The 60,948-nt window shown below is 45.5% G+C and overlaps 1 protein-coding gene and 1 pseudogene across 2 annotated transcripts; both read left to right on the forward strand.

Moving 5' to 3' along the window:
* Nucleotides 1-2,998: 2,998 nt before the first annotated feature.
* CATSPERG (cation channel sperm associated auxiliary subunit gamma) lies at nucleotides 2,999-56,372 on the forward strand (the record flags this gene model as incomplete). Its single annotated transcript, XM_084906876.1, is given in 29 exon segments — nucleotides 2,999-3,481; nucleotides 3,483-3,744; nucleotides 3,832-3,885; nucleotides 8,552-8,696; nucleotides 8,993-9,119; nucleotides 9,305-9,377; nucleotides 10,834-10,989; nucleotides 26,072-26,243; nucleotides 27,943-28,080; nucleotides 29,386-29,445; nucleotides 29,659-29,778; nucleotides 30,305-30,355; nucleotides 30,451-30,580; nucleotides 31,328-31,439; nucleotides 32,629-32,787; nucleotides 32,868-32,980; nucleotides 33,710-33,923; nucleotides 34,227-34,289; nucleotides 34,394-34,592; nucleotides 34,709-34,827; nucleotides 34,952-35,032; nucleotides 35,123-35,179; nucleotides 53,159-53,315; nucleotides 53,513-53,576; nucleotides 53,696-53,791; nucleotides 54,107-54,193; nucleotides 55,750-55,842; nucleotides 55,931-56,030; nucleotides 56,121-56,372. Coding segments are annotated over 29 exon segments (3,561 nt in total). The 5' UTR covers nucleotides 2,999-3,374.
* LOC311633781 (Fanconi anemia core complex-associated protein 100-like) lies at nucleotides 39,944-44,409 on the forward strand (annotated as a pseudogene). Its single transcript has 2 exons — nucleotides 39,944-39,955; nucleotides 42,715-44,409. The product of its transcript is annotated as a Fanconi anemia core complex-associated protein 100-like (transcript).
* Nucleotides 56,373-60,948: the final 4,576 nt, after the last annotated feature.

Below are 60,948 nucleotides of genomic sequence, written 5' to 3' on the forward strand. Positions count from 1 at the left end.
CAACCTCCCTCCCCCCTCCTCTCTTTAGCTCCAGAATGGAATATAAACTTCAACTGCCCCAAGCCTCTTTGGGTCTGCTGTTTTATGGCACCGCAGCATGTACATCTGAAATAAACTTGTGATATGTTTTCCTAATGACCTATCTCATATCAATCTAATCATAAGACCAGCTGGAAGAGCTTATGGGAGGAAATTGTATTTTCCTGCTTCCATACCTGGAAACTTGGTAGAAGTACACATTTTCAGACCCCACCTTGAAGCATAATAACCTCCATCTTATATAATAACTGCTGTTTGAAATTTTAACCCTGCTGCCGAAACCGGTTTGGCTCAGTGGATAGAGCATTGGCCTGTGTACTGAAAGGTCCCGGGTTTGATTCCGGTCAAGGGCATGTACCTTGGTTGTGGGCACATCCCCAGTAGGAGGTGTGCAGGAGGCAGCTGATCGATCTCATTGATGTTTCTAACTCTCCCTCTCTCTTCCTCTCTGTAAAAAATCAATAAAATATATTTTTAAAAAATTTTAACCCTGCTATTTTGGCTTGTGTAAATGCTTGCTTGCTTAAATAATAAGGCAAATAAGACTACTCCCATTCCAGAGAGACCATAAACTATTCCACATAGAGTTGCCAGTGCTGGTGCTAGGTCAGGTGTTGAGATATGGTCTCATGACTCCTTCCCAGCACATAGGACTTTTCTCAGAAGGTCCTGAAATCTCATTCCAAATTTCGAAGATAAAGAGTTGAAAAAAGTACAAATAGGGAAAGTTTCCTCCATGTTGGGGGCTCAGAATTTGAAAGACACATTTTTATGGGCCTGCACATCCTATATAATAAAGAGGTAATATGCACATTTACTATTGCCCCCCTCTGGTCACAAGATGACCACCACAAGATGGCTGGCAGGGAAGAGCAGTTGTGGGTGATCATGTTGGCAAGGGAGGGCAATTGACCAGGCTTGCAATGGAGGGTGGGCTTTTAGCGGGTACCAGGCCAGCAGGGGAACAGTTAGGCATTGATCAGGCTGGCAGGGGAGTGGTTAGGGAGTGATCAGGCTGGCAGGCAGGTGAGCAGTTAGGAGCCAGCAGTCCTGGGTTGTGAGAGGGGTCCCAGATTGGAGAGGGTGCAAGCTGGGCTGAGGGGACACCACCCCCCCCCACACACACACACAGTGCACCGGGCCTCTAGTAATTATAATAAAATGTAATTCCCCTTTCTCTAAGCATTGCTTGGTTTTTCTCCAGTCTTCTGTAACAACCTCAGACTTACTGAATAAAAAACGCAGGAGGTGGATCCCAACAACCTATTTGAACAAGTTCTTCCAGCAAGTCTAATACACGCTAAGTTGGAAAACTACTGGTTTAGCATAAAGTCAGCTCTGCAATTCATCAAGAAGTAATGGTCTGCCTAGTAGCTCAGTTGGTTGGAGCATCTTCCATACATCAAAAGGGTGCAGGTTAAATTCCAAGTCAGGGCACATGCCTAGGTTTTGGATTTGCTCCCAGTGAGATCGCCTAAGGGAGGCAACCAACCCATGGTTCACTCTAATATGGATGTCTCCTCTCTCTCTCAAGTTAATAATAATTTATATAAATATATATATAAGCCAAGTGACTAAACAGCAGAGTGACCAGTGGCTATGACACGAACTGCAAACCAGTGGGCCTATAGGGGGTGGCGCCTCCCTCCCTTCCCCCGTCCCCCGCCCCCTTTCTAAGTAAGTAAACCCTCTCCAGTCTTCATAGACCAGGAACCTGAATGATGAGTGATCAGGAGGAAAACTGCTCAAGGTCTGGACCATCAGTCGGGTGTCCGGGAGAGGTGCCCAGTACAACCACCATCTTCCTGGCCCCCGACCGCCAGCCACCCCAACTGGGGGTGGGTGGGTGGACCCCATGCAAGGGGCCTCAAGTAATAATAATAATAATAATAATAATAATAATAATAAAGCATCCTCAGGTGAAGATTTTAAAAAGTCATGGACTGAATCCTTGTTAGGAATCAGGCTATAAATGGAAATTGTCAACCTGAATATTTACTTGCGCCAGGCACTCTTCAGGTGTCACCTTATTGACTTTCCACAATAACTATAATACACGATGGCCGCCTTTGTTCTGTTTTGTTGAGGAGAGTGAACTGCAGTCTGATTAATTCCCACAAGGAGACCAAACTTTTTTTTTTAAATATATTTTATTGGATTTTTTACAGAGAGGAACGGAGAGAGATAGAGAGCTAGAAACACTGATGAGAAACATTGACCAGCTGCCTCCTGCACACACCCCCATTGGGGTGTGCCCGCAACCAATGTACATGCCCCTGACCGGAATTGAACCCGGGACCTTTCAGTCCGCAGACCGACGCTCAATCCACCGGGCCAAACCGGTTTCCGCGGAGACCAAACTTTTTGAGGCGTAGCATTTTTAACACAAAAGCCTGATTGGGCAGACGCGCGCGCAGGTATCACAAACTGTCCCGGCGCCCTCTGCGGGCGGGTCCCCGCGCCGCCGCCTGTGCGGTGCGTGTTGCCGTGGAGACCGCCGCGCGGCCCTGGCGGCGCAGGCAGTTGAAGAAGTGCGGGCCGAGCGAGCGGTCCCGGGCGGCCGAGTGGCGGTTGGCCGGTTTTACCGAAGTGACTGGTATGTCGGGTGGGGAGTAAAGAGAGGTGCCTGGTGCCGTCCTAGGGAGGCAGGCGAGCAGAGGGACCGTGCGGAGGCGGGGAGATGCGGGGAAGAGGGCGAGAAGAGGCGGGCGGGAGCCCATGTAGACAGAGCATGGAAAGGGGTGAGCAGAGCGGTGAGACGGAAAGGTGTCGGGTTCGGCGAGATGAAAATGGAGGAGACAGCCCCGCGGTGGAATGAAGCTGAGGTGCGGGGCCGAAGGGAGCGGAAGACGGCCTCTAAGGGGGCGGGGCGGGGGGCGGGCTCGGGAAGCTGCCTGTCGGGGCGGGACCGGGGAAAAGAGGGCGTCTGTAGGGGGCAGGCCGAGGAGCGGGGAGCAAAGGCAACCGGGAAGCGAGCCCTGGATGAGAAACAGGGCAGGGGACGGTGGCGGGTGGCGCGGGCGTGGAGAAGGTCCAGGACCGGGAGAGGGGCGGGCTAGGCGCAGGATCCGGACGCAGTCTAGATTCGCACAGGAGAAAGGGCGATACAAAAAGAAGTGAGCAGGCGGGCCAAGAAGTGGGGTGAGGCGAGGTGCAGGTGCGAGATCGGGGGAGGAGCAGGCCTGGGGAAGATAGGTGGACGCAGCCAAAGTGAGAACCAGAGAGCGATGCAGGGCAGGGGTAGGGCCAGAAACAAGGTGGCGCAAGGCTGCGGGAGAGGTGAGCAGATGGAGTAAACCGAAAGCAGGGTCGGGGCCAGGAGCAGGTGGGGCCTAATGCAGGAAGGCGCTGGGCGAAGCAAGGACAGAGGTGGGATCTCAGAAGGGGGCCCGGAGCGCAGTCTTGCTAGCGGGTGTGGACCCCCGCATTCTCCAGGTTCCAGCTGCGCGCTGCCCCGTGATGAACCCTGCTGGCCCTTCGTGGCCGAGACTCCGAGTCCTGTGGGCGCTGACGGCGGTGCTGTTGTCGCCGTGGAGGCTGTGGGCTGTCGAAGGTAACCAGGAGTGCACCTGGCAGGTTGTCCTGAACAAGTTCGATACGATAGGCAAGAACCATGGGAGTGACCGCTTCTTTGAGCAAGAGCCCCTGGACACAGTGGACAGTTTGTTTGGCGTTCTGGTGGACGCGCCTATCCACCAGAAGGAGGTGAGGGGGCTGGGGTCAGGTGAGTGGGAGAGGTCCTGGAAGTGCATCCGATTGGGCTCTGGACATTTGCCCAACCTCTCCTTGCAGAAATACCTGGGCTTCCCCTACTACCTGAAGATCAACTACTCCTGCAAAGGAGAGGTGAGTGTTTGCAGCTCGAGCGGGCTCAAACTGTGAACCTCAGTTTCCCCTTTTCTAATTTTATCATGTAGTGGCACCACCAAACCCTAGGAGCCCTAAAGGAGTCACAACAATTGCCAGTGCCCTACCCGGCACATACCCTGTTTCCCCGAAAATAAGACAGTGTCTTATATTAATTTTTTCTCCCAAAGTTGCACTAGGTCTTACTTTCAGGGGATGTCTTATCTTTCCATGTGCTAGGTCTTATTTTCGGAGGATGTCTTATTTTCGGGGAAACACGGGTAGTAAGTGCTCAAATAAGCATGTGTGTGGTTTTTTTTTTCCATTAAAAAATTAAGATATAATTCACCTGCCATAAAATTCATCATTTAAAATGTACAAGCCAATAATTTTAGTGTATTCACAAACTTGTGCAACCATCACCACTAATTCTAGAACATTTTCATCACCTCAAAAAGAAACCCTGTACCCCACCCCTCCAGACTCTGGAGACCACTAATCTACATTCTGTCCCTATGACTTTGCTCATTTCAGGCAGTATAATATGTAGCCTTTTATGTCTGGCTTCTTTCACTTAGCATGTTTGTTTGTTTTTGTTAATCTTCAGTATAGGATATTTCTTTTTCCATTGCTTTTAGAGAGAGTGGAAGGAAGAGAGGGGAGAGGGGGGAGAAAGAGAGGAATAGAGAGGGAACATCCATGTGAAAAAAACACATCCCTTAGTTGACACCTATAATACATATGCCTTGGACCAACCTGTAACCCAGGTACATGAACCTTGACAGAGAATTGAAACCTTGACTGGGAATGGAATCCATGGCCCTTCAGACCTAGGGCTGAAGCTCTAACCACTAAGCATACATTTTCAAGGTTCATCCATGTTATAGCTTCTATCAATATTTCCTTTTTATAGCTGAATAATATTCAACTGTATAGATATTACATTTTTTTTATTGATTTTTTACAGAGAGGAAGGGAGAGAGACAGAGAGCTAGAAATGTCGATGAGAGAGAAACATCGACCAGCTGCCTCTTGCAGCAACCAAGGTACATGCCCTTGACAGGAATCGAACCTGGGACCCTTCAGTCCGCAGACCGACGCTCTACCACTGAGCCAAACCGGTTTCGGCTAGATATTACATTTTTTAATCCATTAATTTATAAACATTTGGACTATTTCCACTTTTTTGGCTGTTTTGAATAATGCTGCTATGAACATTTGTATATAGATTTTTGTGTAAACATGTTTTTAAAAAATATATTTTTTTATTGATCTCAGAGAGGAAGAGGGAAGGAGATAGAAGCATCAATGATGAAAGAATCATTGATGGTCTGTCTCCTGCATGTCCCCTACTGGGGATCAAGCCCACAACCCCAGTATGTGCCCTTGACCAGAAGAACCCAGGACCCTTCAGTCCACAGGCTCTATCCACTGAGCCAAACCAGCTTATAAACATTTGGATTATTTCCACTTTTTTTTTTTGGCTGTTCTGAATAATGCTGCTATGAACATTTGTGTGCAGATTTTTGTGTAAACATGTAAACAGGTTTTCAGTTATTTCGTATATACTTAGGAATGGAATTGCTCTGTTATATGTTAACTCCCTTTCACTTGTGAGGAACTGCCAGATTATTTTCCAAAGCAGCTGTACTACTTTCCATTCCAATCTATGAAGATTCCTGTTTCTCTTCATCCTCAATTGTCTTTGTCCATCTTTTTTATTATAGCCATCCTAGTGTGTGTGAAATGGTATCTCATTGTGGTTTTGATTTGCATTTCTCTCATAACTAATGATTTTGAGCATCTTTTCATGTACTCATTGGTCATTTATCTACCTTTGGAAAAATGTCCATTCAGATCTTTTGTTCATTTAAAAATTGGGTTGTCTTTTTATTGTGTTGTATAATTTTTATTATATTCTGATAATAGTTCCTTATCAGATGTATGATTTGAAACTATTTTGTCATACTCCATTGGTTGTTTTTTCACTTTCTTTTTTTAAGATTTAATTTATTGGGGTGACATTGGTTAATAAAACTATATAGATTTTAGGTGTACAATTCTATAATACATCAGCTATATTGTATCGTATGTTCACCACCCCAAGTAAAGTTTCCTTCTGTCACCATATATCCCACTTATACTCCTTCCTCCCTACCTTTCCCTCTTGGTGATCACCGTGCTGTGATCTATGAGGTTTGTGTCCATGAGGTTTGTTGTTGTTGTTGCTTAATCCTTCCACCTTTTTCACCCAACCCCCTGTCCTCTGACAGCTGTCAGTCTGTTCTCTATTTATGAGTCTGTCTTTTCACTTTTTTGATGGTGTCCTTTGAAGCACAAAAGCTTTATGTTTATTGAGATATAATTAATAAAATATATCTCAATAAAATAAAACAGCACAAAGTTTTAAACTTCAATGTAGCCCAATTTATCTGTTTTGTTATTGTTGTTTGTGCTGTTGGTGTTGTCTAAGAAGGCTTTGCCCAACCAAAGGTCATGAAGATTTACTCCTGTGGTTTTACCAAGAGTTTTAAGTTTTAACTCTTACATCTAGGTCTTCAAAACATTTGGAATTCATTTTTGTATATGGTGTGTGGTAAGAATCCAACTTTGACCCTAGCTGGTTTGGCTTTGCGGATAGAGCATAGGCCTGTGGACTGAAGGGTCCTGGGTTCAATTCCAGCCAAGGGCACGTGCCTGGGTTCCGGGCTCGATCCCCAGTAGGGGATGTGCAGGAGGCAGCCCATCAATGATTCTCTCATCGTTGATGTTTCAATCTCTCTCTCCTTCCTTCCTCTCTGAAATCAATAAAAATCTATTAAAAAATAAAATAAAATAAAAAAAGAATTCAACTTTGATATGTAAATACCTAATTAATCCCAGTACCATTTGTTGAAAATATCATTCCTTACCCCAGTGAAATGTCTTGGCACCCTTGTCAAAAATCAATTGACCATAAAAGTAAGGGTTTGTTTTTGGGTATAATTCTATTCCATTGTTCTACATGTCTATCCATATGCTGGTATCACATGGTCTTGATTACTATAGCTTTGTAGTAAAGTTTTCAAATTGGGAGTTTGAGTCTTCAAACTTTATTCTTTTTCAAGATTGTTTTGGCTCAAGTAAGCTTTTTGAAGACAATGGAATGTTGTGGTCTAGAAATGAAGTTCTGTAGACTTGGGTTTGAATCTGCCACTGATTAACATTTACTTGGAGGAAGAATAGCATGTTTGTTAACACTTGGAGCCAGGCTGCCTGGGTTCAGATCCTATACCGTCATAGCTGTGATCTCAGGAAAGTTACTTCACTTCTCTGTTCCAAAGCTACCTCATCCTTATCAAGGGTAAGGCAGTGATCATGCCAACTTCATAAAATGGTTAGCTATGTGTGAAGCTCTCGGCACAGTGTCTGGTTCACAGAAGGGGTGCAGTGAATGCTAGCAACAAGCTTCTGGAGCATGACCCTGGGCATAGAGGTTTTTTTTTTAGTTTTTTTTTTTTTAAATATATTTTATTGATTTTTTACAGAGAGGAAGGAGAGATAGAGAGCTAGAAACATCAATGAGAGAGAAACATCGACCAGCTGCCTCTTGCATACCCCCTACTGGGGATGTGCCCGCAACCAATGTCCCATGAGCGGAATCGAACCTGGGACCTTTCAGTCCGCAAACCGACGCTCTACCACTGAGCCAAACCGGTTTCGGCTGGGCATAGAGTTTTACTCCGTGAACCATCTCTCCTTACCTGTAAAAGTGTGGTAATAATACCTTTATTCGTTCATGCAACACTTACTATGGAGGTCAGATTCTCTTTTACAGTGGGGTACAGTGATAAACAACACAGACAGGTTTTTCTTGTGGAGTTAGCCCATCAGGAGAGCGATCAGTAAGTACATACATACAATATTTATGAAGGGTAATCCATACAGAGAGGAAAGCCTGTGCAAAGGGGATTAGACCGTTAAGTGTCTCACCCTGGTCTCGAAGCGCACTCTGGCCTGAGTGCAGCCTTCTCCTGAGGATTCACCCAGCCTTTTGCATATGCTTGTTCCAAACACTTGGAGTACCCTTCCTTCCTCTTTCCATCTCCACCCTAAGCCCTGCCTGTCCCTCTCAGCCCATCCAGGATTCTGACATCTCTGAGAAGTTGTCTCTGGCTGCCCCTCACCCTCTTCCCCCGTCTTTTCTGTCCTCTGTTTCATCCCACCTTTACCCCAGGTCCCAGCCCCCAACCCTGGCCATCTTTTGACTACTGAGGGTGGCAGAGTCTCATTTGGGGGCGGGGGGTGGGGAGAGGAAACCTCAAGAGGGGGCTTGGGAATCCCTAAATGAGGGAGAAGCTATTAATAGTTCTGGGTGCCAGGTTCATTCCAGCCATCACAATTTTGCTTATCCCATACTACCCTTCTCTGAATATTCCCTACATTTAAATTCTATCTGAAGACCGTGGCCCTGGACTCACCTCCTCCAGAAAGCCTCTCTCCCCCTCTCCTAGTCTGGTCTGTTCTCCATCCCAGCTCCAAACCTAGACCACATTTTCTGACCTTCCCCTGGTGGAAATTCTGTTCTCCCTACCCAGCCCAGGAAAACAGGCTACTAGAGATGGTGTCAAGGCAGGGGGCCAGAGGTTATCTTACAGACACACCTGTGGGGCTATCTCGCCCTCAGTCCTCCGAGGCTCTGGTGCGCAAGGGCCACCTGACGGGGCTGAAGCCTGTGGTGCTGGTCATCTTCCAGTCCCCGGTTAACTTCAATCGCTGGAAGTTAGAACAGCTGCAGATCCAGATGGAGGCAGCCCCCTTCCGCAGCAAAGGTGGGCCTGCGAGGGTGCTCGGAGGGGTGGGGGATTTTGGGGCCTTGGAGGGGGTCATGACTTGGAGGGGGAGGTTGGGGTCATCATAGGAGTCCATGACCTGGTGGAAATGTGGGGTTTGTTGGGGGTCCTCAGTGAGGTCTGTGACCTGGAGGAGGGTATGGGGAGGAGGCTTCAGCAGGTTTCATGGCCTAGACGGGGCTACACAGAGGCCCAGTGGGGTTCATGGCGTAGAGCAGGACATGGGAAGTTGCAGGGAGATCCCAGTCCCCTCAGTGCCCCCTGCTTTCCAGCAGAGCAGTGCAGTGCAGAGGAGGTGTGTGTCATGAGCTGGTACACACCCATGCCCGTCAAGAATGGCAGTGTGGTCATGCATGTGGACGTCAGCAGCAATGGCCTCGGGCCCTTCATCCCCAATAAAAGGTGCCCTTCCCCACACCCAGGTTACAGGGTGGATTCTGGGAGGGACTTCCTTATCTCCAGATTACCAAAGAAACCAGGAGGAGACCACGGGAAGGAGTAGGGTGAGGGTGGGGGGGTTGCTATGAGCTGTGGCAGGAGTCCATGAACCCAAACCCTGGCCTGTGCCTGCCCCACACTGCTGCCAGGTATCAGGTGAACATCAATGGCTTTCTGAAGAGACAGCCTGACAACAGACTCCAGTTCACCGTGGGAAATGAGGTACGGGGGCATGGACAGTGGGCACAGCAGAAGGCGCGGGTTAAAGACAGTGGGCCGGGGCTCTGATTACTCCCCACACAAGTGGCACGCTCCACTTTGAGCAGCGGTCGCCAACCTTTCGGACCTCATGGACCACCAGAGGTCCGCAGACCACCGGTTGGTGACTGCTGCTCCAAAGGTTTCCTTAAACCAGCGGTTGCCAACCTTTTGGACCACCAGTGGCCCGTGGTCCACCAGTTGGCAACTGCCGACTTAGAGCACTTACTTTGTGCCAGGCCCGGGTGAAGTGTTCTACTAAATGCACAATCACATTACGTCTTCACCACTGACCCTGTGTGGGAAGATACTCTTACCCATTTTAGAGAGAATAACACTAAGGCTTGAAAGGGGTGGGACCATTTGCACAGTCTCAGCATGTACGTATGGAACAAGACCTGAAGCTGGGTCTGCCTGGCTCCTGCACCCATACTCTTAATCAGAGTGCATTCATTCAGTCATTCAGCAAGCACTTACTGAGCACAAGGGTGTCCCATGTGAACAAAACAGTGGACACATAGACCCAAGTCCCTGACCTCTTAAAGCTGACATTCTAGTGGGAGAGACATACAGCAAACCAGTAAACATGAAATCAAGTAAATTCTGTGATTGGTGCAGAGGTGGAAAGTGGTCCGGATAGAAGTCAGACAGAAGGCAGTGGATAGGGGCTGTACAGGTGGGGACTGCAGTGTTCGATGGAATAATCAAGAAAGGCAGAATTGAGTCCTGACTGGTGTTGCTCAGTGGTAGAGTGTCAGCCTGTGTACCAAAGGGTCTCAGGTTTGATTTCCGGTCGAGGGCATATACCTGGGTTGCAGGTTCTATTCCTGTCCTGGTCAGGGCATGTGCAGGAGGCAAGTAATTGATATCTCTCCCACACATTTTTCTCCCTCTCCCTCTCACTCTCTCTCCCTCTCCCTCTCCCTCTCCCTCTTCTTCTCCCTCTTCCTCTCCCTCTCCTTCTCTCCCTCTCTCTTTCCTCCCTCTCTCTTTCCTCCTTCCCTTCCACTCTAAAAATCAATGAAAAAAATATCCTCTGGTGAAGATTAATGAAAAAGAAAGAAAGAAAGAAAGAAAGAAAGAAAGAAAGAAAGAAAGAAAGAATTGAGAAGGTTGACATTTGAGTAAAGCCTTGAAGGAGAAGAGGAGGGAATCATGTAGATCCTAGGGGAAGAGCATTGTATACAGAGGGAATAGCCAGTGCAAAGGCTCTGAGGTGGGAATGTTCTGGGCAGTCTGAGAAGCAAGAAGCCCATGTATCTGGGAAAGAGTGAGCAAGGGGGATGAGGTCAGAGAGGTGTGTGGTGGGGCAAATGGCATGGGGCCTTTGGTCAGGGAGAAGACTTTGGCGTTTGCCCTAAGTGAGATGGAGCCATAGGAGGGTGGGGGTGTTGAGTCCTCCTGCCCCTTCCCCTGGCAGATCTTCAATCTGATACCCCGGTACTTTGTGAATGTCCCATCGAGGCCCCTGTGGTACACTGTGGACCAGACACCGGTGCTCATCCTGGGTGGAATTCCTGAGGAGAAGTCAGTTCTGCTGACTGACACCAGCTTTACGGACTTTTTTCTTGTGGAGGTGAGAGGTCAAGGCAGGCAGTGGGCTGGGGCCTCTGGAAGGGCGTTGGCCCTCAGCCCCTCAAGTGGGTTGCAGCCGTGGGCTTTGGAGGGGGGTCCCCAAAGACGTTACCATCCCCATTAGAGGCAGATAGCATGAAGGAAGGACATATGACTCTGCAGCCAGACAACCTGGGTTCAAATCCTGGTTCTGCTACCTCCTAGCCATGTGACCTTGGGCAAGTCACCTCACCCACTCCAGCCTCAGATTTCCCTTCTGTAAAATGGGAATTATGTTTACCTTATAGAATCAGTGTGAGGATGATACCAGTTAATATTAGCTGGACACCAATGAGCACTATGTAAGTGAAAGCTATTATTATTTGTAGGTCCATCATTTGTAATTCTGAAATACAAAAAGCTTTGAAAATGGCATTTTCATAAATTTAGGGCTCAAATTCATTTGTCAAGAAACTCTGACCTGAGCTAACAAAGGCTACTTAGTCTTTTTGCATTCCACGTAGTCTTAATATTCAGATTCTGCCCTGCAGAAATCTTAAGGTGTTTGCTTATGGGGTGCTGCCCCAGACCCTATAAGGTAGTATAGCACATATATGAATGCTATATATGTGCTATACTACCTTCTAAACACTGAGAATTCTAAACTGCAATATACATCTGACCCCAGGGTTTTTAATTCAGTTTTGTTCCTATATTATTCCCAGAATGGGGAAGGAGTACTGAAGCAAGGTCCTTTTGGTTTGAGTGAGAAACACACTGGAGTTGGTACAGCTGTAGGCAGAGTTCCAACCCAGTTTGGTTTAAGCAGAGGAATGGATTTAGTAGGTGCACCTAACTGCAAAGCCCACACTGAGGAAGCTTCAGGCCTGGCTTGACAAGGGACTTCAAATGAGGACTTCTGCTCCATTTCTTCTGGATTAGCTCTGTCCTCAAAGTGGCTCAGATTCCAACTCCCCAGATGGAGAACAGGAGCATCGCTTTCCTAAATAGCCTTTCAAAAATTCTGAAATGTATCTCCTTGGTCCTGATTGGTCCAATTTGGGTCACGTGTCCCAAAATAATGGAATATGCCAGCTGGCTTAGCACAGATCATGATCTCCATCTTTTTTTTTTTTTTTTAAATATATTTTATTGATTTTATACAGAGAGGAAGGGAGAGAGATAGAGAGTTAGAAACATCGATGAGAGAGAGTCATCGATCAGCCGCCTCCTGCACACCCCCCACTAGGGATATGCCCGCAACCAAGGTACATGCCCTTGACCGGAATCGAACCCGGGACCCTTCAATCCCCAAGCCGACGCTCTATCCATTGAGCCAAACCGGTCCTGGCATTATTTTATTTTTTTTAATATATTTTATTGATTTTGTACAGAGAGGAAGGGAGAGAGATAGAGAGTTAGAAACATCGATGAGAGAGAGTCATCGATGAGAGAGAGTCATCGGTCAGCTTGCACACCCCCTACTGGGGATATGCCCACAACCAAGGTACATGCCCTTGACCGGAATCGAACCCGGGACCCTTCAGTCCCCAAGCCGACGCTCTATCCATTGAGCCAAACCGGTCTCGGCCATGATCTCCATCTTTATGAGGAGAGCAGCTGAGACAAGAGGCAGAGAAAGAATGGCTCCCCAGAGTGAAATCAGGGTAGCTTTACCATAGTTGAGGGGAAAAGATGCTGGTTGTTAATTGTGTGAACCCCTTTCACCTCCCGCATGGTTCAGGGTTCCGGTTCAGAGTTTGGGTTCTGGAGAAGGGCCGCACACAAATGAAAGACTAGAAGAAATTTAACTTGGCAATATGGGGGGCCAGTGGGAGCCCACCTCTAGTGGTAGGACTGCCTCTAGGCTCTGGCCTTGCTATCCCATTACCCTTAAGCATGTCTGGGATACACCTATAGCCCTTAGGCAGGCAATAAGCGGGTTATATCAGTAAGGATTTACATAGTTATTTGATGGGGAAGTTGCCCCAGTTACCATTGTCTCAGATAGGGAGTGATTGGCTCTGACCTTTCAGAGCTTCAAGGTGACCAGCCTTTTGCATCTTTCTGCTAGTGAGACAATGATCGGTTTCGGCAGTTAATGGTGGCCAAGATAACAACTGTGCTCCATAGCAACCCCAAAAGGTTGCCTCAACCCCTTTCCATCAAGTTGAAAGCCTCACCCTTGATGTCTGAGAAGCCCATATAGATTAACATTCTAGTTCCCTCTGGCTCTAAATTCCTGCTTTACTGAATTTGCTCAATTTATAGACCATCTCCCAGTCCTGTGTCAGCTTTCTCCCATCTGGGACAAGTCTTTCCAGACATTGCTGTTTTCTCACACCCACAGGGGATATGTAGTTTATAGGGATTCTGCTGAAGAGATTTGGAGGGCAAAGAAGAAGGTTTACATCACAGGAATGAAGAATTCAATTTTAACTTTAGACATCCTTATAATTGTACTAGAGCCCCGATGCATAAAATTTGTGCACTGGGGGTATGTGTCCCTCAGCTCAGTCTGTGACCTGTCACAGTCTGAAACCCCTCAGAGGCTGTCCAACTGCTGGCTTAGGCCTGCTCCCCAGAGCCCCTCACTCCTTACCGCCTGCCTGCTCTCTACTCTTCAGCGCTATCACCACCACAGCTGTGTTCGCACGGCTTCTGACTGAGCAGTACTCCCAGTGTAGGAGCACACCGACTACCAGGGGGCAACTCCTACATTAAGCATCTGCCCCCTGGTAGTCCGTGCATGTCATAGCCACCAGTCAGTCATTCTGCCATTCAGTCTATTTGCATGTTAGGTTTTTCTTATATAGGATTTAAAATTTTTTATCATGATAAAATCATAAAATTAACCACTTCAAAGTGAACAGTTATGTGGCATTTAGTACCTTCATATCATACAACCACCATCTCTATCCAGTTCTAAAAAAATTTGTCAGGAGACAATAAATTGGTTGCACAGAAGAGGAAGAAAATTCATCTGCATGGTGGCAAGTATACTCCTCCATCCCAGATTAAGTGACAGGTACACTTGATGGGTGAGGAATTGGAGAATTCTACTGGGTATGAACAAGTCAGGGTTGACATGTATTTGTATTTAGTTAAAAGTCATAGGGATGATAGGAGATCCAAGATGGTGACTTAGGTAAACACACCTAAACTGCTGCCAGGCACAAAAATTTCAAAACTACAGCTAAAAGACAAAACGTCTATTGCGGAACCACGGGAAAGCTGGCTGAGTGGAAGCTCTACAACTAGACTGAAAGAGAAAGAAGCATTCAGGGCACAAGCACTGAAAAACTGAGGTACAGGGGGAGTACATAATACGGGTTGGCCGTGGATCCCAGCTGGTGGAGAGTGTTGCTTTCTTCAACCCGAAGAGAGACAAGCTTCCAGTCTCTCTGAAATCCAGTTTCTGGAAAGAAGCTGGTCTGTCTGCCATCAGGTTAGAAAGTGAGGGTGGCTTGCTTGCAGAGCTGTGCACAAGAATAATTGTTTGCTGTGCTGGGGCACAAGACATGGGACACTGTCAGAGAGGCAGAGACAGCTGACTGGCAGCCATCGCTGCTTGCCACCCCCAGCCTAGTGAGGCCCTGAGACTCCACCCTGCACAGTCTACAAACATACCCAAGCTCCAAGCAATGGCTTTTGCATATGAATGGCCCTCTCTATTGCAGTTTAACCTAGCAAACTTGCAACCTAGTGCAGACAGCTCCAAAGCATCCACACTCCAAGCAGGGAGGAGAGGACTGTGGTTCTTGCTGTAGCTCCTGCAGGGTGGCCTCAGACAGTAGCTGAACTGCACCCCATTGGAGATCCAGAAACCATTCTATCAATGGTCAGTGTGAGACACCAGATTTCAACTCCTCACATTCATAAGTGACACATTTGGAAGGCAGAATCAGTGAGCACCAAAGTCCCACTGAAACAAGGCCTGCACCATAAGCATGTCTCCAAAGCAGCAGTTCTTCCATTATAGACACAGCAGGTCCTCACAGATAACTGGCCTGGAGGTCAATTCCTCCCAGTGTACCAACAGCAATCAAGGCTTAACTACACCAAGACTTTGCACTCAGCCCACAAGAGGTGTAACCAAGAACAACCACCTTGGGTGATTGGGGAAGCTGAGCTACTGGCCCCTATAGGTCACCTACCACACAAAACCACTCTGTCAACACAGGGAGACAACCAAAATGCGAAGACACAGAAGCATGTCATGAATGGGAGAGGTAGAGGAAAGTAAACTATTGGATGACACAGAGTTTAGAATCACATTTATAAGGTTACTCAAGAATCTTCTAAAAACTGCTGAGAAACTTGAATAGACCTTCAAGGACCTTAATGAGAATACAAAAAAAAAAAAAAAGGAAAAGGACCAGTCATAAATTAAGCATACTGTGTCTCCACGAAAATAAGACATCCTCCGAAAATAAGACCTAGTGCATGGAAAGATAAGACATCCCCTGAAAATAAGACCTAGCGCAACTTTGGGAGAAAAAATTAATATAAGACACTGTCTTATTTTCGGGGAGACAGGGTACATTGTCTGAAATAAAGAATATACAGCCGAAGCTGGTTTGGCTCAGTGGTAGAGCGTCGGTCTGCGGACTGAAAGGTCCCAGGTTCAATTCCGGTCAAGGGCATGTACACTGGTTGCGGGCACATTCACGGTAGGGGGTGTGCAGGAGGCAGCTGGTCAATGTTTCTCTCTCTCATCGATGTTTCTAACTATCTCTCTCCCTTCCTCTCTGTAAAAAATCAATAAAATATATTTAAAATTTTTTATTAAAAAAAAGAAAGAATATACATAAACTCAACTGTAGATCAACATACCCCAAGAGTCAAACCAAAGATCTGGAATATGATGAAACAAACAAAAAAAAAACCCAACCAGAGAGGCAGAAAGAAAGAAGAATCCAAAAGTGTGAGGATAGTGTAAGGAGCCTCTGGGATGGCTTTAAGCATACTAACATCCGGATTTTTGGGATGCCAGAAGAGGAGAGCAGGATATTGAAGGCCTATTGAAAGAAATAATGACAGAAAACTTATCCTACCTGGTGAAAGAAATAGACTTACAAGTCCAGGAAGTGCACAGAATCCCAAATAAGAGGAATTCAAAGAGGACCACACCAAGACACATCATAATTAAAATGCCAAGGGCAAAAGACAAAGATAGAATCTTGAAAGCAGCAAGAAAAAAACATTCAGTTATCTACAAGGGAGTACCCATCCTACTGTCAACTGATTTCTCAACAGAAACTATGCAGGCCAGAAGGGAGTGGCAAGAAATATTCAAAGTGATGAACAGCAAGAACCTACAACCAAGATTACTCTACCCAGCAAAGCTATCATTCAGAATTGAAGGTCAGATAAAGAGCTTCACAGACAAGAAAAAGCTAAAGGAGTTCACCATCACCAAACCAGGATTACATGAAATGCTGAGGGGACAGCAGAGGAGACCATCGAGCAGCTGTGACGCTCCAATCGGCTCAAACACGTGGATTCAAGGGAGTTCTTCAATCACCCATGGAAAGGAGAAGGAACACCACATAACCAGACATCCTGAAAAGAGAGACCATGGGGAGACAAAAAAAAAAAAAAAAAAAAGCCCACACATGAAAGAAAAGCAGGCATCACCAGGAAAGGAAGTAAACGAGTTAGAGGCAAGCAACCTACCAGAGCAAGAATTCAGAGTAATGATCATAGGATGGCTAAAAAGAATGGAAGAGAAATTTGATGATATGAATAAGAAACAAGAGGAAATGAAGAAGAACCAAGAGGAATTGAAGAAGAACCAAGAGGAATTGAAGAAGAACCAAGAGGAAATGAAGATGAACCAAGAAGAAATGAAAAATGACATTGCTACTTTGAAGAACTCAATAGAAAGCACCAAGAGTAGAGTAGAAGAAGCAGAGGACCGCATCAGTGAGCTAGAAGACAAGATGGAAAAAAATACCCAATTAGAGCAGCTTCTGGGGGAAAAAATTAAAAAGCAGGAGGAGAGCCTAAGGGAACTTTGGGACAATACAAAACAAAACAATATTAGAATAATTGGAGTTCCAGAAGGAAAGGAAACTGAGGAAGACATGGAAAAAGTGTTTCAAGAAATAATGACAAAACTTTCCTGAGATAGAGAAGAAAAAACACACACAAATCCAAGATGCTCGCAGAGTCCCAAGCAAAATGAATCCCAGAAGACCGACGCCATGGCACATGATAATTAAATTGGCAAGCACCAATGACAAAGTAAGAATCTTAAAAGCAGCCAGAGAGAGACAGAAAGTTACATATAAAGGAACCCCCATCAGACTAGCAACTGATTTCTCAACAGAAACTTATCAGGCCACAAGGGAATGGGATGAAATATACAAAGTCATGCAAAGGAAGGGTCTGAATCCAAGAATACTGTACCCAGCAAGACTATCAATCAAAATTGAAGGTGTAATCAGGAGCTTCACAAACAAAAAAAGACTAAAGGAATTTATCTCCACCAAACTAGCAATGCAAGAAATGCTAAAGGGTCTACTGTAAAAATAAAGAAATAGGAAGTGAAGAAGGAACACAGGGGTATAGAATAAAAATGGCATCAATGAGTACCTATCAATAATATCTTTAAATGTAAATGGATTAAGTGCTTCAATCAAAAGACATAGGGTAACAGATTGGATAAGAAAACAAGATCCATATATCTGTTGTCTACAAGAAACCCACTTCAGAAAAAAAGACGCACACAGACTGAGGGTGAAGGGATGGAAAAAGGTTTTCCAGGCGAATAGAAATGAAAAGAAAGCTGGGGTAGCAGTACTTATATCTGACAAATTAGATCTCAGAGTGAAGGACATAAGAGATAATGAAGGCCACTTCATAATACTAAAGGGAGCAATCCAACAAGAAGAAATAACCATGGTAAATATATATGCACCCAATAGAGGAGCACCCAAATACATTTAAAAAGCTACTGGAGGACATTAAGGGAGAGATTAATAGCAATACAATCATAGTAGATTTTAATACCCCACTGTCACCCTTAGACAAATCATCTAAACAAAAAATCAGCAAAGAAATATCAATCCTAAATGACTCACTAGACCAGATGGAATTAATCGACATCTTCAGAACATTTCACCCCAAAGCCACAGAATATACATTCTTCTCAAGTGCACATGGGACATAGGCAAAGTCTCTTCAAGTTCAAGAAAATAGAAGTCATATCAAGTATCTTCTCAGATCATAGTGGCATAAAACTGGAGATTAGAGGAGAATCCAAGATGGCTGCTCGGGTAGGCACCTAGCCGCAGCCGCACGCAACAATTTCAATAAAATACAACTAAAATATAAAATGGACATTACCCAGAACTACAGGAAAGTCAACTGACTGGAAATTCTACAACGAGAAGCAAGGAGAAAACCAGAAGGAAGCGCAGAGGAGCTGTAAAAGCCCAAGGTACGGAGACACGCGGCACGCGCGGAGAGGACGGAGCCGGAGAGGAGGGAGGCCGAGTGCCTGGCTGGCGTTCCCTAGCGGGAAGGAGATAAAAACTCCGACTGTGCTGGGCCCCCAACTGCTCTGAACCCCCGTTCTAGGCCAGACCCTGGGGACCCAGGCTCATCCAGAGGGAGCTGGGCTGTAAGGCGGTACCCGGGGAAGCGGCGAAAGGAGGTCCCAGAGGCGCGCACACAGCGCACAGAGAAGGGACCGCCGGCTGTGCCGTAGGACTGCCCTGGGGGGAAGGAGACAGGCTCCAGACTGCTCTGAACGCCACCTCCAACTCCACTTCCAACTGAACTGAACCCCAGTTTCGGGCCCATTGCGGGAGAGCTTACACTGTTTGGTAGCAGGCGAAAATCGAAGGCACCTTTCTCTCAGAGGTGCTTGCAACAAGTACTGAAGGACCCTGAGTCTCAGGAGTCGCATAGGGCGGGGCTGACGGAAGCCAAGGCTGTAGGCTCCACCCTGAAACCCCGCCCCATCAGGAAAGCTGCCTGCGAAAATGCCTAAACCAAATAGATCACAAACGAAAGAAATGGAGGACAAAAAGCGACTGTATATAGAGTTCAAAACCACACTTATAAGGTTTTTCAAGAGACTCCTAGAAAAGGCCAATAAAATAAATGAGACCTATGAGGATATGAAAAGGGATCAACAAGAAATGATAAGGGATCAACAAGAAATAAAGAATACATTGTCTGAAATAAAAAATATTATACAGAGTCTTAAAAACAGAATAGAAGATCTCAAGAATCAAGTCAAAGATTTGGAACATAAAGAGCCAGAAGACACTCCTCTGCAGAAGCTAGAAGGCAAGAGAATCCAGAAAATTGAAGATAATGTAAGAAACCTCTGGGACAACTTCAAACGATCCAACATCAGAATCATGGGGGTCCCAGAAGATGAGAGAGAGCAAGATATCGAAAACATACTGAAAGAAATAGTGACAGAAAACTTCCCCCACCTGGGGAAAGAATTGGACTTACAAGTCCAGGAAGCACACAGAACTCCAAATAAGAGGAATCCAAAGAGGACCACACCAAGACAAATCATAATTAAGATTCCAAGAGCAAAGGACAAAGAGAGAATATTAAAAGCAGCAAGAGCTAAGCAGGTGGTTACCTATAAAGGAGCACCTATACGATTGTCAGCTGATTTCTCAACAGAAACCATGCAGGCCAGACGGGAATGGCAAGAAATATTCAAGGTGATGAATAGCAAAAACCTACAGCCAAAAATACTCTACCCAGCAAAGCTATCACTCAGAATCGAAGGTCAGATAAAGAGCTTCACTAATAAAAAAAAGCTAAAGGAGTTCATCACCACCAAACCAGAATTATATGAATTGCTGAAGGGGGTTCTTTCAGAAGAGAAAGTAAATAAAGATAAAAATTATGAACAACAAATACGTAACTTTCAACAAGTGAATCTAAAAACCAAGGAAATTAAAAAAAAAAAATCTGATGAACAATATTAACTGTTGAATATAATAGAATTAGAGGTATGGAAGGGGAGTGAACTGATGATTCTTGGGGAAAAGGGGAGAGGGGAATGTGGGAAGAGACTAAACAAACTGTGCACCTATGAATGAGGACAATGGGGAGTGGGGAAAGGGCAGAGGGTGGGGTGGGAAGCGGGGGGAAAGGAACACTTGTAATAATATGAACAATAAAAATTTATTTTTTAAAAAAACAACAACTGGAGATTAACTACAATAAAAATAACCCTAAGAAATCAATCACATGGAGACTAAACAGCATGTTATTAAATAAGGACTGGGTTACCAGAGAAATCAAGGAAGAAATTAAAAACATCCTGGAAACAAATGACAATGAAAACACAACAATCCAAAATCTATGGGACACAGCAAAAGCAGTTTTGAGAGGGAAGTTCATATCCCTACAAGCCTATTGCAAAAAAAAAAAGAAAAAAAAAAAAAAGAAAAAATGGTAACAAATTATCTAACTCTACAACTCAAAGAGTTAGAAAAAGAGCAACAAGAAAAGCCCAGCGTAAGCAGAAGGAAGGAAATAACAAAAATCAGAGCAAAGATAAATGACATAGAGATCAAAGAAACAATACATGAGATCAACAAAACCAAGAGCTGGTTCTTTGAAAGGATAAACAAGATAGATGAACCTCTAACAAGGCTAACCAAGAAACAAAGAGAGAGGACTCAAATAAACAAAATCATAAATGAAAGAGGTGAAATAACAACAGACCCCACCGAAATACAACGGATTGTTACAAAATACTATGAACAACTCTATTCCTACAAACTGAACAACCTGGAGGAAATGGACATATTCCTAGAAAAATACAAACTTCCAAAACTCAATCAGGAAGAATCTAAAAATCTCAATAGACCAGTGACTTGGGAAGAAATTGAAACAGTTATCAAAAAGCTTCCAGCAACAAAAGCCCAGGGCCAGATGGCTTCACAGGAGAGTTTTACTAAACATTCAAGGAAGAACTAATACTTATACTCCTCAGACTATTCCAAAAAATTCAAGAGGAAGGAACACTCCCAAACTCCTTCTATGAAGCCAGCATCACCCTAATACCAAAACCAGATAAAGACAAAAAATGAAAGAGAATTACAGGCCAATATCCCTCATGAATATAGATGCCAAAATCCTCAACAAAATTCTAGCAAATCGGGTCCAGTAGCACATCAAAAAGATCATACACCATGACCAAGTAGGATTTATTCCAGGAATGCAAGGATGGTACAATATCTGCAAATCAATAAACCTGATATATCACATAAACAAATTGAAAGATAAAAATCATATAGTCATATCAATTGATGAAGAAAAAGCATTTGATAAAATCCAACACCCTTTCCTGATAAAAACTCTCAACAAGGTGGGAGTACAAGGATCATACCTCAACATAATAAAAGCTATATATGATAAACCCACAGCCAACATCATACTCAATGGGCAAAAACTAAAACCATTCCCTCTAAGAACAGGAACAAGACAGGGATGCCCACGCTTGCCACTCCTGTTTGACATAGTACTGGAAGTACTAGCCACTGCAATTAGACAAGAAGAGGAAATAAAAGGCATCCAAATTGGAAAAGAAGAAGTAAAGTTATCCTTATTTGCAGATGACATGATATTGTACATAAAAAACCTAAAAGACTCCATTAAAAAACTAATTGACTTAATAAATGAATTTGGCAATGTAGCAGGATACAAAATTAATGCCGAGAAATCCATGGCTTTTCTATACACCAACAGAGAAACTGCAGAAACAGAGACTAAAAAAGCAATTCCATTTACCATTGCACCAAAAAAATTAAGATACCTAGGAATAAACTTAACTAAGGAGGTAAAGGACCTATATGCGGAAAACTACACGACACTGAAAAAAGAGATAGAGGAAGATGTAAACAGATGGAAGAACATACCATGTTCATGGATTGGTAGAATCAACATCAAAATGTCCATACTTCCTAAAGCAATCTATACGTTCAATGCACTCCCCATTAAAATACCAATGGCGTATTTCACTGACCTAGAAAGAACTCTCCAAAAGTTCATTTGGAACAATAAAAGACCCCGAATAGCCATAGCAATCCTGAGAAAGAAGAGTAAAGTAGGAGGGATCTCAATGCCAGACTTCAAGCTGTATTACAAAGCCACTGTTCTCAAAACACCCTGGTACTGGCACAAGAACAGACATATAGATCAATGGAATCGAATCGAGAACCCAGATATCAACCCAAATCACTATGCTCAATTAATATTTGACAAAGAAGGCACGAATATACAATGGAGTCAAGACAGTCTCTTCAATAAATGGTGTTGGGAAAATTGGACAGATACATGCAAAAGAATGAAACTAGATCACCAACTTACACCATACACAAAAATAAACTCAAAATGGATACAGGACTTAAACATCAGACGGGAAACCATAAAAATATTAGAAGCATCCACAGGCAGCAAAATCTCAGACATATGCCAAAAGAACTTTTTCCCTGATACTGCCCCTAGGGCAATGGAAGCTAAAGAGAAAATAAACAAATGGGACTACATCAAAATAAAAAGCTTTTTTACAGCAAAAGAAACCATCAACAAAACAACAAGAAAGCCCACAGTGTGGGAGAACATATTTGCAAATGTTACCACTGACAAAGGTTTAATCTCCAACATCTACAAACGGCTTATACAACTAAATAAAAGAAAGATGAATGATCCAATTAAAAAATGGGCAATGGACCTAAATAGAATATTTTCAAAAGAAGACAGAAGGATGGCCAAAAGGCACATGAAAACATGCTCAAAGTCACTAATTGTCCGAGAGATTCAAATCAAAACAACAATGCGGTACCATCTCACACCTGTCAGAATGGCCAACATCAACAAATCAACAAACGTCAAGTGTTGGCGAGGTTGCGGAGAAAAAGGAACCCTCATGCACTGCTGGTGGGAATGCAGACTGGTGCAACCACTGTGGAGAACAGTGTGGAATTTTCTCAAAAAACTGAAAATGGAACTCCCATTTGACCCAGTAATCCCACTCCTAGGAATATATCCCAAGAAACTAGAAACACAAATCAGAAAGGATATATGCACCCCTATGTTCATAGCAGCACAATCTATAATAGCTAGAATTTGGAAACAGCCTAGGTGCCCATCAGCAGATGATTGGATCAAAAAACTGTGGTACATCTATACAATGGAATACTACGCTGCCATAAAAAAGAAGGAATTCTCATCATTTGCAGCAACCTGGATGGAATTGGAGAACATCATGCTTTGTGAGTTAAGCCAGTCAATGAAAGAGAAACACCACATGACCTCACTCATTTATGGATAATAAAGAACATTATAAACTGATGAATCAAAAGATAGATATAGAGACAGTAAAGCAACAAGCAGACTGTCAAATTACAGCAGGTAGGGTAGGGAGATCTGGGGTGATAACAGATCAACCGAAGGACTTGTATAAATGCATATAAGTACAACCAATGGACACAAAACTCTGGGGAGGGAGGGTATGTATGGGGGGGCAATGTTAAAATATGTACACAGATAATAATTTAATAAAAAAATGCTGAAGGGTATTCTTTAAGAAAAGGAAGAAGAAGAAAAAGGTAAAGGTAAAAACTATGAACAACAAAAAGACATCAAATACCTACCAACAAGTGAATCTAAAAATCAAGTGAATAAAAAATCTGAAGAACAGAATGGACTGGTAAATATAATAGAATCAGGGACATAGAAAGGAGTGGACTGACAGTTCTCAGGGGGAAAGGGATCTGAGGGGTGTGGGAAGAAACTGGACAAAAATCTTACACCTATGGATGAAGACAGTGGCAGGGGGTAAGAGCATGTGCTCAGGTAGGGAATCAGGTGGAGGGGAGCTATGGGAAGAGAAAAAAAGAGGAACACCTGTAATAATCTGAACAATAAAGATTTATTATATAAAAAAAATAAAGATAGCTGAAACCGGTTTGGCTCAGTGGATAGAACGTTGGCCTGTGGACTGAAAGGTCCTGGGTTCGATTCCGGTCAAGGGCATGTACCTTGGTTGCGGGCACATCCCCAAGTAGGGGGTGTGCAAGGGGCAGCTGATCGATGATTTTCATCGATGTTTCTAACTCTCTATCCCTCTCTCTTCCTCTCTGTAAAAAATCAATAAAATATATTAAAATAAAATAAAATAAAATAAAAAAGTAAAGATTAAAAAAAAAACTACTGTCACTCCAAAATAAACGCTCATTTATTCTCATTCTCTAATCATGGGGATTTCTCCCATGCTGCTGTCTCCTCTTCTTTCCTTCTTCCTGTTTCCTTAACTAACCACTCCCAAATTGCCCCTGGGATTCCATAGAAATTCCCCTTCTGTGCTGTTCTCATCAATGTGCTGTTGGTCAGGTTTCGATGGTATAACAAACAGATCCTGACAGAAAGGGAATAGCTTAAATAGTTCCTTACCTTTTCTTGCTTCACCATCCCCTAGGCTCCAGTTGCTGATCACATATGTATGATGGAAGATGGGTCCTGTCCCTGTCCATATTCCAGCCTATGGGAAAGGGAAAGAGCGGAAGCAAAGAGCAAGCATTTTTCTTTTAAGCAAATTTCACTTCCACTTACATTCCATTAGTGAGGAATTAGTCAATTGGCTGTGCCAACTGTTTAACTCAAGGGCTTTGCTGTTTGACACGTTCTATTGAAGAACAAGACATGGTTGTAGCCAGGTAGTTTTATTTGCTTGCATCAAGTAAAGGTTTCAAATCCAAAGCTCTGTCTCCCTAAAGGGAGGCTTTAGCCATTGCTTATATACATGATTTAATTAAATGTTAATTTCTCCTTAGCAGTTGGCTACACTTATATGGTTAGGTTCTTGTCAGCTCATCCTGTATACAACTAGTCTGCAAAATACTGTACTACATCTTAACATTTAGCAAGAGCAGCAAGAACCAGATCTTAAGGCCCTTTCCTATCTTATACAACTGCAAGGGAAGCTGGGAAATTTAGTCTAATTTCCCCAATTATCTAAAAATGTCTTTTAAAGTTTCTTGGTTTGAATCAGGATCAATACACTGCATTTGATTATTAAGTCTCTTAAAGCCCTTCTCACCTATGTGTCTGCTCTCCAACCCTGTCCACTACCAGCCCCTCCCCTCTCCCCCCCCCCCCTTTTTTTTAGGCTATTTGAGAAACAAGGCCTTTTATCCTATAGTATTTGGCTGTTTGGTTCTTCATAGAATCAATCAATTCACTTGTTCCTCTGACCCTGTTTATTTGTTGGATCAGGCTGCCATAATAAGGCTGGGTGGCTTAAACAACAGAAATTTATATTCTCACAGTACTAGAGGCTAGAATTCCAAGATCAAGGTGCCTGCAGATTTAGTTTCTGCTGAGACCTCTCTCCATGGTTTGCAGAAAGTATCCTCACCCGGTTTTTTCTCTGTGCATGATGCAGAGAGTTCTCTAGTGTGCCTTGCTCTTCTAAGAACACCAGTTTAATAGGATTAGGGCCTCACCATATGACCTCATTGTACCTTAATTATCTCCTTAAAGGTCTGATCTTCAAATACAGTACAGTCACATGAGAGGTTAGGGCTTGAACATATAAATTGGGGAAGGAAACACAATTACTTAACACAACATATTGCCAATCTAAAAGCTTGACTAAATTTAGATTCAATCTTATAGGCGAGAACCCTGCATTGCTGGTGCTTTCCCACTGTTGGTGATACTGCCAGTGTTAGTGATCAGTCAGTAAGTTCAGAAAGTGTCAGCCTGACAGTCAATTGTGTTCAAGTTAGAATAGGATTACTAAGTATGTGTCTTGGGCCAAGCATTGGATCTTTTGCGTCTACATGGTACAACACCCAGGGGCCATTGTACACTCTGTACACTGTTTAAATTGAGGGAACACACAAAGCTCCAGGCGCCTGCCTGGTCATCTCCTTCCCTTGTCCATGTTGAGGAAGTTCGGCCACTAAGGTGCTGCTGCAGAATGAGCAGGAGGTTGCATGTGTTCATCTGGAGCAGTTGTCAGAGCAGGACTCCCCTTCCCCCCGCAAGGCAGGGTGTGGGTCCGAGGCAAAAGCCACCTGCTCACCACTGGCTGTACTCCTCTGCAGTTGAGCATTGACAGTTGCTGGGTAGGCTCCTTCTACTGCCCCCAAGGTAACTTCACCGCCACCATCTACGATGCCATCGCCACAGAGAGCACCCTCTTCATTCGGCAGAACCAGCTTGTCTACTATTTTACGGGCAACTATACCATACTCCACGAGAGTGACCATGGCAGCGGTGAGAGGATTGGGATTGGGCCATGTGCCTAGGGGTCTGTGGCATCTTGGAGAAGGGAACTGCCTGTTGGAGCCCAAGGGGCTGCCTTAATGAACCCATCCACTGTGGCACTGGGGGTGGGGTGGGGGTGGGGGGCGCTGGGATTGCCAATGGGAGAGGAGGGAGTGTTGGAGGGACTCTCCAAGGTCCTGAATCACCCTGCCCATCCTGAAGGGCATTTTCCCACTTTCTCTATGCTGGGTGGGGCCTTCATCCAGACCTTCCCAGGAAGTGTGAGTCAGCTGGGGGAGGTTGAGAGTGAAGGGAGGGATGAGAGAGAGACAGAGATGAGAGAGAGGCAGAGAGGGGGAGAAGAGAGAGAGAGAGAGAGCAAGAGAAAGAGACTCTCACACACATTGTCATAAAGACAGGAAAAGACATACTGAGAAAGGCATACTAAGAGAGGAATTGGGTGTGGAGATGGGGAGAGGCATAGGGGTCAGAGAGAGAGAGAGAGAAAGAGAGAGAAACAGGGATGGGAAAAGTCATGAAGGAAACTGATCAGAGAGAAAAAGGAAAGACTTTGACTCAGCCACATCCTTTAAATCAGAGAGGGCCATTTGGATATTTATAACATCATTCACATGCCATACAAAATTATCAACTTCAAAATTAGCCTGCTTCCTTAGCTGGTTTAGCTCAGTGGATACAGCATCAACCTGCAGACTGAAGGGTTGCAGGTTCATTTCCAGTCAAGGGCACATGTGTGAGTTGCAGGCTCAAATCTCCAGTAGGAGGCGTGCAGGAGGCAGCTAATTAATGATTCTCATTATTGATGTCTTTCTCTCTCCCCCTTCCTCTCTGAAATCAATAAAAATATTTTTTAAAAATGAGCCTGCTATATTTAGTCAAATATTCAATTAGCTCACCCCTAATACTGTAGCAGGGCCAGACCAAATGATTTCAGATGCCCGAGGCCTGGACATTCCCCACCCCCGTTTTAAATGGGAGCTTGCTTAGTTCTTCTAGGTTTCCCCCAATTCAAATGAAAGATGTCATTTAGACTTAGGGTCACTTGGATTTATAGGATCACAGGAACTTGGTGTCGCCGATATTTCATTAGTTAATGCATATTCTCAACAGCTAATTTTTCTTCCTTTCTTACTTAGGACACTTGGCCAGTGGGAAGAACCAAATTAAAATGGGCTCAAGCTGAAAAAAAAAAAATGAGGTGTTTTCTCAGCTTAGATAGCTAAAATACAAAACAAACCAGGAACATATTGGTTTCAGGTATAGTTGGATCTAGGGACTCACTGTATCCTTTAGACAGGTCCCTCTTGTGAAGGCCATGGTGACTCCCAGCAACTGCAGACTTTTATACCTCCAGGGGCCCAGGAAAGAGCATCTCTTGTTAGTGGTTGCAAACTCAGACTGTCTCTGATTTACCCCGCTTGGTCACAGCCCAGCTCAGAACCAATGGCTCTGGCCAGGGGAATGCAAGGGTGGGGTCAAACCCAATTGGAACCTCAGGGACAGAATGTGAGTCAGGAGGATTTTCTCAAAGTCAGCTGGAACCCTATGCTAAAGGTCCCTCAGTCACCACACTGAGCAGCTGTTCCAGGGGGAGAGGATGATAACAGGTTCATTAAGGCCAGAGAAATGTGGATGTGGGGCCCAGGTCCAAACGCCTGGGCCTGAAACCCCATGCTGGCCACTGCAGGGAGCTGGGTTCGTGTACTGCCCAACGAGTGCATCAAGAAGCTGTGCCCCGTGCATTTTCATGGAAATGGCTCCGAGTACATCATGGCCCTCACCATTGGGAAGCATGAAGGTTATGTCCACTTCGGGACTATTTCAGGTAAGGGCAGGGGCCTCTGGCAGCCAAGAGATTCCTCCATTCCCTCTCACCTCCAAGAAGTCTGATCGTGGGCTCTTACCCCTCACTATGTATCTTCAGAAGGAGTCCCATGGCCTGGCCAGTTTGGCTCAGTGGATAGAGTGCCAGCCGAGGACTGAGGGGTCTCTGGTTTGATTCCTGGTCAAGGGCATTCACCTCGGTTTCAGGCTCGCTCCCTGGCCCCAGTATGGGCGTGTGTGGGAGTCTCTCACATCGATGTTTCTCTCTTTGTCTCTCTTTCCCTCGCTATCCACTCTCTAAAAATCAATGGGAAAACATCCTCTGGTGAGAATAAACAAAAACAAACAGACAGACAAACAAACAAAAGGGAGTCTCAGGCTGGAGGTTGGCCCTAGGACTTAGGCATTTGTAGGGATAGTGCCTGGGGTATATTATGTATTTTGTATTGTTTGGTTTCAAAGGGCATAAGTTCAATTAAAAAATCATTTAGGCATAAATAATTTGTGGACTTACAAGTGAAAAGACAAAGTGCCAACTTCAGGCATAGCTGGATACAGGGGCTCACAGGGTATATTGTCAAGACACTGTATCTTAGGGAAAAAAGAGGAACAATTGTAATAATCTGAACAATAAAGATTTATTAAATTAAAAAAAGACACTGTCTCTTGGCAAGATAGTATAGCATAGTGATTATGGCACAGATCTAGAGAGAAACTGCTCTGACACTGCCAACTCAAGTCACCTGTGGTGTAGACAGGTGACTTACCCTCTCTTTTTTGTCTCATTTAATAAAAAAAATTGGGCCAATACTACTACTAGTACTTGCTTCACTGTGTTGATATAGAGATTAAATATGTTGGCATCCATAAAGGTCTTAGAATAGTGCTAGGGACATGGTGAGTGCTGGGAAAGGGTTTACTATTATGAGCCCTGTGATTTAGCTTCTTCTTCAGGTAGATGATCCTCTTGTGGGGGTTAAGGAGGGCTCCCAGGAGCTTGAGGATCTTCTCCCACTGACTTGGGCCACCCAGGAGAATGAGAGAAGCCTCTTCCTCATTAGCCCTAAGGGTGCACTCTGACTGGCCAATTCTTAGTCACCTGGCTGGACCTGAACCAATTACTGTGACCAGAGACAGACATACTGATAGGCCAGGAGTGAGTGACTGGAAGGTCAGGGGGTGAGACCTGTCCCCTGAAATCCATAGACTGGAGGAAGTGGGTAGGGCACTGGCATTCAACAGTGGTGGGATGCCTGTTGGGGTGAATGGGGGAAGGGCCTGAACATGGAACTGCCCTGCTCTGCAGATGGCCTTGTTACCTTCCAGAGACTGCCCAGGCAGCAGTCGGTGTGCGAAAGGATACAAGGTACCCATGTCCCAAATGGGTCTGCAGTGGGTGGGTGTGGGGATCTAGGAGAGCGGGGAAGTATGGGAGAGGTCACAAGGAAGGAAAGGGATGGGCAGCTGGCAGTGTCGTGGGAAGAGATAGAGTTACAGGGATGAGATGGGTGGCAGTCTCAGAGAGGGAGGAGGTGATGGAGAGGGGTGGGTTCAGGCTGCTCTGGACCTCCCCTTCCAGTTGCCAACTGCTCCATAACCTGGGCCGTGTACACTGAGGGTAACTACAATCTGCTGCTGCTGGTGGAGGTTGAAGACACTGCTGCCAAGAAGTATTTCCAGATGGTCCACTACGACCTGGGTAGTTGGGGTACTACGGGTGGGGGGCTTGAGTGCATAGCAGACAATGGGAGGGAAATGTTGCTCATGTCACTCCTAGGTAAGGGGTGGTGGTGGCAAACAGGCTTGGTGGGTTGGAGGAACTGAGAGAAAGTCAGTGTGACTAGAACAGAGCAGGTAAGGGAAAGGAGGGAGATGAAGTCATAAGCAGAAGCCAGATAAGGAAGGGCCTGTGGCTCACAGGAAGGAGGTTTGGTTTTATTTCACCTGGACTGAGAATAGGGTGCCATGTGCAGCTGAATAGGCTGTGCACTGCACTCCCCTGTCAAGGAGCTACAGGAGACAAGTCCTGTGCCCTGACTGGATGTGTCTTTCAGAGGCAGTGCCTTCTTAGAATTCATGTGAAGAAACAGTAAGGGCCAAGAGGCCCGAAGGGGAAGCCATTGTAGGGTTTTGGGGAGGAATCGGGAAGCTAATGACTTGCCTAGTTTCAGGTTTTTGAAAGCTCAAGGCCTCAGGAGATTTTGCTGTGTTCTCTTCACCTGTAGTCAGTGATCACCTGTCCATTCTCTACACCATCCCGGAATTCATACCTGAGGGTAGGAGGGGAAGGTGGAGGGGGCCTCAAAGGTGGGTGGGAGCCAGGAGGGATCCCGCCTCACTGCTGTGTCCACTCTACCTCTGCCCTGGCCAGCTCGAGGCCTGGAGTTCCTGATGATCCTCGGGACAGAGTCATACACCAACTTCCCGATGGTGCCCAAGGGCATGTCCTACAACTCATTTAACAACATACTGTTCATCTGGGGTAACTTCCTCCTGCAGAGGTAGGGGCATATTCTGCTTCCCCAACCCCACAAGGTGGGGGTCCTTTCCAAAGTCACCAAGCTTTCAGTTTGCCTAAGTCCTGACATTATGAGGACTGTAATGGGGAAAACACAGGCTGGGGAGGTGAGGGCTAGAATGGGGGGAACTAGGAGAGCCTTCATGTGAGATCCCAACCTATGTGAGCAATAGAAAGCATTGTCTGGGGAAGGTTAGGGCACTTTTCACCCCTCAGGAACCTAGGAGCCCCTGAGTCAACTCCATGGGTGGTTGGCAACATGCCAGGTTGACCGAATCCTCCTGTTCACAGATGGACAGGCCCCCCAGAGGGTTTGGAATTGGGGGCACAAGCTGAAATCCCAGGTTTCCTTTTCATGTTCTCTCTCTTTTTTTTTTTTTTAAATATATTTTATTGATTTTTTTGTACAGAGAGGAAGGGAGAGAGATAGAGAGTTAGAAACATCGATGAGAGAGAGTCATCGATCAGCTGCCTCTTGCATACCCCCTACTGGGGATATGCCCACAACCAAGGTACATGCCCTTGACCGGAATCGAACCCGGGACCCTTCAGTCCCCAAGCCGACGCTCTATCCATTGAGCCAAACCGGTCTCGGCCCTTTTCATGTTCTCTTAAAACTAGCCAAGAAGTGAGAAAACAGCTCTTGTGTTATTTTTAGCTTGGACTGGGGAAAACATATCTTCCAGGGGCCTTGCCTGAGTGTTCCTAGCTTCCATCTCTACCCCTGCAGCTATGACAATGAAAACTTCATTTACCTGGCGGACTTCCCCAAGGAGCTGTCCATCAAGTACATGGTCAACTCATTCCATGGAGAAATAGCTATTGTCACAGAGACCGAGGAGGTGGGCTGCCTGCTTCTCTCCCCACTTCCTCTCTGCCCACCCCAAAGCCCAGAGGTCTCCCTTTCCCCCTGCCAGCGTAAAGGGGTCAAGGAGAAGGAACACCCTAAGGGTGGTGGGGAAGGGCAGCAGAAACTCCATTTACAGCTGAGAACACTGGAGTTCAAAGAGGCTAAGTGTCTTCCAAAGTTCCTCAGCAGAGTGAGAGACCTGTGCTGAGTGATGTGATCTGATTTCCAGAGGGTGCCCTCATTTATTTCATCACGCAGGTGTACCTTTCATAAACATGCAGCACTTACTGGATGCCTGGCCCAGAGCTGGGGCACAGTGGCAACCGAGTCAGCCCTGGGCCTTGCCCTCATGGGGTGTCAGGTCAGTTGGGTAAGATAGAGTCGTCCCCAGACAGGGACAGTTGAGAGTGGTCAGGCTGCAGCAGGGGAAATCACCTGTGGATATTCAGAGAAGGGGTATGTGTATGTGTGTTAAGAATGGCCACACAGAAGAGGCCACAGAGATGGGGGACATCCTGGAAGCTGAGGTTCAGGAGGAGGTGAGGTCTAGAGTCAAATGTACTCGGGGCATGGGGGCTGGGCATCAGTGCAGAGATGGGAAATTAAGGCCAAAGTGAAATTGAGACCCTGGAGAGTGAGAAGAAAAAAGGAAAGCTCAGCCCTAGGAACCCCATCCATTAGAGCACATGTGTCAAACACAAGGCCCGCGGGCCAAATCCAGCCCGCCAGGCCTTGCAATGTGGCCCGCACCGCGCTGTCATCACTGCACTCCGCTGTCAGTTTATGACATTGTCAGTTTATGACTGTTCAGTAAACCATTCGGCCCGCGATTTAGGCTGGATTTTAGATTTTGGCCCCTTCTCTGATTGAGTTCAACACCCCTACATTAGAAAGTATATGTATTAGGAAGGCTTAAGTTGCAAGTAATAGAAACTATAGCAGAAGAAACACCAAAGAAAACATGGTGAGTGGAAGCTGGAAGCAGAAATGGTGGGTTCTGGGAAGTAGAGAGGTGGCTCTACAGAAAGAAGGGGTGTGAGCTCACCTGATTCCAGCTGGAGGTGAGCTCCCAAGCCTCACCCCTCAAGGAATGGGGCCATCACACTTGGTAGAGTAAAGGGGTGAGGGGGGAGGGGTCAGAGTCCCCATTGCCCTCACACATACAGCTGTTGCACCTCCAGATCTGGTACCTCCTGGAGGGCAGCTATCGTGTGTACAAGTTGTTCCCATCCATGGGCTGGGATGTGCACGTCAGCCTCCAGGTGATGCAGCAGTCCTCTCTCTATGCCTCCAACGAGACCATGGTCACCCTCTTCTATGAAGACAACCATCTGTACCAGGTGCCAGTAAGGGGCTATGGAGAGACGGGTGTGTGTGTGTGTGTAGAAGGGCGGCTGACACTAGCTCCTTTCCACTGCAGCTGGTGTACCTTGTAAACAACCAGCAGGGCCAACTCATCAAGAGGCTTGTGCCTGTGGAGCAACTTCTGATGTACCAGCAGCTCAATAGCCACCTATCCTTGCAGCATCAAAGGTGAGAAGACGCTGGATGCAGTAGTAAGAGAGCCCCACACAAAGCTCCCATTCCACAGAGGGTTGGAGGGAGACCAAACCATCCCCACCTAACAGCCTTAGTGCTCTGATGTGGGAGGTCAGGGTGAATGGAAGCTCAAAGAAGCGGTTTAACCCAGACAGGAAGGGAGGGAGCACCAGAGAGGGCTTCAAAGAGAAAGATGTGCATGAGCTGTGAGCTGTGCGGCAGGATTAGCCAGGTAATAAGATGGAGGACGTCGTTCCAAACAGGGGGAATCCTATGTTCAAAGGCTCTGAGAAGGAAAGGAGATTGAGTTTTTGAGAACTGAGAGAAAGTGTAGTACAGACAGAGTGCCGTGGTGGCGGCAGGGCAGACAAGGTGAGCCAGTGGTCATAGGGAAGAACTTCATCTTGAGGGCGCTGGAATGCTATGCTGGGATTGAGGGGAGGGACTGCCTGGTCCGATTTTACTGAGTTTAATAATAACCCTCTGGTCACCTGTCGAGGAGCCCGGGGATGGAGGGAAGGGAAGGAGAAAGGGGGAGGTGGAAGGACTCTTAGGAAGAGGAGAGTCTAGGATGAGATCCAAGACTGGTTTGAGGCTGAGAGGAAGAGCAGGACTGGATTGGATTTGGGGAGTCTGCAGTGCAGGGGTGGCAAACAGCCTGTGGAGGCTCTTGGGGCGCGGGGCACAGAAAAGTAAGCGGCCACCCCCGCTACCACCGCGCAGCACTAAGCCGAAGCTCTCCTTCACCAACCTCTGCCCCTTCACGGTGATGCGCCTGCGGGACCTGCCCGACCAGAAGATCTTCACGCGCCGGGAGCGCTACCGGGCGCAGCCGCCGCGGGTGCTGGAGCCCTCAGGCTTCCACACCGAGAACTCTCTCGCCATCTATCAGGGCCTCGTCTACTACCTGCTCTGGCTGCACTCCAAGTACGACAAGGTGGGCGCCTGGGCAGGCTATCCCCAGGGCTTGGAGACGGAGCTGCGGAGACCAGAAGGCGGCGTCTGCGGAGCGGGAAGAAGCCGCGGAGGGGGACGGAGCGGAGCAGCCTGTCGGAGGCTGAGCAGGGCCGGGGGCGGGCTGGAGCCGGGCTCTGGGGGACGGCTTTCCGGCGCTAACCCCGGGTGGGTGCAGGGCGGGCGATGTGGTGATACTTTGCTTGGGCTGGGACTGAGGCTGGGGCGGGTGTGGGAATGTCGTCTGCCTGTGGACGCTCCCTCACGGTGCTGGTGGTCTCTGCAGCCTTATGCCGACCCGGTGCACGACTCCACCTGGCGTTGGTGGAAGAACAAGAAACAGGACCAGGTGCGTAGAGAGAGTCTGCGGTGGAGCTACCCCGCCCCTCACTCCGCCCCACCCTGTGCGGCTGCGCACTCAGGGTGCTGCCTTCCCGCCCCCCCACGCTCCAGGACTACTACGACTACCTGGCGAGAAACAGGAAGAGTGCGGGTAACGTGCATATTGACATGGCCAACTACAAAAAGATCTACGACGTCAAGGCCGAGTACCAGCTGCCGGAGCGCATCTTCCTGGATAAGGGCACCAACTACAGCTTCTCTATCTTCCTGACCGCCCGGGGCCACTCGTTCAAGTCTGAGCTGGAGCCAGGTCTGTGGGCAGGGCCTGAGTGGAGTCGGAGTGGTGGGAGCGGGGTGGCTGGGACCTGGGCACCATTCTGGGGCGGGTCTGGTTCTAGGCCTTAACCCCTTCTGTGCCCCGAGCAGGTAACATCTTCCATCTGCTGAGCCAGCTGGACCTGGGCGTGGTGCTGGCCGACCCCAGCTGCATTGAGGCGGTGGTGAAGCACAAGGTCCTTATTAACCGCAACTCGGTGTATTTCTCGGTGAGGACAGGTGGTGAGGAGGATTTACCCAGGCTGTAGACTTGATGGAAGCTCGTGGTTCCTTAAACCGTTCCTAGATCTTTGGGCATGCCTGTTGACCCCTTCGTTTTCGCCCCCAACCCAGGTTATGCTTGGTGATAAAAGGGTTTGCTTTGACCAGGGCATTAGTGGCCATCACTTCTTGAAGACGTCCATACTGGTCAAGGTACGGTCCCAGTCTGGAGAGAAGGGAGACAGGATGAGGGGAAAGGCTGGTCCCATGGGACCCACCCTCATCACCTGATCCCACCCACAGGTGGTGGGGTCAGCTGGGTACTGCTTCCAGAACACGATCCAGGGGCTTCGCATGCAAGTATTGAACCTTGGGGTGTTGGGTCCTGTGCTGGGTGGGAAAGGGTTGGGCAAAGTAGAAACAGGGCTGATTCTGTGTGCTCCACTGGGAGTCCCACCCATCCACCCACTCCTTTTGTCCATTTTTGTTTTCAGAAAGGGCTGCCCTTGTAGTTATGTAGATTGCATCCAAGTTTGTATGTTCCTTCTAATACTTTTCTGCAAGGGGAAGTAAAGTAACTGTGACATGGGCTTCCTTTTCCAATTGGCACAAAGGTGCCATGTGGGCCAGTTTGGCCCTTTTTCCCATATGTTGCTCTTCATGTGCCCACTTACATGTGCTTTGATCACTCCTTTGGTTCTTCACTTACATGTGCAATATCCCCTTTGCACAGAGACCGAAACTGAGCCTCAAAGAGGTGCAGACATCTGCTCAGAGTAACTCAGGGAGCTAACAAATGGTAGAGGAGGGACGTGACCCAGAGGCATTGTTGTCACCCACCTTCCTGCACATTAACCAGCAGACAGACCCTGTTGCTCCTCCCTCCTGACTAGATATGTCTGAGGGCAATAAAAACGGTTGTAACAATCCTAACACCTTGGATTACATGAGACAATTCAAGTCAAGTGCAGGGTAGAGTGACTCACCTGAGTCTCCATAAGTGTTTCTTGCTATGCTTAGTGATATGCGTTATCATAACTTCAAAAGGTCAAAGTTAACATCCCCATTTTGACCTGGCAGATTCCTTCTGGGAATCTAATCTATAGCACACTTATAGCAAAGGGTAGAAAACAACCTAAATGTCCATGAATAGGGGAGTGGTTAAATAAGTTATAGTACATTCATGCAATGAAAAACTATGCAGCTATAAAAAGAGAAAGAAAGAAAGAACGAAAGAAAGAAAAGAAATAAAGAAAGATCAATCTCCATATACTGGCATGGAATGGTCTCCAAAGTATATTTTATTTTTAAGGGTACACAACAGTATATACAAAACATTAGCATGAAATAGGTTCACTGAGAACTATACTCATGTTTGCTTTATTTGCATGAAGAAACTTAAAGGAAACAGGCGAAAAATACTCAGGGTGGTTCTCTACTCTGGTGATAGAGGAGAGGCAGGATAGTTAGAGGATGGAAATGGAAACTTTCACTGTGTGTGTCTGTGTGTGTGTATGTAACAACATATATTCATACTAAAGGCCCAGTGCACGAAATTCATGCATGGGGGGGTCCCCGCAGCCCAGCCTGCACCTTCTTCAATCAGGACCCCTTGGGGACATCCCTTTCACAATCCTGAACCACTGGCTCCTAATTGCTCACCTGCCTGCACCCTAGGTCGTCCCTAACTGTCCCCCCCTTGCTGGCCTGATTGCCCCCAACTGCACCCCCCTGGTCACCTCTTACTGCCTGGCCTGGTCACCTCTTACTGTCCCCACTGCTGACCTGATCACCCCCACTTTCCCCCCCTGCCTGCCTGGTCACCCCACGCAGCCTGCTGTTCAGTCATCTGGTCATCCCTCACTAACCCCTCTGCAGACTGCTTGTTCAGTCGTCTGGTCGTCCCTTACTAATCTCTCTTCAGGACTGGTCGCCCCACGCAGCCTGCTTGCTCAGTCATTTGGTTGTCCCTCACTAACCCCTCTGCCAGCCTGGTCATAGGCAGCCATCTTGTGAGGGCATGAGGGTCAATTTGCATATTATATCTTTATTATATATAGGATGTGACCATGTTAACCATCTAAAAATGAAGTTTTACCCACAGCCAACATTATACTCAATGGGCAAAAACTAAAACCATTCCCTCTAAGAACAGGAACAAGACAGGGATGCCCACTCTCGCCACTCCTGTTTGACATAGTACTGGAAGTACTAGCCATTGCAATTAGACAAGAGGAGGAAATAAAAGGCATCCAAATTGGAAAAGAAGAAGTAAAGTTATCCTTATTTGCAGATGACATGATATTGTACATAAAAAACCCAAAAGACTCCATTAAAAAACTAATTGACTTAATAAATGAATTTGGCAATGTAGCAGGATACAAAATTAATGCCGAGAAATCCATGGCTTTTCTATACACCAACAGAGAAACTGCAGAAACAGAGACTAAAAAAGCAATTCCATTTACCATCGCACCAAAAAAATTAAGATACCTAGGAATAAATTTAACTAAGGAAGTAAAGGACCTATATGCGGAAAACTACACGACACTGAAAAAAGAGATAGAGGAAGATGTAAGGACATGGAAGAACATACCATGTTCATGGACTGGTAGGATCAACATCATCAAAATGTCCATACTTCCTAAAGCAATCTATAGGTTCAATGCACTCCCCATTAAAATACCAATGACATATTTCATCGACCTAGAAAGAACTCTCCAAAAGTTCATTTGGAACAATAAAAGACCCTGAATAGCCATAGCAATCCTGAGAAAGAAGAGTAAAGTAGGAGGGATCTCAATACCAGACTTCAAACTATATTACAAAGCCACTGTTCTCAAAACACCCTGGTACTGGCACAAGAACAGACATATAGATCAATGGAATCGAATCGAGAACCCAGATATCAACCCAAATCACTATGCTCAATTAATATTTGACAAAGGAGGCACGAATATACAATGGAGTCAAGACAGTTTCTTCAATAAATGGTGTTGGGAAAATTGGACAGACACATGCAAAAGAATGAAACTAGATCACCAACTTACACCATTCACAAAAATAAACTCAAAATGGATACAGGACTTAAACATCAGACAGGAAACCATAAAAATACTAGAAGCATCCACAGGCAGCAAAATCTCAGACGTATGCCAAAAGAACTTCTTCTCTGATACTACCCCTAGGGCAATGGAAGCTAAAGAGAAATTAAACAAATGGGACTACATCAAAATAAAAAGCTTTTTTACAGCAAAAGAAACCATCAACAAAACAACAAGAAAGCCCACAGTGTGGGAGAACATATTTGCAAATGATACCACTGATAAAGGTTTAATCTCCAACATCTACAAACAGCTTATACAACTAAATAAAAGGAAGATAAATCATCCAATTAAAAAATGGGCAATGGACCTAAATAGAACATTTTCAAAAGAAGACAGAAGGAAGGCCAAAAGGCACATGAAAACATGCTCAAAGTCACTAATTGTCCGAGAGATGCAAATCAAAACAACAATGCGTTACCATCTCACACCTGTCAGAATGGCCAACATCAACAAATCAACAAACGACAAGTGTTGGTGAGGTTGCGGAGAAAAAGGAACCCTCATGCACTGCTGGTGGGAATGCAGACTGGTGCAACCACTGTGGAGAACAGTGTGGAGTTTCCTCAAAAAACTGAAAATGGAACTCCCATTTGACCCAGTAATCCCACTTCTAGGAATATATCCCAAGAAACTAGAAACACGAATCAGAAAGGATATATGCACCCCTATGTTCATAGCAGCACAATCTACAATAGCCAGAATTTGGAAACAGCCTAGGTGCCCGTCAGCAGATGATTGGATCCAAAAACTATGGTACATCTACACAATGGAATACTATGCTGCCATAAAAAAGAAGGAATTCTCATCATTTGCAGCAACCTGGATGGAATTGGAGAACATCATGCTGAGTGAAATAAGCCAATCAATAAAAGAGAAACACCACATGACCTCACTCATTTGTGGATAATAAAGAACATTATAAACTGATGAACCAAAAGATAGATATAGAGACAGTATATCAACAAGTAGACTGTCAAATTACAGCGGGGAGGGAAGGAAGATCTGGGGGAGATAATAGATCAACCGAAGGACTTTTATACATGCATATAAGTACAACCAATGGACACAAAACTCTGGGGAGGGAGAAGATGTGTGGGAGGGAGGGAGGGGGGCAAAAAAAATCAATAAAATATATTAAAAAAAAATAACTTCACAGATTTTAACTTAGAAGTGTTTCAATTAAATAAAAAAAAAAGTGGAAAAAAATTTTTTTAAAAAAATGAAGTTTTAAAAAAAGCCAATGATTTGGCTTGGCCAGTGTGGCTAAGTTGGTTGGAGTGTTGTCCTATACACTAAAAGGTTCAGGGCACATACCCAGGTTGTGGATTCGATTCCAGTCAAGGTGTATGCAGGAGGCAACTGATCAATGTTTCTCACGTTGATGTTTCTCTCTCCCTTTCTCTAAAAATAATTTTTTTAAAAAGCAAACGACTTTTAAAAAGATAGGGAAACAGTCAAAACCGGTTTGTCTCAGTGGTGGAACATTGGTCTGCGGACTAAAGGGTCCCGGGTTCGATTCCGGTCAAGGGCATGTACCTGGGTTGCAGGCACATCCCCAGTGGGGGTTGTGCAGGAGGCAGCTGGTCAATGTTTCTCTCTCATCGACGTTTCTAGCTCTCTGTATCTCTCCCTTCCTCTCTGTAAAAAATTAATAAAATATATTAAAAAATAAAAAATAAAATAAAAAGATAGGGAAACACAGGTGCTAAAGATAGTCTGAGCTTCTCTGTCTTTATATTCTCAGGCTAGGCCTTCCTGGTTTCTAGCCCCTCTTTCTCCCTACCCCCACATTACCAGATCAAGAGGCATGTGTATTTAGAAGGCCTGGAGCCTCTCTCTTGCTCCCCATTCTGGAAGAAAAATGGAAACTGGAACTAATTGATGAGTAGTGGGTTTTCAATTTGTAAATATCTTGGGTGAAGGAAGGAAGAAATGAATTTACACATAATAGGTGCTTAATCAAATTTGGTTAGATGAATAACGGCTTGGAGGGTCTTTTAGCAGGCCAGATCCAAACATGGGCCTCCATGTGGGATGGAGATGAGCCTGGGATCAGGGGGATGGACTTGATACACTCTCTATATCCAAAGCTTACTCATTCATTCAACCAGTATTTATTGAGTACCTGCTATATTCCAGCATTGTTTTAGGGGCTAGAGTTATAGCAGTGAACAAACCAAACAATTTCTGCCCCTTGTGAAGCTGATGTTCCAATGGAGGAAGTGTATTCATTCCTAGGTCTGCCATAACAAATTACCACAAACTAGGAAGTTTGTTCTCTCCCAAATATGGAGGACACAAGTCTAAAATCAGGATTGGTCCTTATGCAGGTTCTGAGAGAGGATCTGTTCCAGGCCTGTTTTCTGGGTTCTGATGATTATTGACAATTGTTGAAATTCCTGGGGTTATAGATGCATCACTGAAATCTCTTTCTTCATCTTCACAAGGCCTTTTCATTGTAAGTCAGTGTCCAAAATTCCCTCATGTTATAAGGGCACACCAGTCATTGGATTAGGACCCAGCCTAATCCAATATGATTTCTTCTTAACTATTTTTTATTGATTTCATATAATAAGGGAGAGGGAGAGAGAGATAGAAACATCAATGATGAGAGAGAATCATTAATTTGATGCTTCCTGAATGCTCCCCACCCCCCAACTGGGGATCAAGGATCTAGCTCATAACCTGGGCATGTGCACTTAACTGGAATCAAACCTGGGGCCCTTCAGTCCATAGGCTGACACTATATCCACTGAGCCAAACCAGCTAGGGCTGACTTTATCTTAATTTGGTTACATCTATAAATACCCTATTTCAAATTAGGTCACATTAGCAGTTACCAGGGATTTAGGACTTCAACATATCTTTGGGATGCACAGTTCATCCGTAACAGAGTCAGACAATAAGATAAATAAAATATATTGTGGGAAATAAAAATGGCAGAGGAGTAAGTGGATGTCTAGTGAACATGCTCCCAGAAACAAACTGGAATTATTGATACAACAAAAATGCAGAAAAACTTCGTGAATAATCAATGGAAGACTTGCTGGAGAGAAACCTGATAACTGAGGATGGAAGTGATGACTGCATAGAGACTGGTAGGAAGGGCAGAGACAAGAAAAGGCTGGCTGGCCTCCCACAGACAGCAACTGCAGTTCTGAAGGATATCTTAGCTGTAAGGGGTTTCCACTGAGAACCCTGGGATATCATCCCTAAGCTGGGCCTCCCAGAAGAAAGCACCAGAACTGAGAAAAGTGCCCAAATAAAATCTAGCTGTGAAAAGCACAAGAGTTGCTGTCTTCCTGGAAGAGATGTCTGGAAATGGAGGCACCCTCTTAAAGGGCCTATGCACAAAATTCCCTGTGCAGTCACTCGCCTTGTGTTCCAGCAAGGAAGAACAGAGTGGACTGGAGTTGTGAGAGCAAAAGCCAGAAAAGGGAACTCTCAGGTTAGAGCTTGGAAAGCAGACATCCTGGTTTGCTGTGCTGAGTCATTCCCTCAGCTATGGAGGTCATCTTTCTCATGCAGATAATTGCTACACAGGCAGCCTTGCCTGGGGGGAAGATAGCTGACCTACCCTATTGGAAAACACCTTGCCTCACTGTGTGGAGTTTCTGATACCCATTAAAAGACTGAGAATAATAGCCTTCAGGCAGAAGCAATTGCCCCACACAGTGAGGAAAAACACACACAAAAAAAACCCAACTCTCGCTACAGCTGAAGACAATGACCTGAGGGCAATTCAAGACAGAGTCCCATGAGTCTGTAGGCAGGGATAATCTCTGGAGGATTTAAGTCTCTGCCTGATCTAATTAATCGGAAACAGCATTTGACACTGTCCTGCACCAGAGATTGAGAGTTATAGCAGATCTACCTAATACGCAGTCACAAACCCAAATAGGAAGCCAAAATTAGGAGACAACAAAACAACCTACAAATGAAAGAATTAGAGAATTCTCTAGAAGAATTAGGTCACATTAGCAGCTACCAGGGTTTTAAGACTTCAACATATCTTTGGGATGCACAGTTCATCCATAACAGAGTAAAATGTAGATAAGAAATTTATCTGATATACAGTTCAGAAAAATTATGGTAAAGATGCTCAATAGCATGAGAAAGATATAATAACTATGGAAACAAATAAAGCATGATAGCACAAATAAAGAACACATTGGAAGAAATACACAGTAGATTTGGGGGAGCTGAAGATATAATCAGTGAATTAAAAGACAGGGTTGAAAAAAATAGAGAACCAAAAAACAAAACAAAACAAAAATAAAAAAACAAAAACAAAAAAAACCAGAAGGACAGCTTAAGGGAGCTGAGGGACAACGTGAAATGTAACAATATTAGAATAGCAGGTGTGCCAGAAAAGGCAGAAAGGAAAAAGGGATAGAGAATGTGTTTGAATATAATGGCAGAAAACTTCTTAACATGATAAAGGAAAAAATCACGTAAGTCGAGGAGGCACAGAGAGTCCCAAGCAAGAACCCAAACAGGCCCATGCCCAGATACATCATAATTAAAATGCCAAAAATGAAACAAAAAGAGAGAATCTTAAAGATAGCAAAAGAAAAGCAAACTGTTACCTACAAAGGAGCTCCCATAAGGCTGACTGATTTCTCATCAAAAACTATATAGGCCAGAAGGAAACAGCATGAAGTACTCAAAGTATGGAAAGCAAGAATATGAGATCAAGATTATTATATCCAGCAAGGCTATCATTCAAAATAGCTGGTGAGATAAAGAGCTTCCCAGACCAAAAGAGGAAAAAAAAAAAAGGCTTAGAGTTTATCACCACCACAACACAGCCCTATAAGAAATGCTAAAGGAACTGCTGTACGCAACAAGGCCCTGACATGTCTGAACGAGGCCATGAACATGAGCTGTGCCCTGCTGGCCAGCCAGGAGGGCGCCCGGCCCGTCTCCTGCACCGTCGCCTGGAGCTGCTGGGAGCTGTGGGACGTGCTGACGGCCACATGCCTGCTGGAGAACAGCAGCGGCTTCCGTCTGGACAGTGGCTGGGCCCTGTGCGTCCAGGTGCTGCCCGGCTCCCAGGCCGCGGGCTCCAACCTCACCGGCCCGGCCGTGACCTACACGGTCCCCGTGGACCAGCTGGGCCTCAGCGAGCGGGGGGAGGTGACACTGCTCCTGGGCCCCAGGGAGGACAGCGCGCTGGACCTGCCCATGACCATGTCCTGCGTGCTCTTCCTCAGCCTCCGGGGGGTCGTGGGCGGAGCCCTAGCCCCCTCGTACCCGCTCAGGGACCCCTCCTTTGACGGGTGCTCCCCTCCCCGAGTCCTGCCTGAGCAGGAGGGCATTTGCCTGCCCCTGGGCGAGCACACGGTGGACATGCAGCAGGGCCTGCGCTTCCCGGGCCTGGCCCCGCCCCCTGCGCCCTAACCCCCTCCCGGCGACCCCGTGAGCACCTTCCTGGGAGCCTGCTGCAGCCAGGCAGCAAGCCGGTGGGGCCCGAGTCCCTGCATGCCAAGTACCTGCCGCCGTCCGTGGCCGCCATCCAGGTGTCGGCAGAGTTGCTCAGAGCTTCCCTGGGGGGACAGTGACTCAGGCGTGTCCCTGTGCTGCGCCACCGTGCAGTGGCTGCTGGCCCAGAACGCTGCCGTGGACGCCGTGCGGGCCCGAGCCCTGACCTCTGTCCAGGCCCTGGCCCCAGACGGCGCCGAGATCCGCCTCATCGTCCAGGAGGTGGCGGTGGCTGGCCTGTGCCCGGCGGGGCCCGTCCAGGCCGTGGAGGTCCAGGTGGAAAACTCCTCGCTGGCCAACCTGTGCTGGGCCCACCACCCCGTCGTCGGACACATGCAGAGGGTGGTGGTGGAGCAGGCCGCCCGGGGCTCCAGCCCCGCTCCTGCGTGCAGGACTTGCACCAGATCCAGGCCAACCACGAGGCACTGCTGTGGGAGGTACAGGCCCTGCGGGATCGGCTGTGCACAGAGGATGAAGCCAGCTCCCAGGCCAGGCCGAGCGCCTCCTGCAGGTGTACCAGCAGCTCCGTAGCCCCCGCCTCCTGCTGCTGTGAGAGGTGGGCCGCCGCCCTGCTCCAGCCCCCAGCTGCCATACTGCGCTCACGGAGAAGAATCAGGACTCGAAGGACTACTTCCAGCTCCGGAGCTGGAGCAGGTGCCGCCTGCATGTGGCTGTGGCAGGTCAGGGTGAGCTTGGCTGCCGACCGCAGGCTTCAGACCCCTGGCCCCATGGCCACCTGGCCTCTCTGTGGACATGCTCTGGGACGGGATGTAGAGCGACTTCTCAGGGTAGCCGAGTGGACGCTGGCCTGCCCCTGCTGGCCGCCCCCTCCCCTGCCTGCCTGCCCGCCCTGTCCTGGTTCAGGGCCTCAGCTGTCCCTCCTCTCCCCCCACAGCTGCCGGGGCTCGCCCTCAGCCGTCACTGCTGGCAGCTCCCCCGACTCAGGGCTGGTCAGCGTCATTCCCTCCACACAGCCAGAGCAGGCGCGGCACTGCCTGGCAGCTGTTGGAGGCCGTGGAGCCAGCTCAGGACCAGGAGGGACGGGGCTTCCTGGGGCACTGTCCATCCATCTGCCTCGTCACCTACCCAGGGGCCTTGGCCCTGTCCCTGCACCATTGGGGTCCCAGGTGGGGGGCTCCCTGTGACCAAAGCACAAAGACTTGGGGTGCTGCCAGTGGCCTGGACACTTGTCACTTGTGCCCATGGCTGGGGCCATCCAGCGCCCGGCTCTGCCCCGGGTGTTGGGGTGAGGGGACTCTGGGGTCACTTGGTGCTTCTCTGTGGTCGAGGGCCCGTGCTGCCACAACAGGCCTTCCTGTGAAAAAATAAACAAATAAATAAAGGAACTGCTGTAATGAGAAGAGGAGATAGAAAAATAAAAAATAAAGGAACTTCTGTAATGAGAAGAGGAGATAGTTATACAAAATTAAAATGGTGGTAAATAAGTACCTATCGATAATAACCCTAAGTGAAAATGAATTAAATGCTCCAATCAAAATGTATACAGTAGCTGAATGAATACAAAAACATGACCCAACTATATGCTGTCTACAAGAGACCTATCTTAGAACAAAAGACACACACAGGATGAGAGTGAAAAGATGAAGAACAGTTTTCCAAGGAAATGGAAAAGAAAACAACAACAACCTGGATTAGCAATACTCATATCCAACAAAATAAACTTCAAAATGAAGGCCATCACAAGAGACAACAAAGGTCATTAAATAATACTAAAGGGATAAGTTCAATAGGGGATATAACCCTGGTAAATATATATGTACCCAATTTAGGAGCATCTAAATATATTTTTTTAAACCCAAAATCTCTGGAACATAGCAAAAGCAGTCCTGAGAGGGAAGATCATAGTACTACAGGCATACCTTAAAAAAAAAAAAAAAAAAAATCATAAGCTATTTAATTCTACAACTTAAAGAACTAGAAAAAGAACAACAAGAAAAGCCCAGAGTAAGCAGAAAGGAAATAATAAAGATTGGAACAAAAGTAAATGACATAACCTGTCAAAATGGCCAACATCAACAAATCAACAAATGACAAGTGTTGGCGAGGTTGCAGAGAAAAAGGAACCCTCATGCATTGCTGGTGGGAATGCAGACTGGTGCAACCACTGTGGAGAACAGTATGGAGCTTCCTCAAAAAACTGAAAATGGAACTCCCATTTGACCCAGTAATCCCACTCCTAGGAATATATCCCAAGAAGCTAGAAACATCAATCAGAAAGGATATATGTATCCCTATGTTCATAACAGCACAATTTACAATAGCTAGGATTTGGAAACAGCTTAGGTGCCCATCAGCAGATGATTGGATTCAAAAACTATGGTACATTTACACAATGGAATATTACACAGCCATAAAAAAGAAAAAATTCTTATCGTTTGCAGCAACCTGGATGGAATTGGAGAACATCATGCTGAGTGAAACAAGCCAGTCAATGATAGAGAGACACCACATGACCTCACTTATTTATGGATGATAACATTATAAATTGAAGAACCAAAAGATAGATATAGAGACAGTAAAGCAACAAGCAGACTGTCAAATTACAGCGGGGAGGTTGGGGAGATCTGGGGGAGATAAGAGATCAACCGAAGGACTTTTATACATGCATATAAGTACAACCAATGGACACAAAACTCTGGGGAGGGAGGGTATGTACGGGAGGGGGGGGGCATTGGTATATGTACAAAAATAATAATTTAATTAAAAAAATATATTATAAAAAAAGTAAATGACATAAAGACCACATTTTATCCTATCTAATAAAAGAGAAACATTTAAATAGACTGTACCTCTACTACATCCACCAGCCAATTAGAGTGAGTATTCAAATTAACCCAACAAATATGGCAGGCAGCCACAGAGCTGGAGTGAGCAGAAGCTTGGGTTGCCCCTGGCGATAGAGGAAGCTAAGCTTCCCACCTGCCCTGGCCAGCCCTGGCCTCCACTCAAGGCTATAAGGTTTCAATTATATAAGATAAATAAATTCCAGATACTTGTTTCCAGCCAGCTCTGGCCTCTGCTCAAGGAGGCACTGAAAAAAAGAAAAAAAGGAAAAAGGAGAGGCTGGGAACTTGGGTTGCCAGGAAGCATGGCTAGCCTACAAACAGCCATCAGCCCCTCACCCATGCTGACCAGGCACCCCAGTGGGGACCCTCACCTTGAAGGAGGTATGGCCAGCCTGAAAATATCCTCAGCCCCTCACTTTGGCCTGCCATGCCTCCCCAATGGGGACCCTCACCCCATGGGGGCATGGCTGGCCTGCAAACCACCACAGGTCTTTCACCTAGGCCATCCCATGCCCCAAGGGAACCCCCATCCTGATCTGGGACACCCTTCAGGGAAAACTAGCTGGCCCCCACCCCATGCACCAGGCCTCTATCTAATAAAAGGGTAATGCACTAATTATACTGGGAGACCTTCTAGACAGTCTTATAGACAAAGCCATGATGGAGAGGGACGAGGTAAAGGCGGTTAGAGGCCAAGAGGGGAGGGCAATTGTGAGTGATCAGGCCAGTGATGGTAGTTATGGGTGATCAGGCTGGTGGGGGGCAGGGCCATTGGGGGTGAGCAGGCCATCAGTGGGGGTCAGTTGGAGGTGATCTGAACAATGTGGGGGGGCAGTTTGGAGTGAGCAGGTTAGCAATGGGGAGGCAGTGGGGGTAAGCAGGCTGGCATGGGGGATAAATGGGGTGAGCAGGCTGGCAGGCAGAATGGTTAGGAGAAATTAGGCAGGCAGACAGGCAGGTGAGCAGTTCGAAGCCAGAAAGGAATAAAAAAAAGTCCCGAATTGCAAGAGGGATGCCTGACTGCTGGTTTAGGCCTGATACCTGTAAACTGGCAGTAGGACATTCTTCAGGGGGTCCCAGATTGGAGAGGGTGCAGGCCAGGTTGAAGAACACACACACCCCTGTGCACAAATTTCATGCACCAGGCCACTAATATATATATACCTATCTAATAAAAGAGTAATATGCAAATTGACCATCACTCCAATACACAAGATAGTCGCCCCCATGTGGTCAAAGGTGGCTGCCCCCATTGGACACAAGATGGCCGCCACAAGATGGCCTGCAGGGGAGGGCAGTTGGGAGGGACCCAGGCCTGCAGGGCAGATCAGTTGGGAGGGACCAGGCCTGCAAGGAAGGGCATTTGGGGGGGACTAGGCCTGCAGGGGAGGGCAGTTAGGGGAAATTGGGCTGGCAGGGGAGCAGTTAGGCATCAATCAGGCTGGCAAGCAGAAGTGGTTAGGGGCAATCAGGCAGGCAGACAGGCAGTCAGGTGAGTGGTTGGGAGCCAGCAGTCCTGATTGTGAAAGGGTTGTCTGACTGCCCATTTAGGCCCGATCCCATTGGAAATTGGACCTAAATGGGCAATAGGACATCCCTCGAGGGGTCCCAGATTGGAGAGGGTGCAGGCTGAGATGAAGGAGACACACACACACACACACACACACACACACACACAAAAAAAAAAAAAAAAAAAAAAAAAAGCGTGATTTTTGTGCACCGGGCCTCTAGTATGCATGTATTGATATATATAATGAAACCAAGAGCTGGTTTTTTGAAAGGATAAACAAGATTGATGAACCATTAGCCAGATTCATTAAGAAACAAAGAGAGAGGACCCAAATAAAATCAAACTAAAGTGGAGAAGTAACCACTGACACCACAGAAATACAAAGGATTGGAAGAAAATACTATGAACAACAAGCTGGACAATGTGGATGAAATGGATGAATTCCTAGAAAAAATACAATCTTTCAAAACTGAATCAGGAAGAATAAAAAAATCCTGAATAGGCCAATAACAACTGGTGGAATATAAGCAGTAATCAAAATACTCCCAGGAAACAAAAGCTCAGGTCCAAATGGCTTCTCAGGGGAGTTTTACCAAACATTCAAAGAGAACTAACACCTATACTCAAACTATTTCAAAAAATCCAAGAGGAAGGAACACTTCCAAGCTCTTTTTATGAGGCCAGCATTATCCTAATTCCAAAACCAGATAAAGACACTACAAAGAAAGAGAATCACTCATGGACATAGATTCTAAAATCTCCAACAAAATATTAGCAAGTCAGATCCATACACCATTAAAAAGATCATACACCATGACCAAGTGGGATTTATTCCAGGGATGCAAAGCTGGTACAGTATATTTGCAAATCAATAAATGTGATACATCACATAAACAAATTGAAAGACAAAAATCACATGATCATACTAATAGATGCAGAAAAACATTCAACAAAATCCAACACTTATTTTTAAAATTATTTTTTATAGATTTCAGAGAGGAAGGGACAGGGGAGAGAGAGAGATAGAAACATCAATGATGAGAGAGAATCATTGGTCAGCTGCCTCCTGCACACACCCAACTAGAGAATGAGCCAGCAACCTGGGCATGTGACCTTGACCAGATTTGAACCTGGCACCCTTCAGTCTGCATGCCAGGGCTCTATTCACTAAGCCAAACCACCTAGGGCCAGTACCCATTTTCGATAAAACACTCAGCAAAGTGGCAATAGAGGGAGCATATCTCAACATGATAAAGGCCATATACAACAAACCTACAGCCAACATCATACTCAGTGGGCAAAAACTAAAACCATTCCCCCTAAAAACAGGAACAAGACAGGGATGCCCACTTTTATCATTCTTATTCAACACAGAACTGGAAGACGAAATAAAAGTCATCCAAATTGGAAAGGAGGAAGTAAAACTCTCATTATTTGCAGATGACATGATATTGTACATAAAAAACCCTAAAGATTCCACCAAAAAAACCCAATTGGGTTTAATAAATGAATTTGGCAATGTAGCAGGATGTAAAATTAGCACCCAAAAATCTATGGTTTTCTTATACACCAATATTATTTCTCAGAAAGAGAAACTAAACAAACAATCCCATTCACCATTGAAACAAAAAACTTTAAGATACTTAGGAAAAAATTTAATCAAGGAAGCAAAAGACCTGAACGTGGAAAACTACAGGACATTGAAAATAGAAAAGAAGATAGAAACAAGGGGAAAAACATACCGTGTTCATAGATTGGTAGAATCAACATCATTAAAAAGTCCATACTACCCAAGGCAATCCCTATTAAAATACCAGTGGCATACTTCACAGACCTATAACAAATACTCCAAAAAGTCACATGGAATCAAAAAAGACCCTGAATAGCTGCAGCAATATTGAGAAAGAACAAAGTTAGAAGAATCTCAATACCAGATTTTGAGGTATACTACAAAGCCACAGTATTCAAAACAGCCTTGTACTGGCACAAGAACAAACATATAGATCAATCAAACAGAACAGAGAACCCAGAAATTGACCCAAGCCATTATGCTCAATTAGTATTTAGCAAAGGAGGCAAGAGCATACCATGGAGTCAAGAGAGTCTCTTTATTAAATGGTGTTGGAAAAATTGGACAGATACATGCAAAAAAATGAAACTGGATCAACTTACACCATACACAAGAATAAACTCAAAATAGATAAAAGACTTAAGTGTAAGTTGGGAAACCATAAAAATCCTACAAGAAACCATCGGCAGCAAAATCACAGACATCTCTTGTAGTAATATGTTTACAGATGCAACTCCTAGGGCAAAGGACATGAAGGAGAAAATAAACAAATGAGATTACATCAAAATAAAAAGCTTCTGCACAGCAAAAGAAACAGTAACAAAATGAAAGGGAGCCCACTGTATGGGAGTACATATTTGGCAATGAAACATCTGATAAAGGCCTAATGTCCAAAGTATATAAGGAATTCATACAACTTAACAAAAGGAAGACAGACAATCTGATTAAAAAATGGGCAAAGCACCTAACTAGACACTTCTCCAAAGAAACATTTGAAAAAATGCTCAAAGTCACTGATCATCAGAGAGATGCAAATCAAAACAACAATGAGGTACCATCTCACACCTGTCAGGTTGGCTACCATCAACAAATCAACAAATGACAAGTGCTGGTGAGGATGTGGATAAAAGGGGACCCTAGTACACTGCTGTTGAGAATGCAGACTGGTACATCCATTATGGAAAACAGTATGGAGTTTCCTCAAAAAAATTTAATATGGAATTTCACTTCTAGGAATATATCCTTAGAAACTCAAAACACCAATCAGAAAGAATATTTGCAGCTCTATGTTCATAGCGACACAATTTACAATAACTAAGATCTGGAAACAGTCCAAGTGCCCATCAGTAGAGGAGTGGATAAAATAGCTGTGGTACATTTATACCATGGAGGGACCTGGAGAGTATCATGCTAAGTGAAATAAGTCAGTGAGAGAAAGATAAGTATCACATGACCTCACTCATATGTGGAATTTAAGTAACAAAATGATGAGTGGATTGGACCCAGAGACATGGAAGCATGGAACAGAGTGTGGAATTCGGTAGGGAAAGTGGGGAGGGTGGGTGGAAGGTAATCAATCCAAGACCTTGTATGTATTGTATATACACATGGCCTATGAACACAGACATGAAGGCCTGGGGCAGAGGGCAGGGATGGGCTGGAGGGGGACAAAAGGGGAAAAGAGGGACATATGTAATACTTTCAACAATAAAGAATTACTACTTTTAAAAATATATTTCCTATTGATTTCAGAGAAGAAAGGAGATAAGAGAGATAGAAACATCAATGATGAGAGAATATCATTGATTGGCTGCCTCCTGCACTGGGAGGACCAAGCCCACAACCTGGGCATATGCCCTTGACTGGAATCGAACCTAGGACCCTTTAGTCCATAGGCTGACACTTTATCCACTGAGCTAAACTAGTTAGGGCAAGAATTATTTTTTATAAAGATATTGTGTGTTAAGAGGTGATGAGTGCTAGGAGGGAAAAGGCAGGTAAGGTGCATGGGGTAGGTCAGCATTTGCTATAGGATGGCTCAAGTAAGACCTGGCCGAGGAGGAAACATTTGAGCAAAAACTTGAAGGAGGGGAGGAAGTGAGTCATTTTATGTGCCAGAAAGGCATGCCAGTGAGAGGGAATGGATGGTAAAAAGGCCTGAAAGTGAGAATATGTTTCATGTGTTAGACTAAAGGAACATGGAGGGACAAGTGTGATTGGATCAGGGTGAACAAAGAGGAAAGTGGTAAGAAATGAGGTCAAAGTGTTGATGGGGCAGATCATGTGACATCTAATGGGGAGGGCTCTAAGTAGAGGAGTGACTCGAGTGTTCACAGGGTCCTTCTGACTGTATGTGGAAGACATATGGACAGTGTTGGGGGGTGGGGAGTGGGACCAGAGAGGGAACAAAGTTAGGCAAGCAAGTGTGGGGCAAAGGAGCTGAAAGGTGGGGGGAGAGAATGGCTCTATTTTGAAGTCAAGGGACATAGGCTATCTGAATGGACTGGATATGGGGGTGAGAGAGAGAAAGGTTTCCAGGATGAGACCAAGGCTTTTAGCCTGCACATGGAGGGATGAAGTACCATTAGTTGAGATGGGTTGTGGATATATTGAATTGAAAGATGCCCATTAGACTCCCAGTGAGTGAATGGCTGATAGATGGAGTCTTTGGCCCAAGTCCAGCATGAGAAGTGCTTAAACTATGACTGCTAACTCCTTTCCACAGTCACTGTCGAGCAGAGCACAGTTTCTGGATGCCCATTCCCCTTTGACAATTGGGTGAAACCCTTGGGACTTATCCCTGAAATGGGCCAGGGGTCATTCATTCTGAAGACAATGTCACAGGGATTTTCTTACCCCTGTCCCACCTGGCTGCACTTTCCTCATATCCCATGCTCCATCAGGTCAATTGTTTGAGAATTCAGGACCAACTTCAATCCTATAAAGTCTGACTAGGTGTTAGCTGCTCCACAGGTATAGGCTTTATTGTTTTATATGTGTTTTCCTGGAGGCAGGTGGAAGCTTCATGGCCCAGTTTGGGTTCCAGCTCTATCACTTAACAGCTATGTGGCTCTGGATAGTTAATAAGTTGCTTGACTTTTCAGTGCCTCACTTTTGCCATCTCTAAAATGTACGATAGCCCAGCTGGCATGGCTCAGTGGTTGAACATTGACCTATGAATCAGGAGGCCACAATTCAATTCCCAGGCAAGGCACATGCCCAGGTTGGGGGCTTGATTCCCAGTGTGAGGCATGAAGGAGGCAGCTGATCAATGGTTCTCTTCCATCACTGATGTTTCTATCTCTCTCCCTCTCCCTTCCTCTCTGAAATCAATCAAAATATGTTTATTTATTTATTATTTTTAATATATTTTAGTGATTTTTTACAGAGAGGAAGAGAGAGGGATAGAGAGTTAGAAACATCGATGAGAGAGAATCATTGATCAGCTGCCTCTTGCACACCCCCTACTGGGGATGTGCCTGCAACCAAGGTACATGCCCTTGACCAGAATCAAACCTGGGACCTTTCAGTCTGCAGGCCGACGCTCTCTCCACTGAGCCAAATCGGTTTTGGCTCAATCAAAATATGTTTAAAAAATAAATAAAATGTATGTTATCCTCAACCTTGCAAGGTTCTTTGGAGAATCAAATTTGAATATGTAAAGTGCTTAGAACACCAGTGCTCTGTACACAGTAAAAGCTATATAAGTATCTGCAGTTAATTCGAGTATTGGTTTAAGGAAAATAGTAATTGGATTTCTCCTAGGTGAGGGTGAGCCCAGCAGGTAGTGATGGTGTGTGTGGGAGGAGGGGCATCCTCCCTTTCCCACTTCCCAAGCGAGGCTTTTCTCCTCCCACTCAGGGGAACTTGGTGGTGCCAGTGCTTATAGGCTGTCCACCTGGAAAGCGCCTGGCCTTTGACATCACCTACACCCTGGAGTACAGCCGCATACAGAACAGTCACTATTTTGACTGCGTTTACATAGACCCTGAGATGCCCTGCTTTCTCTTCCGTGACAGTGAGTATCCAGTCTCCTCCTCTGCATTGCTCCCTGTCCTCTGCCCCCACCACTTTGCCCTCCCTGTCCCCTTACCTTCTACCTACTCTCTGCTCTTCCCCTTGGTCCTCTCTCTCTTTTCTCCCCTCACCATCCTCCACTTCTCAAGCCAAGCTAATTTCTCCTCCTCCTGGCCTCAACACCCTCCAACCCCACAGACTTCCACCCCTTCTTCTTGATCCAAGATTTGGTGACCGGAGAGTCTGGCAGTTTTCGGGGCAGGTAAAAGCATATCCAAACCAGGGCTGATGGGAGGGGGTAAGGGGTAAAGTTGGGGTTGTAGATATGATGCAGAACTCAGGAAACTGAGACCAATTGGTGTGCACCTCTGCTCTTGGCAGCTATGTACTGAAGGTGGTGGGCGGCGGGCCCACCATGGACACCATCAGGGAATACAGTGAAGAGGAGATTTACCGCTTCAACAGCCCCCTGGACAAGTAATCTCTGTGGGACCCAGGCCCCGCATAATTGGGCCTTCCTTTCCCTGCAGAACCCTCAGGCTTCCCAGCCACAGACCTCACACTTGCTCTTGCTGCAAGCCTCAGCCACCTTGGTATCTCAGGCCCCTATCCACAGCAAGGCTCTTAAAGTCCCACAAACTCTTGCCCCTTCCACAGTGTGAAGCCCCGTTTCCTTCTCACCACCACTGCTCACATTGCTGGCCTCCCTCTGTGATGGCAGCCTAGGCTGCCCTCCGACCCCTCCCATGAGGTTCCATGGTCCTCTACTGAGATTATGGCGGTCTTCCACAGCACCTACAGCCTCATCTGGACCACCAATAACTCAACGATCACCAGCGACTTGGCTTTCAACATCATGTCCCACAGTACGAGCATTGAGTAAGTGCATATCCTGGCTGCCAGCTCTTTATCCCCCACATGCCCCATATCACCTGTCAGCCGATCCAACCCTTCTGCTTCTAGGAGACCAAGCCACACTGACTGCCTTTGTGTTCCTCAAATGGGGCTGATCCTTACATAAGCTGGACCCTCTGTCTGAAGTGCTAGTTCCTATTCCTTCTTCAGGCCTTAGTTCAGATGACTCTTCACCTAGGAGTATTTTTCTGACAGTTCTGGATGGGGCAGTTGGTTTCCATCCTTCTGTGCTACCCCATTCCAGCCTTGACCCTCTGTCTATGTTTCCCATCCCAGCTCTGTCTCCTATGGGGTCTGTCTCCTACATAGGCCCAAATTCAAATAAACTCAGCATAATATCTGTGGAATGAGACAATAAACAAGCTTAATTAACTCATGATAGGCATTATTGACATTTGAGTAGAGGTCTTAATGATGCATTAAACAATGGAGGAGTAAGTTAGTATATAGGAGCTCAATTACTTTTTTGTGTGTGTGTTGTTAATCCTCACTCAAGGATATTTTTTCCATTGATTTTTAAAGAGAGTGGAAGGGAGAGGGAGAGTCAGAGAGAAAGATATTGATATGAAAGAGACATATTGATTGGTTGCCTCCCACACATGCCCAGACCAGGGCCAGGGATAGAGCCTACAACTGAAGTACATGCCCTTGACAGGAATGGAACCCAAAACCCTTTGATCCATGGGATGATGCTCAACAGCTGAGCAAAACCAGCTATGGCTCAATTACTATTTTTTATTCAATGAAAGGAAGAAAATGATGCCATGAGCAAAAGACAGAAGTGAGTGGATGAACAAAGTAACCAACTTGCACCTAGTCAGCATTCAGCCTATGATTGTTGGATAAATGAATAAAGGAAAGAGTAAATGAATAAAGATGTGACTTTGTACCTAATAGTTGCTGCAAGCCTCACCCACCTTGATATCTCAGGCCCCTGTCCACAGCAAGGCTCCTAAGGTCCCACAAACTGTAGGGTCAAGCTGTATTTTTAGGATGAAGGGATGAAGATAGTAAGGAATAAGTGAGGAGTTGGTACATAAAAGGTGTACAATCCATAATCTAGATCAGGGGTGGGAAACCTTTTTTCTGCCAAGGGCCATTTGGATATTTATAACATCATTCTCAGGCCTTATAAAATTATCAACTTAAAAAATAGACTGTTACATTTGGTCAAAAATTTAACTCACCCCTAATGCCTTGGCTGGGCCAGATCAAATGATTTCACAGACCTTATACAGCCTTTGGGATGGACATTCCCCACTCCTGATCTAGATGAATGCATAGTAATAGAGGAATTAACAGATGGACATGGAAAGGCAGGAGGAAATGAGTGAGTAAACAAATGCCCTATCACTTCCTAAGCATTCAGCCAGCCTTATTGAGTGAATGAATGAAGGAATGAATTAGGTATGAAGTTATAAGATTGTACCTAATTGGTGCTCACTTAAAGCTTTTGGGGTAGAGGGAGAAGTCAAGGGTGGGCAAGTGCTATGCATGATTTGTAGCACATGTGCCCTCAGGTGGCTGTGTCTGGAGAACTCTCCATGCCATGATACCATTCCCGATAGCATCTTTGCCCCCGACTTCTTCTTCAAGGTGTTGGTGAGCAATAGGTAAGCCAGGCATGTGGCCCAGGTGGGATCAGGGGCTTCCTGTGGGGTGCCTTACTCCTCCCCAACCCTTAACCCCTTCCCCCACCAGAGGTGTGGACAAGAGCACATACTGTGACTACCAGCTCATCTTTCTGCTGCATCTACACGGGCTTCCACTCAATGCCAGACGAGCCCTCTTCATCCTCATGGTGAGTGGCTGTTTGCTCAGGAGCTGCCCTGCAAGTTGGACGGGGCCCCACCAGGCTGCCCATCCATACCTGTTGTGTGTGCGCGTGCAGGTGTCAACCAGTGTGTTTCTTGGCCTGGTGATCTTCTACATCATCTGCTGCCTCTTGCTGCCCCTTATGTTGAAGATCTGCAACACCCTCCGCTGGAAAATCAACAACATCATTACATCAGATTCCTTCTATACCTACAGCTCCTCTTCTATAGGCTTCCACAGGACATCTAGTGTTGGCTCCAAAGCCGGCTCCAAGGTGGCAGTGAACAAGGCTGAACCTGAGCAAGCTGTGAAGAAGTCACTGACCTAGGCTGCTTATCTGCCCCATCCACTCTCATTCCTTCCTTCCTGGGCCATCTTTGAAATGCAACCTGTCACCATCCCAAACCTGTCCCTCTGTTTTGCTTAAATTTTCATTTCTCTTTCAGACCACATAGCCATATAGGACATTAAAATACTGAAGTCCTTCTGTGCCAACTGGTAAATAGCAGCTTCTCTATGTGCCTGCCAACTCAGCCTCTCCCCAGGGTGCCCATGACCTCTCTACAGTCCAGCAGGGTCCTCCATGACCCAGGCCCATTGTTATGGCCTAAAGTTTGTTCTGATTGTTTAGTGCCCAGGTTTAGTACCAGTCGTTAAATATTTCAGATGTCAACAGCTATCTGGTGTTTAGCTTAAGGATGGGACTCTGGAGCGGTTTGGATCTTTATATATATATATATATATATATATATATATATATATATATATATATATATATATATATAGCAAAAATTTCACTCAAATAGTCCAAATGAAAATTATAGTATATAGGTCATCCTCACTTTACCTCTCACACTGCCAGAGGGATTCGACTTTGAGTGGCTTAAACCAATTAGAGCACACCCCTGTGTCTGAGGGCAGTCAGTCTTACCCTAATCTCATGCTTGTCTGTGAGTATGTGTAATGGCAGTTGTTCTTATCAAGAAGTGAGGGAAGAAGCTGAAAGGCAAAAAGCAAATGCACCTTTGTACTCCACTCCCTGTCTCTCCAGGGGACTCAATTACATAGCCCCTCCCCAGAGGCTGCAAGTGAAGTGACTCTGGAAGTCCTCTGATCACTTTCATTTCCTCCCTGACTCTAGGAGTAGAGGCCCAGAGGACATACACTCTGAAGGGACACCAGAGAATACAGCAAGACCAGCTTGTCCATGATGAGATAGCTCAGGAGCAGGCAAGGCTACTAAGGACATGATATTGAGCTTGAAAATTATCAGAGGAGCACTCAGAACTGAGAAGCTGAAGGATGTGGTCAGATATTACAAAGATGTCCTGGTTTCCCTGTGGGGAATGGCTCAAGTCTGGAGGCAGAGATCCCAGGAGGCAGTAGGCCAGGGACCTGGTCAGAAGAGGAAGGTGCTGGACCAAAGCCTGGTTGAGAAAGGAGAGGGGGAGGCAGGTAAGAGAGATGCTCAAGAGGCCTAGTGAACCCACTGTGGGGGTAGTGGCCCATGTAAGAAATAGGAGCAAGGGAGAATTTAAGAAAAGGACAAGGACTCTGTCCTAGGTTTGAGGGACAAAGTAACTGTCCCTGAAATGAAGACCAGGGAGAAAGAGCAGGTTTTGGAGAGACACTGAGGCCAGTTTGGGGTCATGGTGGGTGTAGGAAGTCTGAAAGGCTTCTAGAAAAGGCTATCCAGGAGGCAGCAGGAACCTCAGATCCTTAGGAGGGAAGTCAAGGATAGACAAGCAGTGTAAAATAATAGTGAGCAGTACAAATTCATCTATCAACAAAATTAATTGCATTGATTCAATTATGGAGAATGTAATGAAATAATATCCTATTTTGACCATTCAGGCTGATTTCAACCACAATCCATGGACACTAGTAGGTTATCACTGAAAATATTTTAAGAAAACAAAAATGAAAGAGGAGGTAAATGTACTTGCTTTCCCCCACAATATCAAAATTACAACAAAGCTACAGAAACCCCTGAAGTCTAGCTGACCAGAACTCCTATAATTAAGGATACAAAAGAAGCCACGTGAGTGGTAGGAGGAGCGGAGATGCAGAATGAGGTAGCCCCACACCCATGTGTGGCAGTTAAAAATCTGGAGGGATAACCACACCAGGTTCCCCGGCCCAGGTTTACAAAGCCAGGAAGAGAAGTTTGTGAAAACTAAAGGGAATTCCAGCTAAATGAGATAGAGAGCTCCTAGAATCCCAGGCATTCCTCTTAAAGGGTCCACTCATGGATTTACTTGCAGATGGACTTACTCACTTTGAGCTCCAACACTAAAGCAGCAGCTAAAAAAAAAAAAAAAAAAAAAAAAAAAAAAGCTCAAGGGAGCCCAGCTGGCATGGTTCAGTGGTTGAACATTGACTTATGACCCAGGAGATCACGGTTTGATTCCAAGTCAGGGCACATGCCCAAGTTGCAGGCTCAATCCCCAGCCAGTGAGGGTGTGCAGGAGGCAGCCAATTAGTGATTCTCATCATTAATGTTTCAATCTCTCCCTCTTTCTTCCTCTCTGAAATAAATACTACATACATACATACATATATATATATATATATATATATATATATATATATATATACACATATACATATATATATATATATATATATATATATATATATAATTTTTTTTTATTATTTTTTTTAAAGCACAAGGGACATATGGAGAACTGAATTATCCAGCTTCAGGGCAAAGGCTGGAGGGGCAGCTTTCTTCCAGAAGTGCTGTAGAGTTCACTGTTACTTTTCTGAGCTCTCCCCCTGCAGACACCATATCTGAGTCTCCATCAACCTGGTTAACACTGTTCTCCTAGATCTGGTGATTCCCTGAGAACCCCACTCCCACCCAACTAGGGCCCACCCACACCATTTCCAGTGGCTTTTTTATACAAATTGCCCATCTTGGCTCATGCTGCAGAGTTTCCTAAAATCTCTCAAAAGTTCACAAACCTCAAAATAGTAGCATCTGGCTTCAGCATGTCCTATACCTCTTTCTAAGTAGTCCCAAGCCTCAGTTCATGGCACAGATTCTCCCATATGTCTCCAAGTTCAGCACAAATGGCAACCATTTATAAATTACTTTGAAGTTCATACTACGTAGCCCAGGCAAAGCAAAGGCAGCTGCTGACCTTAGCTTGTACCAGAGCCTCCCCAAGATGCCCCAAAACCAACACACCCAGTAGCCAGCTTCAGACCACTACAGAGCACCACCCAACCACTTCCACAAATGACATATCCAAAGGGCAGACTTGCCAGGATTTAGAGCCCTACTAGAGCAAATCCAGCTGTGAGGTCAGCCATTGCACAACAGCTGTTCTGCTATAGTCATAACCAGTCCTTACAACTAATTAATTTGAGGATCAGTTCTTCCCACTGACATACTAACAGCAATCAAGACTCAACTACACAGAAGGGCACACATAACCCACACAAGGGACATACCTGGAGCACTGCTCAGGTGACCAGGGAGACTGTGCCACTGGGCCCCACTACATAAGGACATTTCTACCAAAACTGGGAGATATAGCAGCTCTACATAATACATAGAAATAAAAACAGGGAGGTAGCCAAAATGAGAAGACAAATATGTTCCAAATAAAAGAACAGGACAAAACTCCATAAAAAGAACTAAATAAAATGGAGACAAGCAATCTATTAGATGCAGAGTTCAAAACATTGGTTATAAGGTTGCTCAATGAATTCAGTGATAAGAAGATAAGAAACAAAAAAGAGATAGAATGCCCTAGCTGGTTTGGCTCAGTGGATAGATTGTCAGCCTGTACACTGAAAGGTCCCTGGTTTGATTCTGGTCAAGAGAACATGCCGGGGATGTGGGCTTGATCCCCAGTACAGGGCATGCAGGAGGAAGCTGATCAATGATTCTCTCTCATCATTGATATTTCTATCACTTTCTTCCTCTCCCTTACTCTCTAAAATCAATAAAAATATTAAAAAAGAAAAAAGAGAGAGATAGAAAACAAAAAAAGAACCAGTCAGAAATTAAGAATAGTTGAAATGATGACTACATTAGAGGGAATCAACAACAATAAATTAGATAAAACAGTATTAGATAAAACAGTATATATTAGATAAAAATCTGCAATTTGGAAGAGAAGGTAGCAGAAAACACCCAGTGAAAACAGCAAAAAGAAAAAGAATCCCCAAAAATGATAATTTAAGGGGCCTCTGGGACAACATCAAGCATACCAACATTTGCATCATAGAGTACCAGAAAAAGAAGAGAAAGAACAAGGAATTAAAGACCTATTTGAAGAAATAATGATGGAAAACTTGCCTACCTGATGAAGAAAATAGATATACAAGTCCAGGAAGTGCCAAGTCCCAAACAAGATGAACCCAAAGAGGTCTACAACCAGAGACATCATAATTAAAATGGCAAAGGCTAAAGACAAAGAGAGAATCTTAAAAGCAGCAAGAGAAAGCTGTTAATTACCTACATGGGAATTCCCATAAGAAGGTCAGCTGATTTCTCAACAGAAACTTTGCAGGACAGAAGGATTGGTACAAAATATTTAAAGTGATGAAAAGTAAGGACCTAATCAGCAAGGTTATTATTTACATTCTAAGGAAAGAGATAAGAAGTTCCCAGATAGCCCTGACTGGTTTGGCTCAGTGTATAGAGTGTCGGCCTGCGAACTCAAGGGTCCCAGGTTCGATTCCTGTCAGGGGCATGTACCTTGGTTGTGGTCACATACCCTGTAGGGAGAGTGCAGGAGGCAGCTGATCGGTGTTTCTCTCCCATCGATATTTCTGATTCTCTATCCCTCTCCCTTCCTCTCTGTAAAAAAATCAATAAAATATATATTTTTAAAAATAAAATAAATAAAAAAGAAGTTCCCAGATAAACAAAAGCTGAAGGACTACAT

Source organism: Pipistrellus hanaki (assembly GCF_964339955.1).
Source record: "Pipistrellus hanaki genome assembly, chromosome: 15".
NCBI classification, from domain to species: domain Eukaryota; kingdom Metazoa; phylum Chordata; class Mammalia; order Chiroptera; family Vespertilionidae; genus Pipistrellus; species Pipistrellus hanaki.